Below are 72,089 nucleotides of genomic sequence, written 5' to 3'. Positions count from 1 at the left end.
TTGCTACAATCTTTGAGCCTTTACGTCGACTTACACGTTAAGACACCGACTGGAATTGGGAATCTGAACAAGAATCAGCATTCGAAGAGCTCAAATCAGCACCTTCTAGTGACATTGTAATGACTAACTTTAATTCTAATTACACGACAGAGATACTAGTAGATGCGAGTCCGGTCGGCCTAGATGCTTTTATGTCTCAGGAAGGGAAGCCAGTGGCATGCGCGAGCAGAAGTTTAACTGACACAGAAACACGTTGTTTAGAGGTGCTCCGTTAGTCAGGATAATCACTGATCATAAACCTCTACAGCAAATCTGGTTTAGACTCAAGCCGCCTCTCCGAATTGAAAGATGGGGTCTACGACTACTGCCGTACAAACTATTTAGATAATTTATTAGCCAGAGAAAGACAATCCAGCCGACTTTATGTCTAGCCACCCAGCTGAAATTCATGTCAAATCTCGCCAGCAATCTGTCTCAGAACAGTTCGTCAAATTCATAGCGTCAGAATAAATGCCACGCGCAATGATCAAAGAATTCGTGACGGGCTGTCCTAAGAACTATGCCTTCATATTAACCAAACCACAAGATGACGGAACGACGACCTGTTGTAAAGTGCGTGGAATTACGTTAAATCATAAACACGCACTTCAAATCAACTATGAATTATTAAGAGAAATTGTAGTAAACCGATCTGAAGGCGCCACGTTAGAAGATGACAGAATAATTAGAAGGTTAGAAGAAAGAAACAATTGTTGACCGTTCGAATCGTCTTCGATAAACTTTGTATAAAGAAGGACTCGTACCAAAGCTACCCGTATGGATATTGAATTGTAAAGGCATTGTGGGATCTTCGATCCATATTGTTCTTATGACGGAGTAATACAATAATATGAAAGTTAAAATGTCTTGTTATTGAAAGGGAGGTAACTCGACTTCGAAACCTCCGGGTGAATGACCGCAAACGAAAACAAATATAACCTTTCAAATACATCTAAATACACGACAAGCAAAAGTCAATAATACATAGAACACGAGCAGATGACATCTGTCCCCCCCTTATAAAGTCGTTCATCGAGTCAACTAGATAATTATTTTAAATTTGAATATTACATAACGACATTACATCAGTCGGTCGAGTGTACATTGACACATACCAGCAATACCATTAAAAAAAGGCTCTCGATAAAAAGACCATCACTATTATAGATTGGAAAGCTCAATCAAATATTTTTTTAATCCACACCACTATGAAACAGTCCCTGTTGTCCATCTAATAATACCATTCAAATCAAAAGTAACACAAAGAAAGATATAAACAGTTACAACTTGTTTTAAAATGAATCAAACAATGTGAGACAATTCAAACGTACTATCAATAAAACTAGTTCATGTATAACCTACAGTCGAGATCATTAGTCATCACATTGCACAACCAGGTGTCCGCTATGTTGAAAATGGCTCCTCACAGATCTTCCGCTCGCGTGCACATTTTACTTTAGAAAACCCAATAGAGAAGGTCATTAAAGTGATCTTGAGAGACGTCCTTGACTACTTGTACATTATTAGTTTATCTTGAACTTGACACACCTTCCCGGTCGACAAAGTTCAAGTCTTGAGCTCGAGACTTGGATTTACACATTTTTGTCTTGTATTTAGTTCTTTTTATTATACCCCACGCAACGAAGTTGTGTCGGGTATAATGTTTTTGATCCGTCGTGCCGTCCGTCAGTCCGTCATTCTGTCTGTCCGTCAGTCCATCTTCAGTTTTCCGGACTTTTTTAAAAGCTTGTAGATACTGACATGATTTTTGGGATGTAAGTTCACCATGATAAATTACAGGACAAGTATAACTTTCGTTCCGAAATTACGGGCCTTCGCTTAGCAAATTCACAGCAATAACAGTTTCCGGATTTTTTTTTCTTAACGCTTGCAGATATTGACATGATTTTTTGGATGTAAGTTCACCATGATAAATTACAGGACAAGTATAACTTTCGTTCCGAAATTACGGGCCTTCGCTTAGCAAATTCACAGCAATAACAGTTTTCCGGATTTTTTTTTCTTAACACTTGCAGATATTGACATGATTTTTAGTATATAAATTCACCATGATAACTTACAGGACAAGTTTAACTTTTGTTCCGCTCCGTTGATTTTTATCGAAATTACTGGCCTTAAACCTAGCAAAATTCACAGAAATAATCGTTTTTCTCTAAACGCTTGCAGATTATGACATGATTTTTGGTATTAGGTTCACCGAGATAAGTTACAGGTCAAGTGTACATTTTGTTCCGCTACGATGATATTTACTTTGGATTAATTATAACTCAAAGAAATCACAGGCTGGATTTAAAACTACCATTCCGAGTAACAGAAATCATTTAGATGATAAATAAATCAAAGTACCCATGTACTGAATCAAATTATATAGATCGTTTGAGTTTTTACGCCTCAAATAATCGTCTTATTGCAAAATAATGGGATAAAAGGAAAGTACGGGAATCGAATTCAACCGTATCGTAACCTAAGCTTATTGTTATAAGTGGTTAATATTGAACTTTTTGTTTTATTTTAAATTCACCACTTGATTTTTTAAAGGATATTTTAAAAACACACACCAAAATTCATAATGCATCGTAGCAGTGCGCCATTTCGCGTAATATTCAGGCTCGATATCAGTTTACATGGAACACCAAGATGAATGAACACAAAACTATCCGACAAAGTGCATAATTGAACTACAAATTACTAGTTGGCCATTCCCAGTTTTTAAATATCCAGGTCTAAATTCTCAATTTATCGACCTCTAGGTCGAAACTCCCTGTTAAATCATTCAAACTTATGCCACGATCATTGAAATATATCATATCTTTGGAAACATGTTCCTCTCAACTAGCTACATTTCTCAGTTGATAAGCTTTATAGCTCAAATGCTACAAGTTATTCCATAGACACCTATGTGTCGTGTGAAAGCGCTTAGCTTCTGGGCACCTAGTCCAGAGACACGTACATTAACATAAACGATAAAGTCTTACACTATAATCACAGGGGCTTGCTCCCACTATTAAATATGTAGCCCGACTAGTATACAATACGAAAAGGGGGATCCCAGATTTGGGGGTAACTCGTTTCAACTCAGTTCCCCCTAATAAAATCGAACATTTACTGCTCTGCTTTGTAATAAATAAATACAGGTATCACCACCAAATATTTCTTATTATCAACTGTCTCTTGCATATTTGATAGTGGGAGCAAGCCCCTGCAATATAATTCACCAATCATGCCTGGTGCAGAAAACATTAGCCATGCACTTTTAAGGCCCTGGAACACCTACAGCTCTATTTTGATAACATGCACATGGCCAAAATACCCAAACAGAATTATTATTGAAAAAGGAATAGCACCAGACCAAAAAAGACAAAATTCCCGAGAAATGCATGTATTTGCCATCTCCGGGCTTCCGCTGTCACGAGGCGGTCACCGTAATAAAATACACGATACAGTGAATGATACGTTAGGATGGTTTCGGTGGTAATGCTAACCTTTTGTAACAAAAATGGCCAAAAGATGAGCTACAAATAATATCCTGAAATCCCTTTCTTTATACAAGTTCCTTGATCGGAACCACCTCCCCTTTTATCTGTCAGGGCCTGCATGAGATTTCTGAAGGCAGTTCTTCCGATCAGTATTCCTCTTTATATTCCAATTCTATGGTTGAAGACTATTTTAATCTTGCAGGATTTTCTTTTCTAGCTAAACATCAAATGGTTTATTATGCGTTTAAAAATAAATAGGCAACTTGAATATATCGACACTGAATGACTTGTTTATTCGGTTAAATGCATAGAAATAAACAGGTACTGGTAAGATGTCAAATATTTAGTTCGCAGTAAAAGTTGTTTATTGGGTTTATTTATTTGCGTCAATAACATAGAAATTAACATATTAGAAATACCTAAAAAGTGGACCTAACTTTCTGCATGTGAACCTTAATGAGGTATGCAATTGGGACTATATTCCTGCGGTAGTGCAATATAATTACAGATGCTATCAGGCTTCACAAATCTAAAGGCTCTGGCGACTGCTATATCAATTCTGATCTTCGACCTAAATTGATAAAATTCATTTCCAAATTTTTTTTCAATTTCATTTTGTTGCAATCTTTTTCTAATGTCTAAAAAAACGCTTTAGTTCCTTTTTTATCGGGTCCTTCTCCATGTATTTCTCTTACGAAGAAATTTACTCGAGTATCCAACGTGGGAGCGCGTGGGGTATGTGAGCGCGCTCACTAAGGTTCTTTAATTTTCACGTCTTTATTGTTCATATCTTCTGTATTCTTTTGACAACTGGTTTTACCAATTTTGACTGAGAGCAATTTTATGCAGCCGATTTGTGTTGAAACAGACCGCAAGTAATGAACCGTATCATTATTTATATAAGTACACGCCTTTTAAATTACACCAGAACACCTAAAATCTCCAGTATCAGCAACTGTGCATTGTAATACATTAAAACAAACTATTACTCTGAATGCATTCATACATTTTTAAAAGCTTTGTTGTATAAAGCATAAAAAAGTTTTTGTACCAGTGGTTTATTTTGGCAACCAAACTGAACTACTTCTAAATTGAAAGACAATTCAAGGTCTTTATGTAAAGAAACAACTTTTTTAATAGCCTTGTCTGCGTTTGACAATTACATCTTTTTAAGGTGAAGAGGGCTTGGATACGTCCATTTATGTAAAAAAAAATTAAAAAATAAAGTTTTGATACACTTCAGCATAGGAACTTGCAGTTTATTATGGGCACAATAACTGGTCTAACACAAACTGGCACAAAATTTGAAATTCAATAAAAAAATTTCAACATCGGACCAAAAGTTGATTTTTGGGATGTGGCCCCTGTGGCCCCTTTATAACTCAAAAACTGAAAGGGACATCTGAAATCTGATTGACAAACATCAATAACGGGCAATAATTTCAACATGGCTTATATGGATATATGCGAAAAACTTCTGTCGGACCCTAATGTTCTATTTTTAGTAACGGCGGCCATGTTTCTCGACGGATCAAAAATCCCCACACCAGTACTATATATGCGGAACACCTTAAGTAACATGCATAACAAGTTTGGTTCTAATTGGTCAGGTAGTGACAGATTTTTGAAAGAAGTAACATTGAAAATAGCGAAAATGTCGAAAACGGGCAATAAATCCAACATGACACGAAAATTTGTCCAGAAAGATCTCATCATGCTGAAGGTTTTCGAACAAATAACATTAAAAATAGCAAAAAGACGTCGAAATATGGAAATAACCCCAATATGGCTAAACAAATTAACATGAAAATTTAACCACAGATAGATCTCATCGTGCTAAATACCTAAGTAATAATTTGCCTATAACTAACGGTTTTGGAGATATATGTGAAAAACTGACCCCTATGTTCTACTATAGTAACAACAGCAATGGATCAAAAATCCCCATATCAGTTCAATGTAGAGCACCCTAAGGAATATTCATACAAAGTTTGGTTCTAATTGGTCAAGTAATGTCATAGGAGAAGAGTTTTGGAAAATTGTTAACGACCTCAGGCGATGAAGGATGATGACGATGACAGACGCCAGGTGAGCTATAAAGTCGGATGTTATTAGCGTAGCCCTTTGGCACCTCAAAACTCAAAATTCGTAAGAGACATGTGAAATATGACCGAAATATGCAGGCAGGAATTTTCATAAGGAATCCAGTAAAAAAGAATGTAAAATCGGACCAAAACGAATATACTAGAGGCTCTAAAAGAGCCTGAATCGCTCACCTTGCTTGATTTTGTAAAAGCAGCTATGTTTTATTCTTGGATTTAAATTTCTAAAGCTCATACCTAAGGAACAATACCAATTTTCATTGAATTCTGTCTGGTAATTTCTGAGGAGAAATTGTTTTAAAGTAATTACATCAAAAAAGCGAAAAGAAAACGTTGAAAAAGGGCAATAACTCCAAAATAGGGTATGTAAGTGTCGTCAGTCTAGATATATTTTTTTACCGGAATTCCCGATGTAAAACGTATTGAAAACTGAAGACTGATCTGTATTTTATTGTTTACTTCCGGGTACTTGAAACTCAGTACAACAATGTTTTTTTTCTTACTACAATTATCATGTAGAAATAGTTATTTGTCATTTTTTGTCTGGATTTTTTACACAGAAAGATTTTTGCCCACAACACTGAACTCTAAACGACAAATCTCTAATCTCGTGAAGTCACGGGGTCACATGACGAGACTTACATACCCTATTTGACCCAGAAGTGGTAAGTGAGACCTTTAGTACATTTTATGAGTTTTTATGTTTTTCTTTTATTACATTTTATTAAAGCTTGTGGTATTGTGAGTCTAATACGACCAAAACTATCAAAATCAGAAATGGGACTACAAAGAAATGGTTATTTTATATCAGTGATATTTTCCCTAAATTACTTAAAAAGATAATTTCATCTAATTTGTCATACCAATTTGATATCTATGATAATTCAAGAATTTGTAATAGTTAATATCATTGATCATTATGAAGAATGGACAGATTTCAACAATCAATATCATGCCTATTTCATCACTGTGTGATTCTTAGTCTGAGCTGTATGACCTTTTGAGTACTTTGAATATCCTAAGCAGTGATGTTAGGTATTTCAGGGATGACGTAAAGTTATGAGTCAGTTTTACTGACCAAAAATCTTGTTGCTATATTGTTTTTACAATATCTTGCACAATGCACACCTAAAAATATAGCCAGATTACCAATATCACAATTTTGATATTATGCGAAAATGGAAATAATGACCAGGAAGGGCAAATTTCATCAAATTATGCATTTCTCTGAAATATGCCATAATTTAGTTTATGGTCTTACGTACCACTTCTAACATTTCTATTATTTCACACGTTAAAAAGTAATTTTCAAAGTTTTACTGTGAATTCCCAGGACAAATAACATCTTCAAGTTGCATATCATTGTGAAGCTTGGAAAATAAGGCTTTCAAAATCATTATGCTAATGATACGATCCTAGAAATTCTTTACAAAATTTACTTGCAAAAATAATACTGAAAATCCTAATTGTTTGCTCTCCTGCTAACTAACAGCATGGAGGCAATTAACTCACACATGTGAACAATATTCATACTTTTTGTAGTAAATTACAAGTATGATTTTAAAAGACACATTCTCAGCTTTATATTGACTACTTTTGATTAGAATACACACAAATAATTCACTTAGAATGCATATATCTAGGTTCAGTGTGTTTTTGGTACTACATAGTGGGTTGGCCATAGGGTTTGTAAGTCTCGTTCTAGTTACATTATCTTTACCAGAATTTCCGATGTATAACGTATTGAAAACTGGACTGATCTGTATTTTATTGTTACTTCCAGGTACTCGAAACTCTGTATATCAATGCAAAATCTTCTAGTTTATGTTTTTTCTTACTACAATTATGGTGTAAAATAGTTATTTGTCATTTTTTATCTGGATGTTTAACACAGAAAGATTTTTGCCCTTAACACTAAACTCTAAACGACAAATCTCCATGCTCTTGAATGGTGGACTAGAACCCATTCTCGTGAAATCACGGGGTCACATGGCGAGACTTACATACCATATTTGACCCGGAAGTGGTTAGTGAGACCTTAACAGATTTATACCAAAATCTATCTTCAGATATATCTCATCATGCTGAACACTTTAATCCTGTAAGAGTTTGGCTAAACCTAATGGTTTTAGAAATATATTTACGAATAACTTCTCTCTGACCCCTATGTCCAATTACAAGTAACAGTGGCCATGTTTTTCAATGGATCAAAAATCCTCACATCAGTTCTATGCAAAATACCATACGGAACATTAATATTAAGTTTGGGTTCTATTGGTTCTGTAGTGGTAGAGGAGAAAATTTTTGAAAGTAATAACATTAAAAGAGCAAAAATACATAGAAAAATACAACTCAAACGTTAACATGGCTTAACAGATTTAGGTTACAGACCACCAATTCAACCAATGAGCATTTGGAACGTACGCAAAAATAGTCCTACGCAGAAATTACCCCTGTTCCCGATAGTGCTGTGAAAAAAGTACTCATCTTATTTAAAAAATTTAAACAGTTTCTGAAAGGAAAAACATTTCTGTACATTTTATAGGTGCATTTTGCTTCTTGTGATGTGAAGCCTAATCTCCATAATGATTTTTAAATATACCCCTATCTTGTGAAAACACTGGGATTTCCCATGCTATTTATAGACCCTTCACTTCCGGTGACCAGTACTGCACTGCAAGTCTGCTAACCCCACATGCCATTCTGAGGATTGTGAGCTGACATATGTAGAATCATGCGGATATATAGTCCTCTGCAGGTTAAAATTAAGGTAAAGTCCAGAGAAGCCATTGAATATTGTGAAATTAGCATAAAAGCCTATGGGAAGTGGAATTAGTGGTTTCTAGCCTTAAGCTGAAGCCATGGCAAAATGAAAAGTTTCTTGAAATAGCTTTAAACTACTCGAAGATCTTGTTAACTTTGCCATGAGAGGAATACACTACAAAAATCCTTCAAAATATGTATTTTTTTATAGGTTTATAAGTTATAGGTCCAAATTATGGAAAATTGGTCTTTTTGGCTGATTTTTATGTCCTATCTTGTAAAAAGTGTAGAAAATTTAGTAAAAATATCAAATGTTAAACTTTGAGGGCTATATTTACCTAAATATGGTGGTAATCAGCATTTGAAATCAAGTTTTGTGTAGATTTGAGCAAAAATTAGGTTAGAAATGAGGAAAAACTCACTTTCATTACTGCGGTTAAGGCCATATAAGCATTCCTCTATGGCAACATGGAAAATCCAGTATTGAGTACTTTTTTTGCTTTAGGTGCCCTTTACTGGTCATGCTTTAATGTGAAAACACTGTTTTTACAAATTTAAAGCCAAAGATATCACCTTTTGTGAAAATTTAAAGATTTAGGATTTTTGATATGTGATCAAGAAAAAGGGGGAGGCATGTCAGAAATAAATTTTTAAAAATAGACCAATTTCTCAGAAAATGATTACTTTTAAAACTATCTCTTTATTAATATTGTTAAAAAACAAGTTGTGATTGATTTTTTTTATTTGAATAGTCAGAAAAAGTTCTTTGCAAATATTTAATGCATTTAAGTATGGTAGAATATTGTCACTTTTTTTGCTCGCACAACTTGGTTACCCTATATTTAAAAATCAAATATTTAAAAAAGTGCTTGTCACATTTCACTGAAACTTTGCAAATGCATTCAGTATGTGTGTAGGAAGATACCTGTATAGTTATTTATATAAAAGTTTCTGTAATTACAGTTTAAATAGGTATGACTTTCAAAGTCTTAGGTACAATGTAGCAAATTATATTCTACATGGTCATGCAATGGTGGGCTACAAAGCATAATATTAAAGCACAGATCCCATTACCACCCAAGAGTGGTAGTACGTAGACAGCAAGGCTCTGTCTGAAATGGGGGCCTGTGTTTTCAAGGCATATTGAAATTGATAGCTAGCTTTTTATATTAACCTGTCACTTGAATAATGTTCATTTCTATCTAGTTTTTGTCGATTGTGATTTATTATCCTCCATTTTTTCATGCATTTCAGGAAGAGAATGTTTGACCATTCAAGCTGACCTTGCCTGGTGCTTGACCTGACAGTAGTCACAGCCTAGGCAGTCAAACTCATTATTCTGTTTCCCTGCCAACCATTTAGAATGCTATCTCTCATATGGCACAGGGTAGGCAGAGAAGCAGTGCACAACTACCAATTTTATATTCTGGTGTATCTCAACCAGGGATCAAAGACATGCAAATTTTGATGGGGGTGGGTGGGCGGATGCCCGCCATGCCCAAGCCTAAATCCGTCCCTGACAATTCCACAACAGTTCAAAATAAGTCGATATCCCCTTGACGTATTTTATTTTCAGGACATAAACCATACATTTATATCTTTTTCGGTTCTAATTATACATGTACAATATAATTATAATTAGCTGTTATGATAAGCTACACTGCATTATACTCTGTAGCATATCAACCATAAATGATAAAAAACATACGAGAGAAAAATGTCAATATGGGTCTACATTGAGTGGTGCAAGAATTCCCACAACAACAGCATGCCTTTGACATGCCCCAAAAAGACAAATGCAAGTATATAGCAAACTGGGCATTATGCTACACCCTTCTCATGCATGTATATAAAAAATGAATCTCAGTGTTAACAATAGCTAGCAGTTATCCACATTAAAATCCCTTGAATTATTTTAAGAAGACATTTCAATAAGAATTAGCTTACTTATTTAAGTTATCATACAATGCAGTAGAAATTGTATTTTACTGAATCTTAACTTAATACACTTAACTGCATCACATTGATACACATGTTTACTATTGATACTGTAAACATATTAATAGTAAACATGTGTATCCATGTGATGCAGTTAAGTGTATTAAGTTCAGAACAAATGGTCCATATTGTGCTGTTTATATGTTTGAGATTTTAAAAGAACCCTGTGAAATGCAGCTACATGTATGAAATGCACATCTCAAGAGAAATGTATTACTGAAATTGGAGGTTTAGTTGCTCAGAACCTAGCTGTGAAAAGTCATTCAGAAAGTAGTTTCCTCTTGAAAAAAAAAACAGTGATGGTCGAAACTTTTTTTCACCCTGGAGCAACTAGCACTTCTAATGTTGCAATGTACATATGTAGTTGTTGGCAAATACTGTGTGCCGACTCAGTAACCTGTAACCAGTCAAATGTAATGCACAATCAATCTAATGAAAGTAATTACAATTCACAGAAAACAAAAACATAGCTGGATGCCCTTATCAGACAAAGATGTCAAACTGTATGCGATATACATGAACATGTATTTGAGGAAAGAGAAACCTCTGGTAGTAAGCAAATTCTGTGAAATTATTTATTACAAATTATCAATGGCTGTGATTAGTGTGGAAGACTATATTTTACCCAAATGATTGGATTTTGTGCAGAAAGTGAAGAGTCTCTTAGCTCATTGCCCTTTTAAAGATGATGGAGACTTCCAGTAAAGTCCAAAACAAATGGAGTGGAACTGTCATGAAAACCAAGAAAAATGAAGAACCAAGTGAGATTTGTGAACTAGCATACTACACTGTATATTAATATTTATTATGTAACTAAAAATATGCTCACTGAATTTGTATGAGTGACTTGAAAGAAAATTTAAATCAAAATGTAAACAGTTTTGAAAATTGAAATTTGTGTATTTATCCAAACTTGCAAAATCAGCTTTAAAAATGGAAGTTTATAATGTAAATAATACATCAACAACAGGCAGTGTTACGGACAGTGTAGGTCTGTTTTATTATCCCCTCTTTGAAAAGCATAGTATACATGTACATATATATTGATCATTCTGTGTGTCGGTTCATTTGCTACTCCCCAGAAAACTAATAAATGGAATTAATGAAGTTTCCACAAATTCTTCGTCATATTTGAATGTTTCATTTTGCATTTCCACCAATAAGTGAGCTTTTCTCAAGGTATTACTAGTCTGTAGTATGGCCTGTAATACATGTAATAGGAGTATGATTTTTATCAACTCAAAAAGCTAAATAATTTTCATAATGAGGGTTTCTCTACTATAAATGGGAAAAAACAATATTTTAATTGTGAAAACTTTTTTATTGATTCAGACCATATATAATGCATGTACAACATGAACATGTATGAGATTATTGAAGAAAAAAAAACAAAATACATACAAAAAAATTCAGTCAGATTCATGTAAGTTATTATATTTTACTATTGGTTGTGTTTTAGGCAGAAAGATTTGCTAATTTCTTGAAAAGTAGTTTTAAATTAAGATATATGTGAAAACTTATGGTTACAATACATTTTTATTCACATTGTCTACCCTTTGAAAGAGAGAAGACCTAATTTCACTGAAGTTTAGAGGAGTTATCAACAAGACAGAAATAAAATCTTAAGCTATTTTCAATCCAAATGTTCTTGTTATGCATTAAGTAGAAATTGAAATTCATCCATGTGTATGTGTGTACATGTAACAACTCATTCCCCCTTTTTGATTTAAGTGAGCTAACTTATTTGTATTGTGGTCAGGGGCGTAGATAGGCCTGTTTTATTTGTACGCAAAATTGGGTCTGGGGGGGGGGGGTCGCTCAAGGCCCCCAGTGAGTCATTGCATAAAACCTTTATTTCATCTTTAAAATGTGTTTTTATTTTTGTTACTTTTTCCAAAAATACGCAACTCTGTATTTGCGTATAGGCAGCTACGCCCCTGGTGGTATTGAATAAAAATAAAATGAAAAAACTGTAAATGAGCACTAATATAAATAAAACTGCATTTTATATAAGATATGCTTTTCAAGGGAGCTAACTCTTTGTTCAGTGATTTTTTTATCCTTTTTTTAAACGTGCAATTTTAAAATTTACGAAAAAGTACTTAATCCTCAGAACCCAAATAAAACATTGATATAATGTAAAAAGTAAGTCTAAATCTTCTAATTAGAAACTATTGAAAATGAAAACGAGGCGTCAATTCTATTTTTTATTTTTGTTTGAAGATTGGCACTATTTGGTAGTTATTTCCCTAAAAGTGTAACTTAAAATTAGTTATATTTTTGTTCAGACATAAAGATATTTGATACATTTATAAAGTTATAACCTTTGATTACCTTGTTTTTCATCAGGAGCATTTCAATATGAATGGTGTCGAAATTATGTGATTTTTAGAAATTTTGATGAATTTCATGGGCCAAAGAGGGGGACCTAGAGATGGTCCTCATTTTAGTCTCTTATTATTGAGAAGAATAAAAAATGAAATGTTATCCAAGCTTTGCTTAATTTAGGTACTATTTGGTACAAATTTGGTGAAATTCAGTATACCTTGATGTATCGACTTCTGCCTGGGTCTATTATAGAATGTCGATCGGCGACCAGGTGATTCAATCTGTAATATGCACGCTATATACAGCGTTGTATAGACTACAGTAGCATTTGCTAAATCTTTGACCCAGCAAAAATACTTTTTTGGGATAAAATCAGCACTTTCCGGTGCATGTAAGACTGATATTGGTGCATGCCAGTCAATTGACGAGAAATTTCCAAGGCAGAAAAAATAATTTTATGTTTTCGAGAACTATTCTAAAATTTAGTAGGGTCGGTAGGTAGGAATTTTTATTTTCATTTGATATTTTTGAAATGACATAAGTCATACAGATACAATGAAAACTAAATATGCAAAGACATATAATAGACTTAGTCCACAGCCTAATCGCTTTAGGGATTTGGCCCATGAATAATTTTTTTTCTGTTTTGACGGAGGTGGTAAAAACAAAAAATATCTATAGTGCTGAATTACAAACAGGGATTATCCACGACCAAGAGTCTACTTATGGCACGTGTTTTCAATTTTCTTCTTTTTTCTGGAAGACAATTGGCAGAATATTTACGTAATTTTTTCTTCAAAATGTCAAATCAAAATTTATGAGTAGGGCATCCATGTAACTGACACACCACACTGTCGGTTTCTGTTAATCAAAAAAAAAAAACAAAAACAAAAAAAAAACAAAAAAACTGAGAGCCCAGAATTTTACCAAGCTAACCTATAGCTACATAAAGTGAATGTCCAATCATTATTAACATGACATAGCAAGTTAATTCTACACATCCATGCAAGTACACCTTCAAGGAAGAATATATATACGACATGTCCTATGGTTGTGGCATGTCATATTGTGTAATGCTATTTTTCTTTTAAAATTTAAATTAGGCCGGTAAAATCTATCCAGCAATGAAATTTTAAAAAAGAAACATGCAAAAAAGTTTGAATAGAAGCAATGTGAAGTCTAGTGGATACCCGACATAAATTCAACATAGTAGATTTGTTCCTTTTCAGTTCATCTTGATTGGCTATAAATAAACTAAAAAGATAACAGGTTCAGTCAATGATATTTTATTTGTTGTCATTAAACAAACTAACATTCCATATACATTTTTAATTGCTATTCGATAAATTCATCACAAAATGCAGGGAAAAAAGAAACAATGCTTTTTTTTTAGATTACTACAATATGTATGAACCAAGTTCAAGTGTAATTACAACTTATGCTAATATAGTAAAATTGATAAAATATGCTGAAAAAAAAATTCCACTTAGATCGGCTACCTTGCAAGGTTAACGAGTTCCATTTACCTGAGGCTGACTGGTTAAGGCAGAAGTAGTTTGCCTTCGCCAATCTCCGTCTGTCAAAACAGTTCCCCCATGACAAGGTGTCTATGAAATTTGATAATTTTAGAAGAATGAAAGTTTTAAGTTAAAGGAGCAAAAAAATAATTATATCTTCTCATCGTTATTTTTTTCCTTTTTTTGTGTTTCTTTCTTTTTTCTTTTTTTTTTGTTAAAGTTTTCACATGAATAAAATTCATGAATGAAAATACACTCTTTCATTGGCGATGAATGCCACCCAGGAAAAACCAACGCTAAAAAACAATTCAGGGTTCGACGTTAACTTTTATATTCACTTGTCCAGTCGGGCAAGTGACATATGTGATTCACTTGCCCGAAATATTGAAACACTTGCCCGGAACTTTGTGTCACTATATAGTGTTTAAACCAGAAACCCTTGTTTAATAAGACGTGGATGGCAAGAAACTGTTCAACTATAATGCAGATGACAGTGGTTTAACATAAATTGACCATTCTAAGATTCGATTACAGTGATACATAGAGTTAGACACCATGATCAATCAACATTGTTGAGTATACTATTTTCAGAGAATTCTGTAAAGCAAATAGAAAATGTACCAGTCAGACAAAGGATACACAAAGTGATGGCAAAGGTCAGCTCATGTTGTCCTGTCAGAATTGCACCAAATACAACATGACATATTCATGAACCTATGTAATACTGATTACCATTGAATTAAATAAAATTGAATAAAAATAACTGTAAACACATTTTACTAAATTAAAATGAACCTGGATATAACATATTTCAAGACAACTCAGTTTGTGAAAGTCCTTTAAATGACCTTTAAAAGACACAAAATACCTTGTCCAACAAATAAAGTTTGCAAGCCAAATAAATCGAAAAGCCGTCATATTTTTTGCGGGAATAAGGGGTAAAACAAGAAGCGAAGAAATTACAAGTATTCATGTGAGGAGTTTTTATTTCACATCTTTAGTTTAACAAATGGACAACAATAACTATCTTCAATAGAATTTTATTTCTCTTTTTCTCTCATATTTTCGAAGTTTTCGATACAGATTTCTTACAGTTTTCCAAAGTAAGAAATTCCATAAATAAATCGCGACGTTCAATTGGATAACGAAAATAGATGTACAATTGGACGCATCCGATTGGTCAACATTAATATCATACGATCTATTTTTGGCAAAGGGAAAATCAGAAAACTATCCAATGATAATCTAGGTCAGCAAGGTCGGGAAGAACTAATGTAATTTGGGCACATATTTTTTTCACTTGCCCAGTTGGGCAACTTTGATGTCGTTTTTACTTGCCCAGACCGGCGATTTACTTGCCCCGGGCAATCGGGCAACCGTTAATGTCGAACCCTGCAATTATTTTTAAAAAAAGCGATGGAAACCTGTGACTCGAGGTAATGCCGACACCGCCTCCAGAGTAGGCGTTCAAGTCCTACGCCTTGGAAAAAAAAATAACAGAAATATATAACAATAACTTCAACAACAATAACAATAATTATAACTTCACACACATTTACAAATCTTGTTCAATTTCACCTTTTGCTCAATTTAAAAAAAAAAAAACCTGTCCAAAATTTAATTTGCAGTCACATCCATAACTATTTCAACGTAGTATTATCCCACACTGTAATTATATTCTTACATGGAACCAATTTCAGCCCAAGAAAATAATTCCCACGATCAATATAACATTTTCATAACTAGACACTTTTTATCAATTTGAATGTTCCCACAAATTTTACTTGCTTGAACTCCCTGTTTATTAATCATAAAACATTAATGATATGATGGAGATTTAAACATCTTTCAAGGCTGAAAGGAGTCCTTCAAATCTTCAGCTCATTTGAAGACTATTGAAGCTCATTATTGAGCTTGAGCTAAACAATTGCCAGAAATTATTTAGACAAGATCATATTGAGCTGAATAATTGCCAGAAACATATTTAGACTAGACCTTATTCAGCTGAATAATTGCCAGAAAAATATTTAGGTCTTGCTGTGTTATTGATCTTATTGAGCTGAATAAGTGCCAGAAACATAGACTAGGTCTTGATGAGCTTAATGGTTGCTAGAAACATATTTACAGGTTACAAAGATGTATTCAATGATATAAAAGAATTATATCTTTGTGTAGTGTTCAGAAACAGTAGGAAAGTTCCTGGCATGAACCAGAAACATAAGGTATTTTGATACTAAAGGATCAATAACCAAAAAATAATGTAAAAAATATCTTTTGTCCTTCTTTTCTCTTCTGTTTCTATTGCTTTACTTTTCTGAACTTTTGAATTCATTTGTCTTTTATCTATTTTTTTGTTGCTTTTTTGTACATTGATCATCATCATTTAACAATGTCAATTCCAGTGTCTTAATTCTGATCACAAATTAACTCGTTCTTTCACCGCCAAGTTCGTGCTCCAGTCGCCACTTGTTGACCTGCAGCTTCTGTCTATTGCTTTTGACCTGCAGTTTATTTCATTTCACCGCTTTTTGACCCACAGTGTGTTTTTCCTGTAATTGACTGAAAAAAAATAAAAAGAAATAAAACAGACAAGGAAGAATATGAATATTTACTGTTATAATCAACAAATAATAAAATAGTGAAAGCATCAAAAAAGGGCAATAACTCCCACCATAGCTTAATAGATTTACATGAAAAATTAACCACAAAATTTTGATAAACCTTATAGTTTTGGAGATATATATTGGCCAATCAAAAACTAATACAGCCTCTGGCAGCCATCTTGTTAAATCAAATTAACAAAAATCATCTAAGTTGTCCCTTTATTATTTCTGCCAAGTATGGTCTCCATTGGCTAAAAGAACGCAAAGATATATCGTTTTTTCAGTGACTTTCAGTGGCCACAGCCACCCGATGAGCCACTCAAGCCACACAAAAAGTGGACCTTTGTACAAAGCATTCAGGTCATTAACCCTATCAAGTTTGGCACATGTGATTTCTGAGGAGTTGATCTTTGAAAATTGGCCGATCAGAAGCTTAAATAGTCTCTGGAGACCATCTTGTTTAATCAAGAGGAACCAAAAGTGGATCCTGCATATATCCTATTTGCCAAGTTAGGTTAAAGTTGGTCAAGGGGTTTTCATGTAATTTAGCAAAATGTGAAAAGTTGACAACAGATGCAATAATGAAATAATCCTTTGATCTACATGAGCTTAAAAGCATGTATGACGTCTTTCATTGTACATTAGTATACATACCTTCTGAAGATTTGACTATGTATACTGGAGCTACCTTTTGTGATCTTTCCCCAAGGACAGGCATCCACTGATTACCCCCGCCAAAGATAGATATGCCAAAGGCCTCACAAGAAATCCCCCCAGATTTCTTGCAAGAAGTCTCCCTCTCATTCAGGGTTAAGTGCATGTGAATTAGTAAGGGGTTAAATGTGAGTTATATTAGTTTTATGAGTATTTTTTAGTACTTGCTAGGTTGTTAGGGTTGAATGATATTATGGAAGACAAATTTGAATGGATTTTGAATATTTACTTCCCTCCCAAAAAATCCCCAAAAAGAAAAAATTAGATCAATAACCAGTTTCCGAATGTCCTGGGCTTCAGCTGGAAGTTTTGCTGTTCTGAGTAAAGCTGTTCTGAAATTACAAAAAGTTTATCATAGAGAAAAGCATATTAGAAAAGGTACATCTGCTATAAGTATTCAATTGCTTTGAAATTTATGTATATAATAACTAGAGATGTCAAGGAATACTTGAGTATTCAAGTATTGCTCGATAGGTCCGAGAATCAAGCAGCAATTTAGCTACCAGGGTACTCTTATAAAAAATTGCTCGTTCGTGTTTTTCCCCATCCTTGCTACAGCTATAAGTATTCAAGAGCTTTGAAATTTAATTCCTATCTAAAGTCAAGTTTGTTCCATTGATGAAAATTTCTCAAATATGTGAACTGCCATTTTACCTCAATCAATCCACGTGATTTCAGAGGAAATGTATTCAAAAGGTTGTAAAATGTAGAGATGGAAAGATTCAAACAATGGAGCAATAAAGGTGGTGCATTTGTTTTTGGCAGATGCACTAGATTCTTGGACAGGGTTAATGGTGATATATGATTACCTTCAAACTTATTAAATTTATTACTTACCTTACCAATATGGAAGGACTACATCACCTCTGTAATTCCTGCTGGGTACCTATAGCAGTGAGGCTACTGCCTGTTTGTGTATACAAGCCCTTCACAAAACTGAAAGAGCACAAAACAGAGCTAATTTTTCATTGCCCTTGAATAATTTGCATTTGACAAAGAGTATTTTTAACTAGAAATATGTGAGCAAGCTCACAAAAAGAATAATGTTAGACATTTGTTGGATTATCTCCTTTGGCTTCATCCAACAATAATTATATTCCTTCATGCCTATCTGCATGAGACCCAGCCTTCATATAAAAATATCCCTTGAGAAGTTCAGGTGGAGTTAGGCCTATGAGGTTTTACCCTTGATTTGGATTGTCTCCCTTTGGAGAAATCTGAGAGTTATGACTTTCCTGCACCATGAAGTTCAATAGTCATCATGAACTTCTGAATCAATACAGTGTATCCATCTGCACCATGAAAATTGATTTGTTCAACTTGTCTTAGAAAAGCTGAGGATGCTTTCCCTATCAGTGCATGTGGTCCATGCTCTCAGTTTTTAGTGGAGTCTGTGTTGCTCATTTACTTTTGTTCCTTTATATAAATTTTGGTTATTTTATGTTTGTTGTGGGTGTTTTTTTTTGCCATGCCTGAGTTTTGCCCCTGCCCTTTCAATTTCCGCTCGAATCTAGGTCCTTGGATTACCTTTATTACCTTTCATGCTCATCTACATGTGATACCCAACCTTCCTCCCTTGATTGGTTTAGTTGTGCTTACAAGAAATGTGGACAAACGGACGGATGGACAGACAGAGCGATTTGTATACACCCCCTTTAAAACTTTGTTTGTGGGTGTATAAAAATATACAAACCCAGCCTGAATAGTATTGTGTATTATTTTCAGTGTCTTTCAATTCAAAATAGCAGAAAAATATACCTAGGTGATACATCTTTGAGCCAATCCATATTCTACAAATAAATGCCCCATAAAAATCAAATGCTGTGGAACATTGTTCAATTTTGTTTTTATCAAGGCAGAATTCATTTTTAAAACAACAACTGTACCTTCCATAAACTGGGAAATACTTCCAAATACATGTTCCAAAATGATACATGTATGTACTGTTCAGTGTTGACATTTACATAAACAGCCTTTAGTTCTTTACCTGTAAAAATTACACAATCAAATAATTCAAGCTGACAAAATTACACCTCATAAAATAATACATTGCTGGAAAATTCATGATCTCTATCAAATCTTAATGTTTAAAACTGTCATCTTGTAAATGGGCAGATCTTTGGGTGTTTTCAGGCTGTTATTTGCCCATTCTTTGTACAAAATAAACAAAATTCTAAGAGCAATGGCACTGTACATCGTAAAAACTGTGGCCTAAAAAAAGGGTTCAAAACACACAGTAACACAGACAAGGGTAAAATAGTATACCTCACTCTCCTTTTGAGCAGGGGTAAAAGGGGTAGTAACACCTCTGGAACCACCACTATGGTATTGTTAATATAAAAATATCTACATGTCCTAGATATTAAAAAAAACTATCATTATAAACAGTATCAATAAAAGAACAGAGTAAAAGTAGAAACCTTCTACTAGGTTGAACTCTTCTTCATACAATACATTCTGTTTACTGTTTCTTGACCTTCAGTAAACATCCATTGGTTCTGGTGACCTGTAAAACATACACAGTATCTAAATAAAGTACACAATTTTGGTTATATATAATAAGCCTAGGATGACAAATATAACAGATTGTTACATTACAATTGCATTTGGTAGCAATGTACTGGATTTAATTCTGCAACCAGAATTTAATTCTTTGTATCAATTTCTGTCTAAACTTCTTCTATGGCTTTCTAAACAAAGATCACAGATTTTTTTAAACCATTAGTTCTTGTCCAACCTCCTAATGTTAAATCTGACTTAAAAGGATTCATGAAAATAAAATGCTTTCTACTGGATACTTATTGTGAACAGACTGGTAGACACCAATTTCCTTGTTAGGCTTGTATAAATGAAAGATTACTTATGTCTTGACCAATGTAAAGTATCTGTAATCGTGTTGCCCCTGCTTTGTGATATATTGACCAGTATCCTCTGGAGGCCTTGTTGAGAGGTTATATCACATTAAGCAGGGTACCTTGGTATGTAGTTAAGCTTTAATACATACAGAAGGGCAGTATCACTGAAGTCTGTGGACCATAATTTCAGTGAAGATAGCCAATCATTTGAGGTATTGTGTCGGCAGAAATCCTTCCTTGCTTTACTCAAGCAACACGATTTTCCTCCTCAAGCACATGGAAGATATAGCCTGCAGCAAATTAAAGTGAAGTGTTAGTGCATTGTTTTTGATTGCATCATTGAATGACAACTCAAAAGTGATAAAGAACATTTATTTGAATACATATCTGTTATTTTATATTTATTTTTTCAGTATGAACTTTAATCTTAATGATTGTTTTCTCATTATCAATTATTAAAACAAAAACTTGTGTTGTGGAAAAAAATAAATATAAGCACAATATCACATACAATATGTACTCACATTTTACAATACACTTCCAAGACTAATGTTAACTGACCCAACGTGGTGACATACTGTGTATCTTCTTCATTTGTCTTTTTATCTTTATTTTGTATTTTTTTTGTACAATGATCACTTAACAATGTTTATTCAATTGTCTTAGTTTGATCACAAAATAAGTTGGTTTTTTACCTCCATGTTCATGCTCCAGTAGCCACTTGTTGACCGGAGGCTTCTCTCCACTGCTTTTGACCTGCAGTTCATTCCATTTCACCACTTTAAACCTACAGTTTTCTTCCTTTTCTTTCTTTTCTAGTGTTCTTTTTGTCCCTTTCTCATCATCAGATTAACTTGTCAATTCTAATGTTACAATTCTGATCATAAATTAACTTGGGTTTCTGACTTCCAAGTCCTGCTGAAATTACCAATTTTTGACCTGCTGCTTTTCTCCACTGCTTTTGACCTGCAAATTTTCATTTTTATACTATATATATACCTTCCGATGATTTAACTTTACGTATACTGGAGCTATCTTATTTTATCTTTTCCCAAAGACAGACATCCACTGATTACCCCCGCAAAAGATGGTTTTGGAGATATATGCAAAAAAACTACTGTACGACCCCTATGTTCTATCATGCTGAATACTATTACCCGATGTCAAAATTTGGCTAAAGCTAACGGTTTTGGAGATATATGCAAAAATCTGCTCTCTGACCCCTATGTTCTATTTTCAGTAACGGTGGCCATGTTTTTTACCCGATCAAAAATCTAAAGTCATTTTGTTAAGGATACCCTAAAAAACAAAAATACCAACTTCAATTGAATTTTGTGCAGTAGTTTTTGAGAAGAAGATTTTTGAAAGTAATAACATTAAAAACAGCAAAAAACCTCTAAAAAAGGCAATAACATGGATCAACAGATTTTCACTAAACTTTTGACCACAGATAGATCTCATCATGCTGAATACTTATATCCGATGTCAGAATTTGGCTAAACCTAACGGTTTTGGAGATACGTGCAAAGATCTGCTACCTGACCCCTATGTTCTATTTTTAGTGATGGCGGCCATGTTTTTTAATAGATCAAAAATCCAAAAGGTCATTTTGGGCAGGATACTCTAAGTTTCATGCAAATCTATTCAGTAGTTTCAGGAGAAATTGTTAATGACAACGGACACAAAGTGATGGCAATAGCTCACCTGGCCTATGGCCAGGTGAGCTAAAAAACTCAGGAAACTTTACCTAGGTTTCACATTCCATCCAGACAAATGCAAACCTAGCTGTAAACAGTTACGTAGATAAACAATTAAGTTAAGTGTAATAATAATAACTCCTGATGTTTAATCTATACATAAGTGGAACAACTCATGCTGAATTACATACATACTGACTTTGAAATTATTTACATGAATTTCTAACTTTAAGCTGACAAAATGTGAAAGGTGGGTATTGGCCTTAATTGACATATTACAATTGAATTATGATTAAATGTGAAATCACTGAACACATATATTATTAAAACAATTACTGTACCTTCCATAAACTGGGAAATACTTAAAATACATGTTCCAAAATGATACATGTATGTACTGTTTAGTGTTGACCTTCTCATAAACAGCCTTTGTTCTTAACCTGTAAAAAAGTACATACAATTGTCCTTACACAATCACTTTTTTTTCAAAACATGAGGCTCCCAGGAGCTTGAATGGCTCACCTGTTTTTTCTTGTCTTTCAAGGGCAATAAATTTAACAAAGAGTTGTCCAACAATTTTGATTCAAAAAGACTTGGGTAGGACTATCATAAGATCATTTCAGCGATAGAAAGTTTCTATCTATTATAGTTTTCAAGATATTGGCTGAAAACTGTAAAAAAAAACCTGTCATCTTTCATCTTTCAAGGGCAGTAACTCTTACAAGGAGTCATCTGACAACTTTGATCCCTGAGGACTTTTGAAGGCCTTATAATAAGGGTCATTTCAACTATAGAAATAATTTTGCTAAACCTAACTGTTTTGGAGATACATGCAAAAAACTACTGTCTGACCCCTTTGTTCTATTTTTAGTAACAGTGGCCATGTTTTTCGAAATATCAAAAATCCCAACACTCAGTTCTATGCAGGATACCTGAAGGAACTGTCATACCAACTTTGGTTCCAATTGGTCTAATAGTGTCAGAGACGAAGATTTTTTAAATAAATAACATAAAAAATAGCAAAAAATGTTTATAAAGGGCAATAACTCCAACATGGGTTAATGGATTAGAATGAAAATTTGACCACAGATAGATCTCATCATGCTGAACAGTTTTACCCTGTCAGAATTTAGCTAAACCTAACAGTTTTGGAGATATATGCGAAAAACTACTGTCTGACTGTTCTATTTTTAGTAATGGCGACCATGTTTTACAACACATCAAAAATCACCACAACAGTTCTATGCAAGATATCCCAAGGAACATTCATATCAAGGTCGGTTCCAATTGGTCAAGTAGTGTAAGAGGAGAAGACTTTTTTTGAAAAATTGTTAACGACGATGACAGAAGACGACGACAACGGACGCCAAGTGATGGCAATAGCTCACATGGCCTTCAGCCAGTTGAGCTAAAAAAAACAAATAAATCAAGCCAACAAATTACACCTTATAAAATAATACATTCATTGCTAGAACATTCTATGGGTTTATTTATGTTTAGGACTTACCTCAAATAAATATGACGTACATGGGCAGGTCTTGGAGGGGTCCCATTTTCCCATTTATGCTCAAATTTTGCACAATTGCACAAAATGAACAAAATATTTGAAAGAAGGGGGTCCACCATTGCAGTATTATTGATATAAATATCTACACTTCCTTGATTTCAAAAAAACTTTTATCATTATAAACACTATCAAAAAAGGAAAATAGGTATAGTAGAAACCTTCTGCTAGGTTGAACTGTTCTCCATACAATAAATTCTGTTTACTGTTTCTTGACCTTCAGTAAACATCCATTGGTTCTGGTGACCTCTGAAATATACACAATACCTAAATAAAGTATACTTTTTTGGTTGTATAAATTACAATTAGGATTATAAGCAAAATAGATTGTTACATTACAGTTGCATTTGGCAGCCAAACTGCTGTCTATGGCTTTCTAAACCATGATCATGGTTTTTTTTAACCATTAGTTCTTGTCCAACCTCCTAATTTTAAGATAGCCAATCATTTGAGACATTATTTCTGCAGAAATCCTTCCTTGCTTTACTCAGGCAACACAATTTCCCCCCTCAAGCACAACATGGAAGATATAGCCTACAGCAAATTAAAGTGAAGTGGAAGTGCACTTTTGTTTGTTTGCTGCACTGAATGACAACTCAGAAGTGCTATAGAAAATTTATTTTTTAATATAAACTTTAATCTTAATTACCGTCTTCCTTTTACAATTATTAAAACAAAAACTTGCTTTATGAGGAGAAAAAATCAAAATAAGATTTGACAATATAACCAAATGTAAGTACAATATAACATACAATATGTACTCACATTTTACAGAACACTTCTAAGACTAATGTTAACTGATCCAATGTGGTGACATGCTATGAATCTTCCTCATTTGTCTTTTTATCTGTATTTTCTATTTTTCTTTTTGTACATTTATCATCATCAGTTAACAATGTTTATTCTATTGTCTTAGTTCTGATCACAAATTAACTTGGTTTTTGACCTCCAAGTTCATGCTCCAGTAGCCACTACTTTTTGGTTGATTTCATTTCAACCATTTTTGACCTACAGATTTCTTCCTTTTTTCCTCTTTTTTTGGGTTCTTTTGTCCCTTTCTCATCATCAGATTAACTTTTCAATTCTAATGTCACAATTCTGATCATAAAATAACTTGGTTTCTGGCCCCCAAGTCCTGCTCAAGTGACCACTTTTTGACATACCGTTTATTTCATTCCACCATTTTTTACCTACGGCTTCTTTCCACTGCTTTTGACCAGCAGCTTACTTCATTTTAACATTTTTTCACCAAGGCTTATCTCTACTGCTTTTAACCTGCAGTTTATTTAATTTCACCTCCTCTTGACCAATGGTGGCTTTTCTTTTAATTGATTGAAAACAATAAAATAGGCAAGAATAAATGGGAATACATCCTGTTGCATGCAGTAAATAATTAACCAGAATTAACTGTGTTTACTAAGTGAAACAAGCATTCTGACAGTATTGCTGATGCAACACAGTGTCCCCTTTCGGCCTTTGAACTCATTGCCTTTGTGTGATTTTTTTTATATACATGTATGTGAACTAAAATGGATGGCGTTATTTTTTAACAATCAAGAGAAAATAACTCTTGAACAGCAAAAGCAAATTCCATCAAAATCAAACTGAGCTTCATTTTACAGTAATAACATTTTTGCATTACAGAAAGCTGCATAAAGACATTCTCTTTGTATCACCTGGAAAGTTGAAAAAAACTTTGTTATCATGAATTAAAGGGCAAATAACTCTAGAATGACAGCAGCAATTTGCATCAAAATGATGAAACATAAAATTTTATGTAATTTTCTATGTCAAAGGGCCACAAGTTCCATATAAACCATTTTACGCAATGATATTTAAATTTAATTTGTAACTTGTCAAGATAAGACTAGCTAACAAATATGAAATCAATTGGATGAGGCATTACAAAGGAAAGTCTGGAAAACATAAACTTTAATGAAATTTTCTATATCCAAGGGACACAACTTCTGTAAAAATCATTCAACCGTAACATCATTCGAACTTAACTCGTCATGATAAGACTATATACCAAATATGAAATCAACTGGATAAGGCATTACAAAAAAAAAACCAAGTGTGAGTGATGGACTGACAGACTGACGGACAGACGGAGTGCAAATCTAAGTTCCCTTAGGCGTTTGCCAAAAGGGGACAAAAAAACATTTCTCTTTCATCAGTTAGTGAAAGAGTAATCAAGGGAACCAAGGTTACAGCGGTAATCAAAAGAATGTAATCCAGGGACAAAGACCAGACATGGAAAACAGACATACACAACAAAGAACACAAAGTAACTAAATTCATACATACAAAGTAACAAAAGCAAATGAGCAAATCGTAATCCACTTAAAACTGAGAGCATGGACCAGGTGCACCGGTAGGGTAAGCGTCCTCTGCTTTTCTAGAAACATCCGCAGTGATGAAAATAAAGTGATGAAATAAGTGTAGTTCAGAAATATAAAAGGGGGCATCCCCATAGGATCCACCTAATTTTCTGATTACTACAGTACAGGTCCGGGTGTTAAAGGAATAGGCCTGCAGCAGCGCTAAGCTTGTCGTAAAAGGCGACTAAATAGTGCTCAGAACCCTAGTCTGGGGCTAGGGCGCTCTGCCCACAGAGCAACTGGGATGTGTTCCCCAGGTGGTGGAATGGGGTATCCCTGGCGTGTTACATGCAGGGGTTGTCAGGCTATAATACGGAAAACCTGACCGCAAACCATAGTGGTGCACCGTGTTGGGAAAATGCCATGTTCTTTGCACGTTACAGAACCCTAATGTGGTATTCTCCCGGAGTAGGTACCATAGGGCTCCGCCACATTAGGCTAAATTGCCCGACCCTACCCACCTCTCCCTATTTCCAGTGGCAATCAAAATTTGTCGACCCCATTGTCCTTGTGTCCCATCCCTTTTTCATTTCATCATCATTTCATGTTCATTTTATCATCCATTTCATGTTCATTGTCTGAATATAGCTGAAATATTGCTGCTTGGACGTTAAACCCCAACAAACAAACAAACAAACTGATTACTACAACAAAAAATGGGAGGTAAAAGCAATAATGTAAAGCCAATTAAGATTTATTTTTAGAATAAAAACATAGATAGATCTGATCATGCTGAAACTTTCACCAAGGCCGGATTTTCAAAAAACCTTACAGTTTTAAACATATGTGTGAAAGATGTCTGCCATTTTAAGAAATGATGGCCATATTTTTCGTGGGATCATACATCTCCATATAGTTCTATGCAGAATTCCGTCAGGAACATCCATACCAAGTTTGGTTCTAATTGGTAAAGTTGTGTCAGGAGATTATTTCAATTTAATAACATCAAAATAGCGAAAAAAAACGTTAAAAAAGGCTCCAACATGGCTTAACAGATTTACATGAAAATTTTACAAGATAGATCTCATCATAGTAAAAGTGTTAAGCCTGATGAGATCTGTGTCAAAATTTTGATAAACCTAATGATTTTGGAGATATAATCCTTTGGGCTAAGTGAACTAAAAGCGTATTTGATCTGTTTCTTAATAAAATAATATACATACCTTCTGATGATTTGACTTTACACAAACTGGAGCTATCTTTTGTGATCTTTCCCCAAGGACAGACATCCACTGATTACCCCCGCCAAAGATAGATATGCCAAAGGCCTCACAAGAAATCCCCCCAGATTTCTTGCAAGAAGTCTCCCTCTCATTCAGGGTTAAGTGCATGTGAATTAGTAAGGGGTTAAATGTGAGTTACATTAGTTTTATGAGTATTTTTTAGTACTTGTTAGGTTGTTAGGGTTGAATGATATTATGGAAGACAAATTTGAATGGATTTTGAATATTTACTTCCCTCCCAAAAAATCCCCAAAAAGAAAAAATTAGATCAAGAACCAGTTTCCGAATGTCCTGGGCTTCAGCTGGAAGTTTTGCTGTTCTGAGTAAAGCTGTTCTGAAATTACAAAAAGTTTATCATTGAGATAAGCCAATAAGAACAGATATATGAAGTTTCTTATGTATACAATGTATGTAATTTCAGAAGTCAATCTTAGAAATTTTCAAAAGATCACATAGCAACATGTCCCTAGTGTTGATGTCACCCAAATTCCATAACTCTTGCAAAATTTGTTAAAATTCTATTGGTCCAAATATGTCTCAGTGGATTAAATAATGTTACACTGAATTTTCATCAACATCATTCAACTGAGGAGACCATGCTTACTATATAAACCAAATATTATTGAAATCAAAGATATTATAAAAATTAGCTGGGAAGTGGCAGACTTTCAAGACTATTATCTGAATATAATAGCATTAAAACCTATGATTTTTCAACACTGTATACTTCTATTCCCCATACTCAGTTAAAATCCTGACTTAAAAACATTATACATCGTTGTTTTTTCCAAAAACGATGGTACACCTAGATACAAATACATAGTTCTTGGTAGAGATTTCTCGTACTTTGTAAGAAATAATTCCGAATCATCTTCCAAATATACAGAGGAAGATGTTTACAAAATGCTGGAATTTTTAATCAACAACATATTTGTCCAGTGTGGTGGACGTGTTTTTCAACAAACGGTCAGCATTCCAATGGGAACAAAATGTGCTCCTTTACTGACTCTGATCCGAAATATGTTTAGCATGATTGAAGTCATCACTACAGAAGTTTTATAGTCATCTTCATGAACTCACGGATTGTTATGGTGTATCCATCTGCACCATGAAAACTGATTTATTCAACGGGTCAAAGTTTTCCTTTCCTCGTTTGTCTACCCCGGACTTCACTTTTTATGAGCAACTTGGTGGGAGTTTCTATAAAAACAAAGGACATTTACCCTACCAGTGCACCTGGTCCATGCTCCCAGTTTTTAGTGGTCTGAGTTGCTCATTTGGCTTTGTTACTTTGTAAGTATGATTTTAGTAACTGGTGAATTTGGTCACAAAATAGCAGCAATTTTAAAAATAGCCACCTAAAAAACATTTCAATGTTGCCAGTCTACTCAGAATATCGAGATTATTTTATTAATGGCGCTCATCTTCAATATTCTTCTATGGTGGAGGAAATAATAACAAAATAGCAAAAATAGTATTTTGACCCCAATGTTCTATTTTTAGTAATGATGGATATGTTTTTTGACTGAAGAAAATGTTTTGTGTAGGATACCCTAAAAAACAATTACGCCAAATTTTGTACAATTCATTATTTTTTTTAATTATTTGCAGAAAATTTTTTTTATCCTTATGTTCTATTTTTAGTAACGGGGGCATGCTTTTCCCTGTGTCGAAACAGAATACCCTTAGAAACATTCAAATAAAGTTTCATCTGATTCTGAATAGTAGTTTCAAATAACAAGAGGATCCCAGGAGCCTTAATTGCTCAACTGGTTGAATTTTGTCTTTCAAGGGCAGTAAATTTAAGAAGAATTTCTATCATAGTTTTCAAGATGATAGCTGAAAACTGTAAAAAAAAAAAAAACCTGCCATTTTTCTCTTTTCAAGGTTAATAACTCTAACAAAGAATCATCAGACAAATTTTATCCTTGAAGACTTTTTTAGTCCTAATAATATGAATCATTTCAGATATTAGAAGAATTTGGCTAAACCTAACGGTTTTGGAGATATATCAAAAAAACTATTGTCTGACCCCTGTTCTATTTTTTGTAACGGCAGCCATGTTTTTCAACAGATCAAAAATCCCCACGTCAGTTCTATACCCTAGGGAACATTCAACCAAGTTTAGTTCCAATTGGTCAAGTAGTGTCAGAGGAGAAGATTTTTGAAAGAAATAACAAAAAATAGCAAAAAAAGTTTATAAAGGGCAATAACTACACATGGCTTATCGGATTAGAGTGAAAATTTGACCACAGATAGATCTAATAATGCTGAACACTTCAACCCAAGCAAAATTTAGCTAAACCTAACAATTTTGGAGATATATGCGAAAAAACTACTGTCTGACTGTTCTATTTTTAGTAATGGCGGCCATGTTTTTCAACAAATCAAAAATCCCCACATCAGTTCTATGCAGGATACCCCAAGGAACATTCATACCAAGTTTGGTTCAAATTGGTCAAGTAGTGTCAGAGGATAAAAGTTTTGAAAAATTGTTAATAACGACGGAGACGGACGCCAAGTGATGGCAATAGCTCACTTGGTCTTCGGCCAGGTGAGCTAAAAATGTCGAAAAAAGGGCAATAACTCACACATCAGTAGACATATTTTCATGAGAATAACCACTCAGATAGCTCTCATCATGCTGAATACTTTTATCCTGTCAGAATTTGGCTTAACATAACGGTTTCGAAGATATATGCGAAAACCTGCTGTCTGACCCATATCTTCTATTTTATTTATAGCAGCCATGTTTTTCACCCGAGTCTAAATCAAAGCAAAAACTTTGTGCAGGATACCCTACGGAACAATTGTTTTAAGTGTCATCCAAATACATTCAGTTGTTTCAGATGATAAGACGTTTGAGAAATTGTTAACGATGACAACGACGGTGGACGCCAAGTGAAGGCAATAGATCACATGGCCTACTAATTTATCACTTACCTGACCAATAAGGAAGGACCGCATCACCTCTGTAATCACTGCTGGGTACCTATAGCAGTGAGGCTACTGCCTGTATATATACTGTATACAAGCCCTTCACAAAACTGTAAGATGCAAAAAAACAAAAAGCTTTAATATTTCAGTGTCTTTGAATAAAAAAAAACTCAGGAAACTTTAAGCAGACAAAATGTGAAAGGTGGGTAGTGGCCTTAAATGACATATTACAATTGAATTAAGATTAAATGTGAAATTACTGAGCACATACTGTATTTTCCGGACTATAAGTCGATATTTTTTTTCAGTAAAGTGTCAGCCATGACTTGTCGTCCACTTATAAGGATTTTTCAAGAAAAAATGTTCATTTACAATGCATTTCATTAGATTTGTTCAGTTCACTTTTGATTGCTTTAATTCAAAATTTTGAGTAAACTGCAATCAACGAAAGCTATCACTCAAACTGTCAAACCGGCAATCGAACTTTAAGATTATTGATCAGTGCTGCTTTCCATTTTGAATGAATACCATGATAAATAATAAAAACTTTGAAACCGTAAAAATATATAAAATATAAACAAACACTAGATGATATGTTTTTTAACTGGAAAGACATTATTGAGTGTTCAAGAGTTATCTGTCCTTTGATATGCAAATTTATACCCATTTACGGTATGTCGTAACACATAAGTAACATCGCTAGAATATATGCTGTTAAAAACAAACCGCTCAACTCGGATCACAGCTATCACCTCCAATATACATGTACATGTCTGACCCTTGATTTATCTGCTGAATTCGACTTTTTTTCGTTGATTTTGGTCAAAATGAGGCAATTCGACTTGTACTCCACATTGACTTATAGTCCAGAAAATACGGTATATTATTAAAACAAGTACTGTACCTTCCATAAACTGGGAAATACTTCCAAATACATTTTCCAAAATGATACATGTATGTACTGTTTAGTGTTGACCTTCACATTAACAGCCTTTAGTTCTAAACCTGTAAAAAAATACATACAATTGTCCTTACACAAACATCATTTTTCATAAAAACAAATAAATCTAGCCAACAATAACATTTTATCAAATAATACATTCATTGCTAGAAAATTCTTATGGGCAGGTCTTGGAGGGGGGCCCATTTGCCCATTTATACCCAAATTTTGCAGTATTATAAATATAAAAAAAAATTCCACTTCCTCGATTTTAATCAACTTTTATCATGATAAACACCATAAAAAAAGGAAAATAGGAAAAGTAGAAACCTTCTACTAGGTTGAACTGTTCTTCAAACAATAACTTCTGTTTACTGTTTCTTGACCTTCAGTAAACATCCATTGGTTCTGGTGACCTGTAAAATATACACAAAACCTAAATAAAGTACACACTTTTATATCAATTAAGCTTAGGATTATAAGTAAAACTGATTCTTACATTACAATTACAATTGTTAGCAATGTACTGGATTGAATTCTTTGTATCAATTTCTGTCAAAACTGCTGTCTATGGCTTTCTAAAAAGGGATCATAGTTTTTGTTTTAACGATTAGTTCTTGTCCAACTTCCTTATTTTAAATCTGACTAGGAAGGATTCATGAAAATAAAATACTCTCTACTTGATACTTGTTGTGAACAGACTGGGAGACACCAATTTCCTCGTTAAGTTTGTATAAATTTAAGATTACTTACGTCTTGACCAATGTAAAGAATCTGTAATCGTGTTGCTCCTGCTTTGTGATGTATTGACCAGTATCCTCTGGGGGCCATGTTGAGAGGTTATTTCATATTGAGCAGGGTACCTTGGTATGTAGTCAAGACTTACTACATACAAAAGGGCAGTATCACTGAAATCTGTGGACCATAATTTCAGTGAAGATAGCCAATCATTTGAGGCATTGTTTCCGCAGAAATCCTTCCTTGCTTTACTCTGGTAACACGATTTCCCCCCTCAAGCACAACATGAAAGATATAGCCTGCAGCAAAGGTAAGTGAAGTGTAAGTGCATACTTTTGTATTAATTACTTTCATTGAATGATCACTCAGAAGTGATATAGAATGCTTATTGATTTTTAATTTGAATACATGTCTGTCAAGCTAAATTATACTTTAATCTTTAAAAAAAATTAAAAAGCAGAGGACGGTTACCCTACCGGTGCACCTGGTCCATGCTCCCAGTTTTTAGTGGAGTCCAAGTTGCTCATTTGCTTTTGTTGCTTTGTATGTATGGTTTTGGTTACTTTATGTTCTTTGTTGTGTATGTCTGTTTTCCATGTCTGGTCTTTTGTCCCTGGATTACATTCTTCCGATTACCACTATAATATTGGTTCCCTTGATTACTCTTATATCTAATAATTATTTTATCATTGGCGGCATAACCGTAAGATTAAGAACAATATCACATACAATAAATACTCACATTAAACCGTATTTTGGTGTGTATTGTGCACACTTTTTTTTACCAGGAAACTAACTTCAGAACACAGGGTGTGTATAATACACCCATACATCGTTTCAACACATTTTTACAGACCTTAGATCAGTCCAAAATTAACGACCTCGAGGGAGTCAACATTGAATCAGAGACCACTTATGAGCTGCTAAAGCATATTTATGGATTTTTCATGAGTTTTTCGTTGACTTGTTATCTTTGTAAGCATTGATTGTCAATAAAATCTTCTTGAACAAAATCTGGTTTTGATTTATTTCCTCCCAAAAGAACATGGCAGATTATGTTTACAACCGCCATACTTTCATTTTTGTGTATCGATTAACAATATAATATGTATATAATTATGTCTTTACGATGTATACGACTATTCCCGACTTGTGGACCAACATTTTGTCAACATTTATCTCCCTTTGGAGCGGGTGTCTATTTGGAACATGCAAGGTTTTCCATCCGATATCAACGATACTTTAGAAAATCTCGAAAGTCAAAAGGGAATTTCTCATTCTACTGACCCTGCCATAAATTTTCTTTACCCGGGATACAAATGAAAATCATCCTTATGTAACCTACCAACAAAATGAAACACCCTATAAATTTTAGAAACACTGTTGTGTTTGTCTGCTGGGGATTCCATTTTCATTTGAGTTACCTCTTTTTTCTGCACCCGAATCCGAACATCAATTAGAGAGACTGTGAAATTATACCTGCTCTTACAGGAGGTAATTCTGCAAAAACAGGATAAAATATGCCTGCATCCCCAGCTCCATAATAGGGAATACAACTTGTTAACGATTTGAAATAAGCTATTAAAATAAACACAAGTTTAAACAATTTAATTACTAAATAACAAAATCTTCGGCACATTGCTCATAGAGCCCTAAAATATTTCCATTGGACAAAGTAGTCGGTTAAAAAAATATATTGTTATTTACGCATAACTCTACTTCATAGTTACTGGATATTCTACTTTTTGAAAATATTGACTTCCTTTTTTCATTGAACTAATATCAAAATCCTTATCCAGTGTAAATACTATAATTTTTTAACACAAACCCTTTATGTATCCCCGACACACGTCAGAGAAAATTCTGCATCTCATTATCACGCTTGGCCGAGCTATCAACACACATGCCCTATTTGATGACCGTCTGCATTGTTCACTCAGACCCCTTAATTGATTGTAGTAAAAACAGTCCTTTTTCTAGAATTAGCAATTTTCAGAAATTGATTACTTTCAATAGAAACCTTTCAAAGGTAATCAAAATGTATGTCCAAGACAATTTCAGCTATTGTCTACGTTACATATTTCTTACTCGAACAGTAAATGAATACAAATAAACACCGACAAAACAGATAAATACAAAAGTAACAAAAACAATATTCTTTAATGAAATAAATACACAAAACAGACGAAATGGTCCCTTCTATTTAAAAATAAAATAAAGCCAGTAATGTTCGTGGTTCTATACATACATCGGTAAAAAAGTTCTTTACATCAACTTTTAAAGGAAAACAACCCTGCGCATTATACACACCAAAATACCGTAAAACACATCTAAGACTAATGTTACCTGATCCAATGTTGTGACATGCTGTATATCTTCATCTGTGACTTCATCTGTTTCTTCTGGCTGTATCATAAAACTTTGGTGTTATGCTCAGGAAAACAAAAACATTTTTACAAAGTACAAGTTCTAAGTGTATAATTCTATCTACAAATCATGCAGGGAACCAATCAAGTAGTCCTGCTGGAGCTTTCAGTCCCTTTATAAGACCAAATAAAGGCGGCTAATGAAAGAAACACTACAAAGTACCAGAAACTTGTAGATAGTTGCATGCAGCAGGATGGAGTCCATGGTGACTTGAAATAGAAGTGGTATAAAGAGGCTTTGCAGGGCAGTCATTGTGGACCTTGATATTGGTAGGGACTGATTATAGAAATGTGCAGAGAGACATCCCAATAGACTTGGAGGAAGAAAGAAAATGTGTGGGAAAGTGCAGTGTACTAATGAACAGTTATAGTAAAGAGAAAATATGTGAGAAAGTGCAGTGTAATTGTGAAAAGTTATGGTAAAATGAAAATAGAAAAAAACACTCAGTAACTTAAGAATATAATAGCAATTACACCAGGAGAATCAGAATCATGTAGGCCATCCAGTTCCAGGTTCAGACTAGTCACCTGAGCAGGCGCACCTTTGGATGTTGTGGAATAACAGCCAAGGAAGAAGGGCGCCATCTGGTGATGGAATTGGATTAGCATCCATAAGATGTTATAAAGGTAGAGGAAGACAATAAATGATTCACGTTTACCAGTGTAACACAATATTTTTACAGAACTCCATAGATCGCAGGGTTTTTTTCCTGGATTTTGAATGCTTTAGTCACTTTAGCTTTAGAAAATGAGGCCCATTTTAATGGTATATTTTTAAAGTAGTACTTGCATCTGACATAAGATATTTCAGTATCATCTGTTATTTACAGCACTGTGTAAAGACATTAAATAAAACTTAAATATACATTACATATGAGTAAAGCACATTATTTTTTTTACTATCATGTAAGCATGTTTTCCAGACAATCCAAATAGCAAATATACCGGAGATTAAAAAAAAAAACTCCCCACCCTTTAAGAATCATCAAAAATAAAAATCCTTTTAGAACACTCTTACACTTAATCGGGGACTATATATGTGACGAGACTATTCACTACACTGCTCCATCGGATCAAATTGATACAGATCAAATTAATATAGCCTAGCTGGCCGAGTGGTCTAGGGCGCTGGACTTTGTGCAGGCAATGTTGCCATAGATGTCACAGCGGTATATATATAGCAAGATTTCAACTGTGCTTTTGGGATCCAGAGTGAGTTATATGACAATTTCACAGTTATATTCAGTATTGGTCTCTGAGGAGTTTATTGATATTGCCAAAATGTAAATACAAAATGGAGTAACACCTGAGTACTCGTCATTATTGTCATTCTGAAGTCTTTCGTCAATGACAGTAATGACGAGTGCTAGAAAAATCACTGAATCTTTTAAACCACGTTTTCAGCAGTTTAAGTAGTACATGTATTAAATTTAGCAGAAATATAAAAAAATTAAGACCAGTCACAAATTACCTGCATATCTATACATGGATATTTATATGTATTAAAAAGAATTATTTTTAAGTGTTGTTTAGTCAAACTTATCTTCAATACTTAAAGCTATATATCTAATAGACGACAAATCACAAATTTGGGACTTTTCCCCTATAATTTCAACCCAAAATAAATAGAAGAAATTGAGGCACAACATGCAAGCAAATGTCAGACATCATTGACGAACAACAGGATTTGCAGCCAGATGACTAGTATTGTAAGGAAAATCTTATCGCTACTTCCGAAGAATGTTCATGTTGCTGGTAAAAAAAACTTATAGAACATTTCGTGCAAATGTAAGCTTGACAAGTCATCACGTTTTGGTGATTAGATAAATATGATCGTAGAAATATAAATGGAATATTCTTTGTTTATATATTATTTGCAGTACTTGTATAAGTACCAAACCAACTTAAAGACGTCACGAGCCAATCGGAATCTATTGGAAAAAAATAAATAAACTCTGGCTATGGTCTTCCTGCAAATAGGAGAGTTCTAGAAGATGGCTATCCACTTATATTTCAAGGATTTAGAACTTTGCATAGCCTTGAGCATTTTATGAAAGCGCATTTTGTATTTAAGGTTATTTATTTTTGTTTACATGGGTATGATTTATCATAAGAGTCTAATTTAATGCAAAGGTGGTCTTTCCCTTTAAGTTTTGAGAACTTTAGGTTTGTGTGAAATGATCCGTAAAAATCAGCTTTTAAAAGGTTTCTGAGCATTCCAACCAAATCGGAGCATCTTAAATTTTTGGCAGAAAAAATCAGTTACCATGGCAACTGGCAACATATCTTTCCATTGTTTTGCATAAATTGTTCAGCATGCAAAACACTACCTTTGTACCAAATTTCTGGTTCCTAACCAAATATTTTTTCAAAATAATGCAATGTCCTATATTTCATACATGTGAACCTACCTTTGTTAGGAAAATCTACCGCACCATAAACTAAGTGCCCAAATTGTCAAATTCATGTTTTTCCTAATTATTGCACTTGATCCTAATAATTGTTTTGTAATTCGAGATTATCCCCGTACTAGTGAATTTCTATGATTTGGTTTGTCTAGGTTCACTTACAAATTCACAAATTCAATACATAAGTACATATACTTTTAAAGTTTGTAATAAATCAACAGACCATGACTACAGGGGCATATACATGAAAATGATATGGAATTTTGATTTTTTTGGTGATGCTAATGCAACTTAACAAAATACCATTGACCTGGCATGAGGAGTTAACTGACCTAATCAAAAAACTTAACAGTAAAATTTTAGCATGAAATTTCAAAGTCAATGAAACATCAAAAAGATATGCAACTGTAATGTAGTGATAATGCAACTGCATACCAAATACAATTGATCTAGCAAAAGTTATACAGTGATTCATGTTTAACTGACTTAAAATGTATGAGAAATCTTACCCTAAAATTTTTACAAAGACTCTGACTGGGGCATAAAAATTGATTACAAGAGACAGATTGTGATGTAATGACACTGACACTAAAAAACCATACTTTAGTCCATAAGTGATAAAAAAATTCCTAATTTAGAAAATCAATAGACAAATAATGGTACCTGTATGTATATATTCTACCTAAAGAATTTTGTGAAATTCTGAATTAATTAATTTGAGATAAATACTGTAATCGTATTGGTTAAAATAATTTTGTTATATCTCAATGGATAAAAAAATATTGACACGCCCCTATCCAGTTAAATTCAGAGCTACTTTTCTCATGTTTAAAGATAAAAAAATGTTTTAAAATTAATTTATAAGAATTGGCTATGAAAAAAATTTTGTCTATTGAAAAATAACAAATTTTCCATGTACATATTGTTTATTGCACGAAAATTTACGTTATTTTTCAATAGACAAATTTTTTATCATAGGCAATTCTCAAATAGCTCTGAGTTATCCAGCAACATTGTCCATTTCGTATAACCTAACTAAAAATTTCTGACATTTCTAGATACTTCATGGAGCGAAATGAAAATAAATAGTATTACCCTGATATGGTTGAAAATAAATTTTCTGACCCTCCTCAGAATCAGATCATCATCCCAAAGTTTGCACAGATCCAGTCTGTCAGGTATGACAAGAAGCATCATTATTGTTTGTTGTGTGATATAAAAATTGTAATTAAGTTTCACTTACTGGCACAAATCCACCTAAGTGCAGTTCCCCCCGTCTTCTCAATGTGGTTCAGCTATAAATTAAAAGAAGAAAATGGATACATGTGTCATAAAAAGCCAGGAAATCTGATGCTACAATATACCAGATAAAAACATTATTTGTACACATACAATGTATGTACTTGGCTTAACATGTACTTAATTACAAATCTAATGTCTTATGTTATACCAAACACCCTGGCTATTCTTCATGAAAGGATAGAATTATCTTCCTTGTATCTTATTACTTTCAATATCTTCATACATGACCTCTTTTAAGCAAAATTAAGATTTAGGAGGGCCTAAACATGCTTTAAAAACCTGCTAATCCCATGTCTTTCTTAGGAAAACATTGTCACAGTTATTACAATCTTGATTCTATCATCCCCATCTGCATACATGTATTTATATTGCCTAGCAGCTTGATATTGATGTAATGATAAAAAAAATATTTCAGAGGTTTATTACCAAAATGAATAGATGGACAAATCTATATGGTAATTTCTTATACCCCTAACTTAGAAGGGTATTAAAAATAATATATGTAGTTCATAAACTGTTACTGAACATATTCATATATAATAACTGAACAAAACAAGCTTAGCAGCATTGTTACTAACCTTGACCTGCTGGTATCCACACCAGTGTTTCCACAGTGTCAGAACCACTGTGTAAGAATTGCATCAACCTATCATAAAAAATAGAACTTCATTACCTTTTGAGAACAGCAGACATGTGATCCTTTAGAAAACAAAAATAAAACAAGTGTGCATGTATACATGTATATTAAACAGCTGATAGAGAATATGAATTGATTTGTATTTATGTATCAATAAATATCAACAAACCTTTTTATGAAAGGGTCTACTCTTTCAGCAATTAAGATGATTTGCTGTCTTTGGAACCGTGGGATGCAATTCTGTAGCTGTCTTTCCCCAGGAATCAGACTGAATCTTCTCCCGCCAAAGACCTCACAAGAAATCCCCCCAGATTATCTTGTAAGTAGGCTCACCACCCCATTCAAGGTTAGTGGTTTTAGTAGTATTATTTGAATGAGAATGGACGAGTGTTTTGAAATGAAGAATTCAGTCAGAGGGTCCTGTAACCTATGGGAACTTGGCTTCTGAAGCTTGCTGTTCTGAGTACAGCTGCCATTTTCTGAAATAAATAAATCATCTTGTAATTTTGGAAAACCATTCAATTACATGATTGTTGGGTTTCAAAGCCCGAGCAGCAATATTTCAGCCATATTCAGGTGATCATTCAACAACATGTATTAATTATAAATGAAATGATGCAAATTCAAATGTTGCCCTAAATATATATACATTTTTGAAAAATAAAAATTGAGCACATTTTAAAATAGACTTAGCATTTTATCATTTGTATTGAAGCCTCATTTACTCACAAGTTCAGTTTAACTTCGGTACAATCAGGGGTTGAAGTACAAATTTTACGCAATCTATCATACACTACATTGTATAATAGTACCTTCGTCATTAAGATCATTGCATCAGGCGAGTTATTCTTTTAATTTTCAAAAATTCTCTGGTACATTTTATATTTTAAGGTCAAAAATTCTAATAGGGAGACAAACAACCTCAACTCAATGAATATCTTACTTAGTATAATCATATGGATATTTTTTTCAATTATAAGTTTTTTTCTAAAACTACAAGATTTTAAATTATACACATTAGAAGTAGCTTAAAAGTGCTAATTGCTACATTTAGCCTTTTCACAGCCAATAACTCAAATTTGGAGTTGCCACACAAGTTGGACTCAATAATGAATACAAATGTATTTCAAGGGCTTAAGCTGAAAAAGCATTTGTCACATTTTATTTTCCAGAATCTTATACATTTATTGATAAAAGTTGCTTCATCAGCATACTAATGACACAGTTTAAGTACATACCCTGATGCATTTGGTGACAATCCACTGAGTAGTTAGAAATGAAAATAATTTCAAGTAAGGTTAACTACAACAGATGATGACAATACATGTACATTTAGCTCAGGTGGACTGTAAGCTGAAAAATGCAACAGTGAATACTTTACCTGACGTATAAGCTTCTTTGACCATAAGATAATGGCTGACCTACAGGAGGGTAGGCTGACCCTTTCAATTGTACATGATGTGGACTGCAGGGGCTTCCACCTCACACACCTCAGAATGTACCTTTAAAACAAAAAAAAACTTTTTCAATTTATGTGTAAAAATCAGTATGATGAATGCACTGCTGTGTGAAGTGAGCTCCACAGACTGAAAACATACGTTTGTGAACATGTACATCTGACAGGATAATTTGTGGAACCAACAAAAATAGAATAAAATACACACATGTAGCCATCCACGCATACATGTACCGGTACATGTAGTAGTATTTGTTCATGTTTACTCCTAATGTACATGTATGTTTTTGTAATGTACTATGCCATGACAATTTAATGAAAATGTGTGTCAGCAAATAAAATATTCAATATTAAATACAATAATGTCATGCTTATTTTCTATGACATACCACAAATCTATGGCAAGTTCACAATTATATGTGCATGTGTGTATGTGGTGGGAGCTATGCTCGAAAAGTCTTGATAATAAACAATTTGTATCATATTATAAATTGAAAAGAAAACTGGAGTGCCCCCTTTTGGGCATTTTCAGATTATATATCATACAAGGATTTTCAGTCTACTGTAAAAATCCTTGGTACATACATGTACATGTATAAATGTGTACATTTACATAAAGTAGGGTCTACTAAAATTTCTTCAAGTACATATGTAGTTAGGGAATTTATATTAATACACACTCCCTGATGAAGTCAAGATTAGAAATTTCATATCACCAAATACCCAGTAAAAATTTGTTTTATTACGCTATTGAGCCATGAAATAAATATGATCTTACTTTATGCTAGTGACAAAAAAAAATAAATTAACCACTTGGAAGGAGTGATTTAAATTTCTGTGAGAGATAGCTCACCAATTAATATTTTCAAAGTTATCTACATACATGTATTTCATGGGAAAAACCGGCTCTCCTGTCGTCCTGAAGCAAATTTCTTTTTGTTTTTAATGATTAAAAAATAAATGTTACAGTTTCCAAACTTTCAACTTTACATTATACATTAACCTGTATTTTGAGTGCCATAGCCAGGCCAAAGCAATGTGGAAGCCTTTCATAGCACAGAAAAGGGGGAATGACTTCTCGAAATTGAAATTTTAACTTACTAAATAACCAATACTCACAGTGACATCGCCTTAAAACAAATCATTTATAAATATAAACAAACAAGTGACAGATAAAATCACTTACCTTTGAAGCCAAGTGACAGCGCTCCAAATTTCTTTTTTGTACAACATGTTTCCTACTCCTTAAATTAGTACTGCCTTGTACGATAGCAGATGGTCAACTGACATAATAGCGGGAAATCTGTAGATAGAAATTACAGGAGCCAATAGAATTGCAACAGTGCTAGTGCGGTCCAATAAGAATTAAGATTATTTGAAATAAGGCCCGACATATACCGAAAATGACCGAATTAAGACGATAGGTTCAGTTGTGTTCCTACGGAAACTGATACGAATTCGTGGCCTGGAGATAAATTAAACATTGCCCGAAATCAAGTCATAAAAAATCCAACTCAACATAACCCCCAACAGGCAAAAATGACCTGCAGATAGTAGCCTGACGGTCGTATTGCTTTTCCGAAAATTTTGGGAGAGTCAGTTTTTTTGGCTTTTCCGAAAATTTTGGGTTTTTTTTACTTTTCCGATTTTTGTTTTGTTTTTTTTTGTTTTGTTTTTGTTTTTGTTTTTTTTTTTTGTGAAAATTATTTGCAGGTGAGATACATGTATTGGCAATACGAATGTTTATAGAAATTCCATTTATCTTTTCATCAAGATGTTACGAAATGGTTGAATATTACATATACTATAACACATTACCAATGGCAGCATTTATTAGTACATACAAAGTAAACAACTATATCATTAACCACAAAAAATAGACGGGATATTTTGACATTCGAATCTAATTACTGATTAATTACGTTTCCTCACCGTCACCGTAACATTATTAGTTTATTTATCTGGTCGCCAATTTGAACAGTCTACAAGTAGAAATACGTACTCCAAAAATCATGTTTAAATTGTGAAAAAAAGACACGTTGATTTAATAAAATAACTTTGAATCATAACAAGTTATATACCATACATCATTGTTTTTGTTTATTTAAATGCAAATAAATAGCTATTTAACTCCTTCACATCACCAGACTTTGCGAACTGATCGCGCGACAGTGTCTAGATGCCGATCTATGAATAAATATCCAGAATAGTAGTTGATATATTATTTTCAATGGTCACATAGAAAAATAAACACTATATAGATACTAAGAAATATTTATTTACTCAAATAATTCAAAATTACGTGCTCTCTACCACTCTTTGTGTAGTAGGACCGTTTTGAAATGTTAAGTCAATGGACTTGCGTGCCTAAGTTTAAAGTACACTCTAAAAATGACCAAAATCCCGAGTCAAACAGGGGGTGATACCCTCATAAAATAACCGTGTTAAAATGATACATGTTACTTTTGGTCCGAAAAGCCAAGCGATTTCAGGAAGTAAACTTAGTGAGTATTGTACGCATGCGTACATGCCTTTCAAAATTTTTAACGGGAGGCTTTAAAACTACTGTATTTAAATGACAAACCCCGTGCAGGTCCGGGTGTTCAAAGAATAGGCCTGTAGCAGCTCTAAGCTTGTCGTAAAAGGTGACTAAATAGTGCTCAGAACCCTAGCTAGGGGCTAGGGCGCTCTGCCCACAGAGCAACTGGGATGTGTGCCCCAGGCCGTGGAATGGGGTACCCCTGGCGTGTTACATGCTGAGGTTGTCAGGCTATAACACGGAAAACCTGACCGCAAACCATAGTGGTGCACCGTGTTGGGAAAGATGCCACGTTCCTCGCACGTTAAAGAACCCTACTGTGGTGTCCTCCCGGAGTAGGAACCATAGGGCTCCGCCACAGGAGGCTCAATTGCCCGACCCTACCCACCTCTCCCTATTTCCAGTGGTAATCAAAATTTGTCGACCCCATTGTCCTTGTGTCCCATCCCTTTTTCATTTCATCATCATTTCATGTTCATTGTATCATCAATTTCATGTTCATCGTCTGAATATAGCTGAAATATTGCTGTTCGGACGTTAAACCCCAACAAACAAACAGACATTTAAATGAAATACTGATAAATTTGTCAGATGTTTGTTCAACTGGTAACAGTCATGGATGAAATGGGAAAGCTGAAAGTCGGTGTCAATGTCGACATTCAAAGAACGGACGGTAATCTGCACTTATCCATATGACCTAAAGCGGTTGCTAATAACTCCCCAGCATGACTGGGTTTTTCGTCATTTACCATTTAAGCTAAGCATGTTGATTTATGTGCACTGTACAGTAGACTTGTTATAGAAACGAATGTGACGAACGTGTCTATTTGTTTCGTTGGTTTAAATTAAACAGGTTGGTGTAACTTTCAATTTAAGATGCATCAGCCTGATAGGCCTTCGGGGATTTGATGTTACAGCTAATACTAGATACTGGGACTGGTCACTCCTAACAAAGTCTATATAATGTACAAAAGTAAATATGGCTCCCGGTCTAAATACTGGGTCAACTTAAAACATGAGATTTATATTTGACTTAAGCATACTGGGGAGATAGAAATTATACAGGATTTTAGTTACAGAAGTTAATTATATTAGGAAGGCAATGACCTTGGCTTAAGTGCAAGCGAAGTCTGAAGCAAAAGTATCTGGTTCCCTTTTTAACAAATTTGAAATTTGTGCCTTTTATCATTTTGCCACCTTTTGTTAGGAATTTTTCATCAGTAATAAGTGGGAGACGGCAAAGGGAATTCCAAATATTTGTAAAATAATTGGAAGAACCAGGAATGTCAATAGAAGCTATCAACCAGCAAAAATGGAAGGTTACTTGTTCATCTTTTGACTGCTACTCTATTTTTAAAAATGGGTGAACTCTTACAAAAATTTCATCAGTTTACTTCCTTCTTATTATATTATTCATGCTACTTAAAATACTACTGATATCCCACAGAACTGTTCCCGGTTCAGTGTAAATTGCAGGGTTTATCAAGATCCAACTTGAAGTAGCTTTTCTAGATGTCTTTTAAACTATTATCTAGCCTACATTTTTACTATTTCTGACGCTTTAATCATACAGTATATATCCCGATAAAGTGTTCTGCTTAGACAAAAGTTTCTCAGGTGTCAGTATAATAAAGTTTAGACAGATTTCTATGCATTTATGAGCTGGCTTATAGAATTAACAAACTGATTATGACAAAGTTATGATGGAAATACTGAGGTACGGTGTGTTCACAAAACACTAAAATATAATAAAAATTTCAAAATTTTCCTGTAAAAATCAATAATTACTTATTAGTTTTCAGTAATGAGAAAATTAATGAAATTAGTCGCCTTCTAACTTAATAATCCTCTTACTGACAAGCAGACATATGTGTCCATCACCAGCTCGTTGCCAAGGAGATATATATATCCTTTTTAAATGAAAAGGAACTTGTATCTTTAAATCTCTTTCTTTCCTTGCTATCAATGCATTAAGGTGTAGTGAAATGCACGTATGACTATTTAAATGTATAATAGAGTAATCAAGGGAACCAAGGTTATAGCGGTAACCAAAGAATGTAATCCAGGGACAAAGACCAGACATGGAAAACAGACATGCACAACAAAGAACATAAAGTAACTAAAATCATACATACAAAGTAACAAAAGCAAATGAGCAACTCGGACTCCAATATAAACTGGAATCATGGACCAGGTGCACCTGTAGGGTAAGCGTCCTCTGCTTGTTCTAGAAACACCCGCCGAGTTGCTCATAAAAAGTCAAGGACATAAACATGATTACATAATTTCATTAATTACGTCATGAACGCTGACTTCCAAAGATCTACAAAGTACTGACATTTTCAGAATTTAAACTTGGCAATGTCTGACTTTGATGACTGATGGTTTTTTGACTTGGACAACAGAAAAGGTGGTGAGGTTGATGTTGATGAGCCAGGCAATAAGACCTGAGTCACTCACCTTTGGAAATCAGACAAACTTATATGATGATTAATCCATTCAAAGTGCAGATGTCAGTCCACATCTGAAAAAATCCTTGTGCAGAGATAAAGCCTTCTTCATATGGGTATTATGAAAAAACCGACGTTGAATCAAATCATAGTTTCATACATGTGTACTGGCAGAAAGGATATAAATTTCAATTATCCAACATGCCAGCACGTGGCTTGGTATTGAGAGAAAATCAACACATTTCAGAATATGTGTAATAAAAATTTGCCCTTATATACTCAAGTATAAGTTGATCCCTCCAAAAATTGGACCCCCTTTCAGTCTCAAATTTCTGGAACTTAGTCTTGTCCCGCTTATAAGTCAGGCTGATATTTGGCAGTTGCATTGCTAATATTCCTGAGTTACAATGATTATACCTGTTTGTTTTGCTAACTTCAATAAATGTTGAAATAAATGAAATGGTCAATTGTTACAGAACAATTGAAAGGTCTTACCCACCAATTCTCTCTTGACAACTATCATGTTCATGAGAAATGACCTTTGTTTCACGACTAATGGGTTATTGTGTTCTAGCCTATCGAGACGGCTCGATCGACAATATTTATTTCTTGTATATGTTTTAAAAGGCGAGGTTTTTGACAATTATTAAATTTGCAAAACAGCTCTGATTCTTATAAGAACGATGAATTCTGCAGTAACTATGTTGTAATAAACTATTTTTTCCTGTCAATTCCATCAATACAATCAGTTGAGAACAAAATGAACTTGTGATTTTCATGAAAATAGATAAATTCAAAGGGAGATAATTATAAAGTATTGCAAAGCAAAAGGTCTCAATCGTCACTTCCAGGTCAAATGGCCACCCCTCTATGAAGTACTAAAACACACTTAACCTAGAATTATGCATTGTAAAGGTATTATTTGAGTGTGTATTGAACAAATGTGGTCAAAATTAAACTCAGATTGTAAACTGTTTAAATATTTTGATAACCAAGAAGTCGGTCTCTGTTCTTGCTATTTTAAGGCAACTTAAAGAGTAAATGTAAATTGATTCAGTACGTGAGTACTTTGATTTTCCTATTTAAATGACAATTGAAAATTATTAATACATGTTTATTTATCATGATATTCTCGCTATGCTGTTGTTTAAATATTAGGCCATACATGGGATTGTTTTGCATTTAATGATCGTAAATAGTGGTTTTTACTGATAAAAAGCTGGACACTCCCGATTTAGGTGCCCATGATATGTCTAAGGCCACTTTTTAAAAAAAAATGTATTGGAAGTATACTTTTAAAGACAGTTTTAAGAAACGAACATTACGCATGTATTAACATTATTTACTTATTGTCTTTATCCATATGCATTTTTTTAGATTAGTTTAAAAAAAATGCATTAATTACGGTAAGTAATGTTGTTTTCAAAGTGTGCACCAATTTTCAAAGAGAGAGGTGATTTTCAATAACGAAAACCGGCAAAGACACCACTAATGGAATTCGTTGTATTCGAATATAGTTCTAAATGTGGGTGGAGAGTTTTCCTATGTAGATACATATTTAGACAGTAAATACCGCGTTACCAGTAGTTATAACTCATACTGTAAAGACTTAAACAAAACAACTACAGCAAAAAAGTGCCTAATAGAGATTCAGAAATGAACATACAAATGAGGTAAAATATCTTGTCAAAGTTTGAATAAGAACCAAGATATACAAAAACATACTGCAAATCATTTAAGAGCAAAAGTGAAGGTCCCAAGTCTATACGACTTACGGTTTACAAGTTTAGTGACCAACCGAACAATTTCATTTTAGGTCGCGAAATCGCGTAACCAGGGAAACCTCAAATCTTTTCGAAACTTTGTCAAATAGTACTGCCCCGGGTTTCTAAAAAATATGGAGCTTTCGGTTTGTGTGTATCTAAAACGGTTGAAGAAATTTTAGCAAAATTAGTTTTTCCGCCACGGGGCAGATAACTCTGGACCGACAAATCATCACGTCTCACAGGGTGAATTCCAAAGATTGTCAAAATCGTGTCGTGATACGTTCAGCCAAAACTTTGGCAAAATGACTGGCGGAAAAAAAAGAATAATAATAATAATCAGAAGAAATACAAAAAGGTCTTCCCATTGAAATGGGAAAGACCTTAATAAAATTTGTCGAAAAGGGCTTATATTGGTTATTCCAAGGAAAATATGGTATCTTGGAGTCAATACAACAAAAAAAAAAAAAATGCAATTTTTGAAAATGTCGCGAATCGGTGTATTTTCACCGACTTCTGAAAACCGTCAAATTTGACCGGAAGTATGCATTGTGGCATATCATTGGATGTGGAACCATGCTCTAAATTGATTGGAAGTAGTTTGAGTTGTCTATCTTGAACCATATTGGCAAAAATGGCAAAAAACCATTTTTGACCCAGTTTTTGACCATTAAAACAAATGACCTTGACTTTTGAAATGGGAAAGACCTTAATAATTACAAGCCAGAGTTGTTTTAACAGTAGTATGTAATTAAATTCTTGACAAGCCATGTGAATTGTTTTACTACAGCCATTTTTTCATTCATTCTAGTTTTGGTACAACTAATAACCCAAATTAAAATCATTTATATAGGGAACAACAATGAATAAAACAAGAAGTTCATGATATTCTAACAAATCATTATTGAAGATATTTCAGTAAGTTAAGAGGTTTTATCTGAAGGAAAAAGAAATTAAAAAAATATAATTGTCATAACCAACTCAAATATTGATTACTTTTGTCAAATTATGGTACATTATTGGGTCATGTTTCCATTGCACCTTTTTTTGCTATATTAGCGGACACATGTAAAATGGATGAGTGGGAAATACAAATAAAATCATAGAAGGCCTGTATTTAGCAAAATAAAGACGGTAAACAGTAAATATAATTTTAATGCATTACATTTTAGCTGTAAAACGTAGAAGATGAACATTTTCTTTCCTAAGATAGGTCTTGTCTATAAGTCAGAACCCTTCTCAGCAGTTAAAAATGTATCCCCAAAACCTTACTTAAAGTCATATATGGTAGAAGCTGTTCCATTTAGTTAGGAAGGACACTGCAGGTTATTAATGGTGAATTCAGAAGAAATTGTCATTTAACAAGGGACATAACAATACATGTAGATAAAAGCATTGTGAGATTTAGAGAAATAAACTGTCTTTTGTCAATGAAGAAAGTATTTCATAATTTTGATTTATAAATAAAGGGATAAACTTCATAAAATTTATCAAGACGACCTAATTAATATGCATAAATGAAAACCGGAAGTAACACCCACTTACCATATATGGAAGTGCTATGTCATTGGTTCTCAATGTCCATTTGGGTGCATTGAAAATGTATACATGGGTGGCTTCTTTTATCTTTACATGGTTCGGTGCCTGGTGACACAGGTGTCGACGCAGGTGTATGGCTTCGATAATTGAAATATAATTGCATTTCTTTTGTCTTACGATTTTGGAAATGAAACAATTTACCTGAATATTGGACACAATACACAATTTATAATGGGCAACCCTAGGAGTGTTGAAGGGAGTTTTTCTGGTACGAACAGTACTTTTTACCTCACATGACCTTTAGTTCATAAGATAGGTCTTGTCTATAAGTCAGAACCCTTCTCAGCAGTTAAAAATGTATCCCCAAAAATGGCCTTTGGCCATGTGAGCTATTGCCATCACTTGGCGTCCTTTGTCATCGTTATTAACAATAATACTAAAGTCTTCTCCTCTGAAACTTCTTGACCAATTAGAACCAAACTTGGTATGAATGTTGCTAGGGGTATCCTGCATAGAACTGATAAGGGGATTTTCAATCCGGTAAAAAAATGGCCACTGTTACTAAAAAGAGAACATAGGGATCAGACAGTAGTTTTTTTGCACATACATTTGTATCTCCAAAACCGTTAGATTAAGCTAAATTCTGTCATTGGTTTAACGTGGTCATCATGATGAGATCTATCTGTGGTCAAATTTTGGTTTTAATCTGTTTAGCCATGTTGGAGTCATTGCCCTTTTTCAACTATTTTCGCTATTTTTCATGTTATTTCTTTCAAAAGTCTCCTCCTCTGACATTATTTCATCAATTGGAAACAAACTTGTTATGGATGTTTGTTTGTGTATCTTGCATAGAACTAATATAGGGATTTTTGAACATGGCCACTGTTACTAAAAACAGAACATAGGAGCCAGACAGTAGTGTTTCGCATATATCTCCAAAACCATTAGGTTTAGCCAAATTCTTTTAATAGCTGAAATGACCCTTTTTATTAGGACTATAAAAGTTGTCAGACGACTCCTTGTAAGAGTTATTGCCCTTGAAAGAAGAATTTTTTTTTTTTACAATTTTCAGTCAAGATCTTGAAAACTATGATAGATTAAAAGAAACTTTCAATTGTTGAAATGATCCTAATGGTACGTCCTACCAAAGACTTATGAGTCATAATTGTTGGACAACTTCTTGTTAAATTTATTGCCATTGAAAGGCAAAATTCAACCAGGTGAGCGATTCAGGCTTCTGAGAGCCTCTTGTTTTATAGGTCAGGTACAATATTTAATTTTAGCAAAAAAGATTTAGAACAAGAGGAATCTTCAGCACGAAACCTTTATGGGTTCTCAAATATATTATCAAAAACCAATAAAAAAATAAACATGTTCGTATTATCCTATAGCTGTACTAGCTTGCAAGGTACTGGTACACTTGACAGGAGTAATGTTAAGTAAAAAGGGATCGAGATCAGAACAGTTTAAATCTTAGAATGTGAATTTAATTTATTTTATTTAAAAAGTCCAATCGAACATGACAGAACGTAATGAAATATTTATATAAAATCTTTGAAAAGAAGTGGTGTCGTCTGTGGATCTAGTCTTCACACATGTAATAGTTAAATATTTCTGTCATTGTTTATCATTTTCTTCTCGAAGTTGTTTAAATTGATACAGCTGTATCAATATATTCGCTGGCAAACCAAAACTTTCAATATTTTCACTCTCCATTGTAGAAATCATGTAAAAAGTGTAGAAGCCCCATGCATTTCAACCACTCTATCAATGAATTGAGAACTAATGACGTAGCACGGTCACGTGACCACATGACTAATTAAAATTTGTATGGCTTGGGTCATTGTCCATTTTTGAATCAATTTATCTTCATTTGAACCGTGCAAGTGACTTCAAGGGACGTTTTTATGATATATATTTGGTGTAATAAATCAAATAAACCAAAAATTGAAAAAAATATTTTTTTTGTGTCATGTCTTCTTTAAGTGCAGCAATGGATAAAAGATTAACAGCATTTCGTGAGATACAGTAATTCATCTTAGAACTGCAGATAATAATTTATTTCTAATTCACTAATTGCAAAAAATGGGGATATTCATGAGACATTCTACTTAGTATGATATGGTGGTAACTAATTAAAAAAATTTATATGTTGTTCATAATAACACAGAACTGGTAAAATATTTGTCAATAAGCAGCCTGTCTAAATACTGCAAAGACCAGTCTTAGTGCACAAAGACCATAAAAGTAACACTAACACCCATGAGATAACATTTTTAGCTCACCTGCCTGTAGGCCAAGTGAGCTTATGCCATCACTTGGCATCCGTCGTCGTGGACAACTTTTAAAAAATCTCCTCTGAAGCTACTGGACTGATGGGTTTTAAACTTGGCATGATTGTTCCTTAGGGTGTTCTGCACAAAATGACCGTTGGGATTTTTGATCCATGAAAAAGCATGGCCTCTGTTACTAAAATAGAACATACGGGTCAGATTGCAATTTTTTGCAAATAACTCAAAAACCGTTGCCTTTAGCAGATTTCTGGCTGGGGTAATATTGTTCAGCATTATGAGATGAACCTATGCCAAAATTTTCAAAACCATTTGTCAACTGATGTAGGAGTTACGGCCCCTGAAACAGTTTTTTTTTTGCATTTTTCGCATGTGCAACTTTGAAAATCTTCTCAAAATGACTGTTGGGATTGTTGATTCATGAAAAACATGGCCTCCGTTACTGAAAATAGAACATAGGGGTCAGATGGCAGTTTTTTGCAAATAACTCAAAAACTGTTGATTTAGCAAATTTTTGGCGTGGGTAATATTGTTTAGCATCATGAGACAGACCTATGTCAAAATTTGCAAAACGATTGGTCAACTGATGTAGTAGTTACGGCCCCAGAAACGTTTTTTTTTATTTTCGCATGTGCAACTTTGAAAATCTTCTTTTCAAAATCCATTGCACAGAATTCAATGAAAGTTGACATATATGTTCCTTAGGGTATGCCACACAAATTGAAAATTGGGATTGTTGATTCATGAAAAAACATGGCCACCATTACTAAAAATAGAACATAGGGGTCAGATGGCAGTTTTTTGCAAATAACTCAAAAACCGTTGCCTTAGCAAATTTCTGGCATGGGTTAAATTGTGAAGCGTCATGAGAAGGACCTATGCCGAAATTTTCTAAACCATTCATTGACTAATGTAGGAGTTGCGAACCCTGAAACAGTTTTTTTTGTTATTTTTTTTTCACATGTACAACTTTGAAAATCTTCTTCTCAAAAACCATTTCAGATCATTGAATGAAAATAAGCATAATAGTTCTTTAGTGTATTGTGCTCAAAATGACTGTTGTGATTTTTAATCCGTAAATAGATATGGCTGCCTATACTAAAAATGGAACTTAGGGGTCATAAGACAGGTTTTTGAAAAAAATTCAAAAATTGTTGCCTTTACCAAAATTCTGGTTCAGGTCATGAAAATGCTATGAAAAGCATTTCTTGCATTTGACAATTTAGTTGATTTTAACTTAGCCTGTCCCATTCCTCAAGTTTTTCAAATAAGCAAATGGTTAACCAGGTGAGCGATTCAGACTCTCTTGAGCCTCTAGTTCTGAAGTATTACCATTGGAATGGTAATTAAAAAATACATAAAATACACTAAATTTAGTGTATAAACAGGCATTTAGTCGTTAGAATTGTAGTCTTTCGTGCTAATATTTCCGGCATGTGCCGACAATCCTTTGTGTAACAGACCTTGACTGAACTTGACTGGAATTTATGAGTGATTAGAGTGTTTAAAATATAATTTTAATTGAATAAGTGGAAGGGGCTTAAATGAAAGTAATTATATTATATATATTAACTAAACAAGGTTTATTTAATTGAGCTTAAATAATGTTTTGTTTTTTTGTTGTTGTTGTTGTTGTTTTTTTTGTGTTAATTGCAATTTTAGTATTAAGTCATACAGTTTTGAATAGTTAAACAATAATTATTACATTAATAACATTCATGGCAATGATTGTTAAGGCAACTTGAAAATCTTTTCTGTGTTGTATTTGCACGAGGTTATTTTTACAGTGATTGGGTTGTTTTATGTCTGTGGTAAGTTGGCACTACACGTTTTCCTACATTTTGACTGAACAGCATTTGAAGAACTCTTTTTATCTAGCAAAAGTCTCTGATACAGAATTTCTTTCTCCTCTGTCCATCTAAACACTGCAAAGACCGGTCTTAAAGCTTTAAGTCCATAAAAGGTGCACCAAGACCAATGAGGTGAAATATTTCTGAAGTAAAAGTACTACCATTGAAATAGTAATTTATAATTAAATAAAATACACTAAATTTAGTGCCCCGTGCAGGTCCGGGTGTTAAAAAAGGCCTGCAGCAGCGCTAAGCTTGTCGTAAAAGGCGACTAAATAGTGCTCAGAATAGTACCCACAGAGCAACTGGGATGTGTGCCCCAGGTCGTGGAATGGGGTACCCCTGGCGTGTTACATGCTGAGGTTGTCAGGCTATAATACGGAAAACCTGACCGCAAACCATAGTGGTGCACCGTGTTGGGAAAGATGCCACGTTCCTCGCACGTTAAAGAACCCTACTGTGGTATTCTCCCGGAGTAGGAACCATAGGGCTCTGCCACTGGAGGCTAAATTGCCCGACCTTATCCACCTCTCCCTATTTCCAGTGGCAATCAAAATCTGTCGACCCCATTGTCCTTGTGTCCCATCCCTTTTTCATTTCATCATTATTTCATGGTCATTTTATCATCAATTTCATGTCCATCGTCTGAATATAGCTGAAATATTGCTGCTCGTGGTTAAACCCCAACAAACAAACAAACAAACTAAATTTAGTGTAACAACAGTCATTGAATCGTTAGATCTGTAGTCTTCTGTGCTAAAATTTCTGGCATGTGCCGACAATCCTATGTGTAACAGACCATGACTGAATAGATACCGACTGAATAAACATTATTGTGTTTAACAAACAGTTCAGAATTATATTTCAATAGTGGAATTATGTGTGATTAGACTGTTGGAAATATATAATGTTAATTGAATAAGTGGAAGGGGCTTAAATGAAAGTAATTATATTAGATAGATTAATCAATGTTTCTTTAATTTAGCTGAAATAATTTTAAGGGTGGATTTTTATTGTTGCAATTTTTGTTCTTGTTTTTATGAAAAATCGTCATGCTGATTTTGAAAAAGCTTTTAAAGAAATGAATAAATAAACAGTATTAAGAATAAGTCATACAGTTTTAAATAGTTGAAAATCTTTCTGTGTTCTATTTGCACGAGGTCGTTAACATTGATTGGGATTTTTATGTCTCTGGTATGTTGGCACTACATGTTTTCCACATATTGAACGAACAGCATTAGAAGAATTATTTTTATCTAATACAAATCTCTGATACAGAATTTCTTTCTCCTCGGAAGATTTTGAAAACAAGCTCTGATATGTAACAGCATATGTCTTAAAAGAACCAAATAGTTCATAGTTTCCTGTTCCAACCAGGGACTCGTACAATGTCATGTAGTGCAGATCGTACAAGTGATGGAATCGATCATTGGACGAACTGGGAACAGATGAAATTAAACATCTTACAGTACGAACAATTTAAGAATCCAGAACTAAGATTCATGCGTACCATTTAATGGAAAATATAATAAGGAAAATATCGGAAAAAAATCTTGTCCGTTTTATATGTTCCTGATAACATTAATTATGGATATTAGAATGAAACAGAATTTATTATAAAATTTGAAATTGCATAAAGCTGCTGAAAAAATTTAAATTATATGAAATAAATCTTATTCACCAAAAATTAACATATTATAAAAAAACTGACTTAAAGATTTTTTCTCCCTAGTCTCAAATTTTAAGGACACATAAAACTTATACTTCACTTACATTTTGGAACGTATATATGTATTTTCTTCACGTAGTTGGCATTTTATATGCATTTACTTTTATTGCTGAAACTGAGTAAATTTTGAAAGGCATTACTAAGTTGGTAAAACATTTTCCATGCATTATAATTTTAACTTCAAATAATAAACTGTTTACATATATACAAAAATTTCATTTCAAGTATATTAACCAACACCAGAGGGTGTGTCAGTGACGGGTCTAAATTTTGTAAAACTATCGGTGTAAACAATTGCATGTTGCACATGTTTGTTTATTCGAAATGTCAGTTACCTCCTTTATAATTTCAATATTTAAAAAAATTTCTATATCTTCAACAGTAAAGGACTTTTTCCATAATTTGTAATTGCAATAGTTATAGGAAATAAAATTCCTTCTACTTACATAAGATTTTGATATTTCAGTTGAGCAATATCGAATATTTGTAACATTTCATGCAACATTTCACCTCAGAGTATGTCACAAATGTTAAGAATAAGTTGCCCTTATCATTAAAAGTTAATAACCGTCCATGCAAGACCCGACAGGGTAGTTATGGACGTTAAAACCCCCCTAGTAAGTTAAGGTTAATACTTTCACTGCAAGATAGTTAACGAATTTAAAATATCACTACAATTTTTTCACATTGAAACTGAATTCATAAGTCTTTTATAGAGGAACTTAAGGCTTCAGTAATACATTGTCAGCTTATTCACCTCTATATATTTGTGTTATATCAGATGTATCTGTTTTTAAAAGCACTTGGTCATCTGAGAAAGGTCTTTCAATACAATAAGGGTGTCATGCATATATTAATCATGCAGTCAAATTTACTCAGTTTGCAAATTATGATGCAACCTTCATTTTCAAAAGTTGACAGGTAAGCAATTAGAGTACAAATTACTGACTTAACACAAACATACAAAATCAATGTCCCTTCTTTGTTGAAAATAAAATGCTACGCGCTAAAGTGCCCTCCTCCCTCCCCCCTCAATTTTCAAATCCTAGCTAGAACACTGGTCACAATGTATGTACAACTTCCTAGTCAAAGGTCAAGGTAAAAAAAAGCACTAAAAATCTTAGAATAAAATCGCACATAACGAGACTATGTAATAACTTCAAATAATTCTTCATATCAGCTTGTTTACCACCTGTTATTGACAGTGGGGCCCACAGTGATGATTCCCATCTCATTGATATCTAGTTTTTTTATGCCCCCGCAATGATAAGTTGAGGGGGCATATTGTTTTACCCCTGTCCATCCATTCGTAATTCTGTCCGTCCCATAAGTTTTCCGCACTTCTTTTTAAAAATCCTTGAAGATATTGAACTGATTTTTTGTATGTGAGTCTTTCATGATTAGTTACAGATCAAGTTAAAGTTTCGTTTCGCTACGCTGAGTTTTACCAACAATATGGGCCTTGGACTTAAACAAAATCATGGAAATAACAGTTTTCCGCATTTTTATTGTAAACCCTTGAAGATATGGAACTGCTTTGTGGTATGTGAGTCTGTCATGATTAGTTACAAATCGAGTATAAGTTTCATTCTTCTACGCTGAGTTTTACCAAAATAATGGGCCCTGCACTTTAAAAATTGTATTGAAATAATAGTTTTTCGCCATTTTTTGTAAATGCTTGAAGATATTTGACTGGTTTTTAGTATGTGGGTCTGTCATGATTAGTTACAGATTGAGTTTAAGGTTCGTTCAGCTATGCTGAGTTTTACTCAAAACCACATGCGGGGGCATGTGTCTCACAGACACAATAACACATCTGACAAAGTGCTTTTTACAATTATGAGTTATGATATAGCTGTATGAAGGTTAAATGCAGGGGCATCACTTTATATAGTTCTTTTGGAATTTGGACGCTCTTAAATCGACAAATAATGACCATATTAATTGTGCAATAGAAATTTGAAAGATTCTGGTCTTGTCGGATATTCAAATAAGATTTGTCTTTATTGTCTTTGTTATTTGGTAAGTCCCCATGCAAATATCCCCATCCCCCCATACAATCTCCATTGGGTATTTCTTATCAAACATTTTCATTGTCGAATTAAATTTTATATTTTTAATTTCTTAAACAGTTTAGCTGTTATTTTTAATTAAATATACATGTAATATATTTCTTTAGATCAATAATGGATTTGAACCTGATTACCTCATTCCCCCCATACAACATTCCCATCCCCATACCCCATCCCCCATATACCATAGAATGGGAAGCTTTCCCCATACAAGTACACTATCTATTTTGGCACACATACAATGTACATATGTACTCCGTTAATTGTTAACACATTCTTCATGATACATTTAACATGTACATGCATATTTAGATTACATCTTGCATTAATGTTTTGCTTCAAACTTTAGGGAGGATTCATTCAGCTGTAATCAGTGATGTAAATGCTGAATCAAAGAGTGTTACCGTTGAATGGTTCGAAAAAGGAGAAACAAAAGGCAAAGAGGTAATAAATTTTACAGTCTGAGTTTAACATTACGACAGATCCACTAGTGCTCAGGACATTAAATCATAATCAGAACTTTAGTCTTAAACATCAGAATCTGATTGTGATGACTAAGTTGTGTAAGAATCTTAACCATATTTGTTGCATCAGTATAGCATTTGAATTTTGTATAGTGTCAAGGTCAAAGGGGGCTAACTAATTTCCTGGGTTTTACTTAATCATAGCGTGACCAAATATTGTGATAAAGTATACTGACGAACTCATTCAAATTATACAAAAGTAGTCTTAATAGATATCTTTGCATTTCAAGACAAGTATGGTGTTATAATAATATTATTTGCCATAGTATACTCACACAATGGAAAATTCAAATTAGCAATTATATACATTTATACATATATGCATGTATCTAAAATTTGGTGATGACTGTTTCTCACCACACCAGTGTTCTTCCCAGGCCATTATAGCGCTGTACTTTGCACCGCTATGATTTCTTATTACTGTGCTATCAGTAATTCATTTTAGTTAGAATGCACTTTGAGCACTGTGCTATACTTTTGGAGGAAGGCCACAAGAGCTGTGCTATGCCAGGATGCACTGTGCTACTTAAAAAATAATGGGGAGAACACTGCTGACATATTTTTTAATGCCACTTTATATTTGGTATGCAACTTCAATTGCAAGTTCCATTTTGCATCTGGCTTACCTCTTACCCATGTGCCTGCCTAAAAATTACATATACATGTATAGCCTTTTCAATCACATAAATCGATGTAAACTTTAGGTCAACATTTTGAAGTACGTCTTCATTTCTTTTGAAATAAGCCATTAAAAATATTTATCTTTTTTATAGATTGAAGTAGAAGCAATTTTTATGTTGAACCCTGACCTGCAATCAGCATCCACCGCTCCTTCAGGAAGAGAGACGAAATCATCAAAGGTAAGTTTTTATACGGCTGCAAAAAATTGCAGTGGTATAATGGTATCATCCTGTTGTTGTCTGTTATTTCATGGCAGGACAATAACTGAAGTACAAGTGTATAGATCTTTATGAAATTGTACATCATGGTGCTATACCACCAAAGCAGTGTTCGAACAAGAAAATTGCACAATAGCCCCCTTGACAGTAAAACGGGGTCATTTTCAAATAGAAGGAAGCCAATATGCCAGTTTGATAGGTGGTCATTTTTGGATAACAGGAGAGTTTCAACCAGTAGATAAGTTATCCTCAGGTTCTTTTCTGCTCTCAGGACAGTGCAGCATTATGGCACTTTGGTGCAGGGTGTATGTACAGTGATGAAGATTGTGCTCTATTTACATGTGGTGGTGACTGCAATCTGTATGTGTTGTGCTAGTTAAAATCGATATAAACAAGTGCAACATCTACTTCATCTTAACAAGCCCTGATTTGAAGGATTCAAGGGCTTGTACGGTGGCAGGAAATTCAGACAGGTGAATCAATAGTCTGACGCCAGATGAGAAGAATGAACATTTGTATATTTCAGTCCTGTAGAATAATACAATAAATCAGATTGTGTTTCCTCTGGTGTTCAGGCTTGTTGGGTGTATGTTTTGTGCTTCAGGGATGTTCACCAAGTTGCATACATCAGCATGAGGTTGGTGTTGGTTCTATGTTGCTGCAGAGTTTGTCATTAAGTCATTTTGTCCAGAAAAAGTTTTACTTTTGCTTCTCCTGTTGTGGTCAAGGCTACTGGTGCTTTAAATAACGAACATGCATCTTGACATGAAACTGAAAAAAATCTGGAAATTCAGAGATCAACCTACGTAATAGTGTGCGCCCGCAGGGCCCACATGCCACACTTTTTGTTTGTCATATTGAAATATCCATGCCAATGGCCCAAGGATATTGCCTGGAATGAACACTGCCAAACGAAGCCCTGGATCAATTTTGGAGGTTGTGACTTGATCTTTTCAGGAATTAAGGGCCTGAGACAAGCATTTGCATGATGTCTGGACAATAACCTGACTATAAAAGAATGGATCTCCTGTGAAACAGTACTACAAAGTGTCAATCCACAAAAGAAAGGCTTTTTGGGTTTAGTGATTCAAACCATTTAGGAATTAGAGGAAAAGAGGTCAAAAACAAGCATTTTCATTATGTCCAGACAATAACTTGATTAATTGCGAATAACTCTCTGTTTTTCTTTGGAACAATGCTTTACCATGGCAAGTTACAGATCAAGTTTAAATTTAGTTTTTGTCCGCAATTTTATGCTGAGTTATGGCCCGTGGACTAAGAAAATTAATGCAGACGAAGTTTTCCACACTTTTTTTATAACAAATTTTGCATGAAATTTGCATTCAGTTCTCTTCAACAGTGATTTCTTTTAGTAGAGGACTTTGTATTGCCATGCAATGCACTCAGAATGCTTGTTTAATAATGATAGATGTGTTGTAGTATTATTTTTTATAAGCTGGTCAATTTTGTTTTCTATAAAAATTTCACGTTTTGCGATTTTGGCACTTTTTCATGAAAAAATGTGGGACTTTCCGTTTTCATGCCCCATTGCTTTATGTTTGGTATATTAGCTAATGGGTGTATCATGCACTCATGGCAAAGCTCTTTATTGAGAGAATGTAGTTATGGGATACTTGAATGAACATAAGAAAGTTTTATTTTGCAGGGGAATAATCCAGATGGTGATGGTCCTTCAGCTAGACAACTTAATGTTGTCAAGAAAAGTAAGTTGTTTTCTAGATTCTTGCAGGAATGGATTACAAGATAATCTCACCTTAACCAAAGGTCAATGGGAGTTTATGCTATCACTTTTTGCCTGCCATCATCTTTTTAAATCCACGTATAAAGGATTGTTTTATTTGTCACAACCAACCTTATAAAAGTAATTGCACTTTTTCTGTCAAACTGATGATTTCCACATTTTTTATGTGACTCCAAAATTGTCGAATTATGATGTGGTATTGTTTTTAATACCAAATGGCGTATATCGCAGAAACAATTACCGGTACTGATTTTATGAATATGGGGACGGGGTACCCATCTCTTATTTGCTACACCTCTTACACCATCGGTAGGAATTTAATGAAACTTTTTCAGAATCTTTATTACGGGGTGAGGAATGGTAACATACTAAAAGTGGTTATTTAAACGTTCACAGACCAACCCTTGTTATTTAAAGACTTTTTGAGATTTATTCTATGACAGAGGAGGGTGTTTTGTTTTATGGTATTGTAATGTGCATGAGGTCTCCTTGTTACTGTAAACGTGACAATATAAACTTAAATACTGGAATGATTCAAGTTCACTCAACATGCTTCAAGCACATGTCCAAAAAACACTATATTTGTTGGGTTCCATGTTCAGAAGAGTCATATTGCATGTGAAAAACATTACCTTTGAAGAGTATTGACAAGTTTGATTTATTATTCAAACGTCAAATATTGATTATAGTGAAGTAGCATGACACCGTCTTCAGTGTTTATGAATGACATTATTTTCGTTTACTTTCACTCCCGGGTTTTGGGGATGGCATTTCATAAGTTTTCAACCTAGGTTTAAGTAATATTTTTATCAATTTGATATTGTTTAATGTAAATGTTGACACCTAGAATGATAGCAGTTTCGATATTTATTTCAACATTTCAAACCTATAGATGTTTGGGACCATGGACTATTTGTAGTGACATATTTCACAACTTCACATTGCAACAGCATCAATGGAAACACTAGCCAATTAATTTGAGTTTTATAGAAAAAGAACACGTTCATGGAAGAGAACCACATGGATCTTTACACAATTATGAAATAACATTAGGGACATATTATGAGCCAAGGTTCTTTTGTTTGCTTACATGTAATCATTATCATGACCCTGCGAATGAATAATTTCGAAGGTATAAATACGGAGCAAGTTCGCAAGAACATGGTAGATTGCATTTGGCTGCAGTGCTATCAACATCATTTGAAATATAAGGAAACAGCCATGGGAAGGACTTGCTACTGGAAATCATCATTAATGGAATCACCCACCACACCGATATTGTCGTTTGATGTTTATTGCATTTTACAATATCATACGATGTTTTCCGCCAATATAGGAGCGCCACTGGAGGAATTTAATGGGAATCTGACTTTGAAGTGAGTGAAATGCAAGCATTATTTATGGTGGATAAGAAATATGAAGGGACTTTAGGATGCATGGTTAATATTTTTAAGGATCGTTTGATGTGGAAAAGGAACTAGGAACTATTAACTTTAGTTGGTGAATACTAGTGTGAGTGCTGTTCAAGAGCTATTAGTAAATTACAGTTGGAATAGGATGAGGCAACATAACAAGGCACACAAGGCGTACATTTTATTAAAGACACAGAAACTGCTATCACCAGGGGTCAATAAGATTTAAAACTGAGAACTATCTGACCAAACGAACCATTCGCCATATCTTTTACAATATAATGTGAATTATACATGTTACCCAAAAACGTTTTACATATTCTATGGAATAAAAAATGCATGCATCTTCCGAAAGGTAGATATCACTTTACGCTTTACTTAGGCATCTCAGTATAATGTATAAACATCTAAAAGGCTGATCTTGAGTGAAAATTGAATTTATAAAAGACATTTGCTGCCTTCTTTATAAGAGTAAAATTATGTGCAAAAGGTGCCTCATTAAGAGTTTACATTAAAACTTATTTCCCAATAGAATTTATGGCCTTTGATGATAATAGATTTAGTTATTAATAACAAAACTGCTGAATTGCCTCAAAGGTATTTATGAATGCATTTGCATGCTAACTCTATTCAAAACCTTTACAGCAAAGATTTTAAGTTTTCGTCTGTACATTCCCATTTAATTTGCTATTTGATCACAATTAGTCCATGAATTTAAAATAAAATTCCAAAAAGTCTGCTACTTTTCTGTACCATGTATTATGTCTCCCATGTTCATCTGTCTGTCACCCTTTTGTAATTGTAACTCTCCAGAAACTGCAGCTCAAAATATCTTGAAACTTTTTAGGTAGTTATGTTAGGACATGATTTGTAGTTGTGCATATTACCAAGAATTTATGATCCTCTAAATGTTATGAGCTTAGGAATGGTGAGACATACGTTTTTTTTAACTTTAATTACACTTATTACAATTGTATACCTCCTACTTTGTATGTTACAATTTGACTCAAATCAATTGCAAGGTCAAAAGGTACTTTTTATCAAATGGGGGAGCAGGGCATTAATTTTGTGAGCAATTAAAAGCTTAACTTAGAAGGAAGCATCTTTATGATATGAGTATAAATGTCAAGCCGAAAATGAATTACAAATGTATTATATGAAAAAAATGGTTTAGGCTTTATATAACTTAAGTCTACATGATTTATTTTAATTAAACTTACAATGACTGCAAAAGACAAGAAGTACTCTTATGAAATTTGAGGTTAATAAGTTCAGAAGTCAGCAGCTTGTTTCATTTTGTATTACTGAAAACATAATTCAAAAAGACTGCAAACCTTTCAGCGATTTTTCTATATATGATTTAGAGCCAATATAAGACTGTTTCCCAATGCCTTGAGCATGATCATTTTCCTTAATGTCTCCAAAAATTACCAGAATCCTGCTATTCATTGATTTTTTTAATTTGACACATGCAGGCTCTGCTCACCTGATCAGGTGAAAACTTTTTAAAACTCCAAAATCAATTTTTCCCTCACTTTTCATCTTCTGTCAATAAAGATGTAAATTAAGGACTATTAATGCAACCAGCTGTATGATGAAATACAATTGACTTAAAAATTCACAGTTTGTTGTAAATTTTAATAATTGTTTTCCTAAATTGAAAGGCACAGGCATCTTTCAAAAAAATTGAATAATCACTGCCTTTAATGATACCCCTGCTAACTGCAAAGTGTGGGGTGAGGGGTAATTAGGTTTCACCCTGTCTGTCTGTCCCAATTTTTTTGTTAGTAGCTTGCAGCATTGTTATGAAACTTTGTAGGATGTAATATAACCATGTTGTGTCAAGATGTGCATACTGTCAGTAAAATATGTCTGGACAAAACTTGTAGAAATGCCAGATGTTGATCTTCAGCCTTTTTCAGCAAAACTTGGTGTCATGGGTTGTTCCCAACTCCTCCTCAGTGACCTGCAGGATTGTTATGAAACTTAATAGGATATTAGATTACCATATTGGGATGTGCACATTGTCTGGATTTGTGTAATGGACATCCTGCTATCAAACATGAACCTGATCCTCCGAAACCTCTTGGCGCTGCAGGTAAGGTTATGATGAACACAAAAGCTGTCACAATAAATATAATAAATAAAAAAAATATAAGTGTCCTGCAATGGTGATCAAATATATTAAAAGCACATCAAATGTTACTTGACGTAAATAGGATTTTTAAAGTTGATTAAATATCTCTTTTCTTCAGTTTTCAGAGTTCTGTTTGTAGTATACATTTGCATGTTTTTTTTCAGCTCGAAGAAAGTCTAACTGTGTAAAGGCTGTTGAAAGTATTCAAAAGAAAAGAGACGAGAGAAGAGAACAACAAGAGGCACTACGTTTGAAGAATGAACGAGACTATGATATGTCAGATCCTAATTGGGAGTTTTTAGCTATGATAAAGTAAGCATTGTTGTATTAGCCATTGGCCAGTCAAGGGGGAGAAGGTGGGAAATTATTATTTTTAACATTGGAAAATACTCAGAAATCAATGTAGTTTAAAAAAAACAACATCCGAACAAGAACGTTATTTAGCATTTTAGTATATCTAAAAGTAAGTTGATGCATTTTTCTGGAGTAAAATTTTGTGGTCCCAGGCCCCAGCGCCACAAAGGTAAAAATATTAAAGTCTGAGAATATTTTTAACTTCCATGGTAACTCCAATCAGTGTCTTTGAAATTGATGACGACAAAAACAATTTTGAAAAAATTTTCTCAGACTTAACTAATTTTTCAAGTTTTTGGCCCTGTGGCCAGGTTAGAGCACCTGCTTTCTTTTGTAAGTCTCTGGATTCACTGGGCGTGCTCTTACGGTACATGAGTTTAAAATTTCATTAACTGTTGTATCAAGGAGCAACAAGGCTGGCCATTTTTGTCTCATAATGACTAAACTGGCCGGTCTCTTATAAACTACAGTCTCTATGATTAATTCAATTTTTATGAGACTACAACTTTTCTTTTGCCTGTTGTTACAAAGTTACACTCTTGTAATGGTGTTGAAAAAAAGTATAATTCCGTCTGTGAAGTTCTAATCAAGTTGTTCGTCGTCTATAATGTTTATCATGACACATCATAAGTGGGTTTTGTGGAGGTTGAAGAAATTTCATGTCTTGGTGTAAAATAGTTAATATTTTATGCATAAAATTTAAATTTCCCAATCGCAGAATATGCCATATTTAGGAATAGCAATAAATTTTTGAGGGGTAAAAATTTTTGTGTTTTTATTTTCACGTCCTTATGTTTAGCGTGAATACAGAATAAGTACACATTAAAGTACTACTTAATAACCATGACATGTATTCAGAGCATTTGTAAGACATCTCATTTAAGAAGACTATACTTCACGCAAGAACTAGTGTTTGAGTTGTGTAATATCTTACCTACCTCCACCCTCCATAATATTTCATCTTTCTGTTTTGAATGTCCCAATTCATTGTTTATTATTAATTTAGTATTTTTGCTTAAACTCAAAAATATAATTTGGTTCATTTACATGTAGTGTGCATTTAGATATTTATTTATTTTGGTAAGGCGTTTTATTTTGAAATATGTGTATAAGCATGGGATACAGACATTGCCAGTACTTGCCTTTAGGACTGGTTTTTACTGGAGTACCACACAAGGAAGAAAATATCAACTTCCACTAGGCCTTTAGCAATAGATTATTTCCTGTGTATTCTATTGTAACAAGATCTATTGCATGCTGCATTTATAATAACTGTAAATTCTACTTGTATGTGACATTTATGCATTTGGCAAAAAAAAAAATGGGTAAAAAAGATTTCTGAAAGTTGTCACCATAATTCCATCACACATGACCTCTTGTCAGTAATTCTTTATTATTTGATTTCAGGGAATACAGAGCAGGATTAGACTTTCGACCTTTGACCTCTTCAGACCCTATTGTTTTTCTTTATTGTACCTTTGATTGTAATGGTGTTCGAAATGTCTTTTTTTAGCTCACCTGACCACAGGCCAAGTGAGCTATTGCCATCACTTGGCATCCGTCGTCATTAACAATTCTTCAAACATCTTCTCCCCTGAAACTACTGAATGGATTTGGATGAAACTTAACATGATTGTTTTTAAGTGTATCCTGCACAAAATAATTGTTTCGATTTTTGATATGTCAAAAAACATGGCCACCATTACTAAAAATAGAACATAGAGGTCAGACAGCAGTTTTTGCTTATATATCCAAAACTGTTAGGTTTAACCAAATTCTGACATGTTAAAAGTGTTTAAAATGATGAGTTCTATCTGTGGATAAATTTTGGTGATGATCTGTTGACCCATGTTGGAGTTATTGCCCTTTTTGGAGGTTTTTTTTTGCTGTTTTTGATGTTATTACTTTCAAAAATCTTCTCCTCAGCAACTGCAATACATAATTCAATGGAAGTTGGTATTTTTGTTTTTTAAGGGTATCCTAAACAAATTAATTGACTGTTTGGATTTTCCATCTGTTAAAAAACCATTGCAGCTGTTACTAAAAATTGAACATAGGGGTCAGATAGTAATTATTTGCATATATCTCCAAAATGGTTAGGTTTAGCCAATATCTTTCAAATTTGTTGAAATGATTCTTATCATAACGCCAATATCTTGAAAACTATAATATATAGAATGAAACTTTCAGGTGATGAAATGATCCTAATGATAAGTCTTACCAAAGTCTTCATGGAGTCAAAATTGTCGGACAACTGTTAGAGTCATTGCCCTTGAAAGGCAAACATTTAACCAGGTGAGCGATTCAGGGTCCTAGGAGCCTCTTGTTTATTTCTTGAACATGAGTGAAGGGTAACAAATATTGTGTTTTTTTAACTTCATTTTTCACGTATACCTTCTAGGTTTGTTTATAGGAATAGAAAAAAAGATCAACTGCAGCACAAACACTACATTTTCATCATGTCTTCAGTGAAAATAAGTCCTGAATAACTTCCAATGTTACTCTAATGATTGCTAGATATTACCTCAACTATCAGCATGTAACTCTTCTCAACCCAGTACTTTCAGTGCAACCATCTGATTCACCCAAGGATTTTTGATTTACATTTTATCATTTAAAGCTATGTATTGCAAAAATCATTTCCAAATGAGTTCATAAATGGAGATCATTGCATATTATTTGAAGAATAATACTATTGCCCAGAAACTTAAATTAAAATAAATCACAATTAATTACATTCCTTTTACATTTCATTTAACTTTGAGGTGAAACACTTTTTCAGTAAAAAGAGGTTGGATCAGTAAAAATTCCAAATAGTATAATTAATTGGAAAAAGTGAACAACCAAATTATTAACATTAGTGCCGAAGAATGCCTAGATTTAATGATATTGAAAAAGTTCCTCACACAAGTTAAATTTTCAAGCATTCAATATTTTGGTTATTCACCAATTGATTATCCTATTTATTAACTAGATTTTTCTCATAATTTATCGATGTTTTCAACATGAATTTTAGATTCTGAAATTGGCGTATTGATATCAAAGTTGTAACATTTTTGAGAAAGTCCAAGAGTGAAATTACCGAATTTATTATACCCCACGCAACAAAGTTGTAGAGGGTATAATGTTTTTGAATCGTCCATCAGTCTATCTTCAGTCCATTTTCAGTTTTGCAGACACTTTTGAAACACTTGCAGATATGGACATGATTTTTATACCCCTCGCAACGAAGTTTCGAGGGGTATAATGTTTTTGACCCGTCCACAGTATGGAAAATCATTTTTTCCCCAACTTGCCATTCTGGCTAGTGGAATATTGATCTTGCTAGCCAAATAGAAATTCAACTATACTCGAAGTCACATACAGCACATTTTCGATTTGAAGCTCTATTTTTTAAACTGTCGGGACTTGCCCAAATTCACTTGACATATTCAAGCTACACTTCTTAAAATGTAGGGAACATATTTTTAATGTATGATGTTAAGGGATGTTTACTAAATAACCATGTTGGCTGGTTAATTTCCTTGGAACTTGCCTAAAAAATGATGGTCGCCAAACTGACGAGCGTAAGCTAATGAGAACTCGTCAAAATACACATCTCGTATTTGGCGAGCTGGCGAGCGTTGGTTTCCCACACTGCATCCGTCAATCCATCTTCAGTTTTCGGACTATTTCCTTTTTTTATCTAAACGATAATGACATGATTTTTGGTCTATAAGTTCACCATGATAAGTTACAGGTTGAGTTTAATTTTCATTTTGCTCTGATGATTTACCGGGCCTTGAACTAAACTAAGTTCACTGAAATCACTGTTTTGCTGACTTTTTTTCTAAACACTTGCAGATTATGACATGATTTTATGGTATATAAATTCACCATGATAAGTTATAGGTCAAGTGTACGTTTTGTTGGAACCCATCACCCGTTTGAATGGACTGAATATGACACTGGCGAGAAACGTTAAGCTAGAATCAAACAGAAAATGATATGTTTTAATTGCTTCGTAAATCACAATGCATCAGAATGCAAATCAAAATATTCCTGCCATAAATGTAACAAGCCACGTCACACTAATTATGTAATGAAAGGGAGAAGAGGGAGATATCTGTGGAAGAATTAAAAACCCCTGAAAATCCATTTTTAGTGATTTTTCCAGTGTTCCAAGGAAATCAACGTTGTTGAATTTGTATATATTTCATTAATATTATGCTTATAAATAAATAATTATATAAAATGGCATGGTTTACCAGGTGAGTGATTCAGGCTCTTGTGAGCCTCTTATTTGTCTTTAATATTTGGCATTAGGGTAGGTCAGCTCAAGACAATTTGTCATGTACCATGGTTGATGATCTTTGACCTTGAACTTAGACCTGAAGGTCAGATCAATGATTTTTTGCATGAATGTTTTGTGTCTCAGCTGTAATGAGTTTTTCCTGATATATTGAATGTGGCTGATGTACAGGATTTTTACCACAGTGGGTTTCCACAAAAATGGATTCCATCTCAATGATATCTGGTAAGAATACTTATATCATTTGAATGTTGTTGTGTATTAAGTGAAACTTGTCTTGAAATCAGCACTAGTCTAATGCAGATATGTTCTGAACAACCACCATGCCATAAACAATATATTTTGATCCTGTCTAAACACCTATCTAAATTGTACAAATTCTATAGTCTGAAAGTGTTTAGTTGACACAGCTTTCACTGAACATGTACATAGCTAATGAGCCTGTTATACTTCCTTTCAGATTCACTGCCAAGCCTTTAGTAGAAAGTATATTTGATGGAGGAATGTCAACATGTTTTGCCTATGGTCAGACAGGAAGTGGGAAAACACATGTAAGATATTTAACAAATATTGGTTAAAAACTAGATAAGTTTCTTATTGGTGTAGCCAAAGAAGATTTGGTTAAGGTTGTGTCTTCTATCCAGTCTGCCTATCATTCCTCGCTCTGTTTGGCTCGTGAATCTGTCCCTAGAACCATTCTCTGGAAACGGTAAAAAATGCTGGTCATTGAACAAGAAATTTTGCTAATGAGCAATGACAATTTTCCAATGTTGGACACATTATATCATTTGGCAAAGCAGTGTCACAAGCAGTAGTACCATAGTTTTCCCACAACTCAGTTTAAAGACAAGGAGAAGTAAACAAGTTGTCAGTACACATGATAACCTTGATATCTTAATCGTCCATTAATAATGCAGTTCTTGACAGGGGATGCTAGGCTTCCTTCGCTTCCAATAGTTTTGCCTGGGTTTAAAGTGTATATCAATTTATTATTTAGAATAAGTTGTCAAAACAATAACTGTCTTGATATCAGGATATTAACTTTTCTACTAGCAAATGGAATAATAATTATCTACAATCAGCTGTTTATTCAATAACCTCAGAGGCTGTTTCGTAATTAGGTAATAGGTCAAATGGGGCAAGTCAGGGATACGTCATCAGTTTTGCAGTTTCTTGTTCAGTTAACAGGCTATTTATTGAGGTCATCTTAATTAGTGTTTTCTTTTAAATTGTCGCCATCCTACCCACCACTCACCATGTTGTCAGTGCTTTAGGGTACTTATATTGTTTATTATTACCATGTGTAGTTACTGACCAATGATCTTTATTTTGATGTTTATCTGTTTACGGATGGTTTAATGCTTTTCTTTTTGATACCATGCTTACGTATGGTTGAATGTTTTCCTTTTTGATACCATGCTTACGTATGGTTAAATGTTTTCCCCTTTTGATACCATGCTTACGTATGGTTAAATGTTTTCCTTTTTGATACCATGCTTACTTATGGTGAAATGTATTCCCATTTTGATACCATGCATACATATGGTTAAATGCTTCCCTTTTTGATGCCATGCTCACGTATGGATTTATGCCTTTCTATTTCGATATCATGCTTACGTATGATTTATTTTCTCGTTTTGTACCATGCTTATGTACGGCTTATTACCTTCCCATTTTGATACCATGCTTACGTATGGTTGAATGTTTTCCTTTTTGATACCATGCTTACGTATGGTTTAATGTTTTCCCCTTTTGATACCATGCTTACGTATGGTTAAATGTTTTCCTTCTTGATACCATGCTTACGTTTGGTGAAATGTATTCCCATTTTGATACCATGCTTACGTATGGTTAAATGTTTCCCCGTTTTGATATCATGCTTACGTATGGTTAAATGTTTTTTCCTGTTTTGATACCATGCTTACATGTGTTTTAATGCCTTACTATTTTATTACCATTCTTGCCTTGTTATTTTTAACATGCTTTAATATATTAGTTTGGCTATGTCAATTCAAATTTTGGTAATTATTAAAAATATTTTTTAATAATAATAATAAATACAATTTTTTCTCTCATTTCCAAGTTTCATAGTTGAGTTGTCCTCCTTTCCAGAGAGACATTATATATATTATATTTTCAGCTGCAGTTGTTTAAGTCCCCATTTGCCAAAATGTAAATTTTGTAAATAAATAGTTTAGATTTGTTATTCTCTAAGTATAGTGTCATGAATTTTATTGAATATAAAGGTTCATACATGTACATGAGAAAAAGTTTAGTTTAGTTTCAGGTATAATGTTGAAGGTACACTGGGTTCGGTCATTTATTCACTACAAAACAAAGAGCATTGTTGAAAAACATAAGTTTGCTTTCAATGACGAAATACAGTATTTGAAACTTTAGGTGCTTTGTGTGTTCATATTTATATATGTACATGTAAATATGAGATTTGGGTGAAATATGGTATGGCAATGTTGTTGTTCTTTACACAGAAATAAAGTAATAAATCTCTTTTAAATTCTGCTGCGAGGTTCCATATTCCTAAGGGTTGGTTGGCATTGATTTTTCAGGTTATGATTGAAACCATTTATGAAATAAGGAACAGAAAGGGGACACTTTGATTCTTCTTAAAAGTCAATTCGCAATCAAAACTTGAAAATGTACTAAGCTTCAATGGTGTGTCTACTTTCCAGCTGTCCCAGCTGTTCAGGGTTTCAACTTTTGCAGTCATATCAAGCTTGCCCTTAGAAGTATATTATTAATGGTTTTAGATAATGAGTTGATATTTGGTTTTTAAGTAAGATCAACGTTAAGTTTTAGCAGTTCAACTAATTTACAGAATGAACATGTACTTACATCATGAGAAAAAATTGTCTAGGCTATATGATTTTGCTTTGTATTATAGATTGTGTTACCTTAAAGTCACTCATGTGCCTTTCAGTTTAGTAGATTCCTGTAATTTTATTTAGAAACTAAGAAAAAAACACAGAAAAAAGCAAAAAAGACAAAAAATTGATTGAAATTGACAATATTTTCAGACCATGGTTGCCGACTTTTCTTCCAAGGGACAGCAGGAGTGTTCCAAGGGTATATACTGTTTAGCAGGTAAGTTCAAGGCATAAATAAAATCAGATAGGAACACAGATAAACTGTATGTTACAACTTGCATTAGTTGCAATTTTGGTTTTTTGTTCTGACTGATGATATGAAGCCATTAAAGGGGTCATGAAAGAGGTGTTTTCATATCAATCTTGTTATTTGATCTAATCAGCCATACTTGTCTCCGCATCTAGCCAATACTCCTAACCTCAATCCAATCCAAAAATATATTAAATTTGTTGTATGGCACCTTAACAATTATCACAGAAAGTGTGCATTAAAATGTGCAATGTAACATCAAATTCATGATTTCATGGGTGACAAAAAAGCATTTAAAAAAAAATTTACTATACATGAACAAATTGCATGAGTATATGGTAGTATACATATGGCTCTGTCAAGCTCGTGCTATATGACCATATTTCCCAATATTCATTCTATAAATCCTGTAATACAGGATCAGTATGACAATATACATTAATAATAATGTAGTATTAATGATGAAATGATTCTATTCAAAAACTGGCATGAAAGTTTGTACATTATATTTAATTATTGTGTACCTTGTACAGCCAGGGATATGTTCAAATTGTTCCATTCGAAGTACAAGAAAGCAGATTTATCAGTGCATTCAAGTTTCTTTGAGATATACAGTGGCAAGGTTTGTATTCAGTTAAGTCATATGTTTTTTGTTGAGCCATTCGGACTTGTAAACTGCAAATCTAGAGGTAAGCAGGGATAATTCTGGGACACGGAGTTAACTCATTTATTTTTAAAATGGTGGGCTGTCAAAGTTACCATGTGTTTCATAGATGCTTGATTTTCTGAAATGCCCCATCAAACTTCAGTTAAGTGCACTTGCTTCAGTAAAATTTGTGTTTGTCCTTAAACATTGATATCGTTTTGATTAGACTGGTTGCATATTGAATCACTCTTACAGTGTTTGTAAGACAACACATTTCAGAAACCAGTTTCCTTGTAAAAGACTTTAATTCATGTTTTTGTTTCTGAGTATGGTTCCAATTTTCTCCTCTGACACTACTTGACCAATTTGCACCAAACTTGATATGAATGTTTCTTGGGGTATCCTGCATAGAACTGTTGTGGGAATTTTTAATTCATGGAAAAACATGGCTGCTGTTACTAAAAATAGAACATAGGAGTCAGACAGTAGTTTTTCGCATATATCTCTAAAACGGTAAGGTTTAGCTAAATTCTGACACGGGGTAAAAGTGTTCATCAGATAAGATCTAATT

General features: G+C 33.7%; 1 protein-coding gene and 1 long non-coding RNA gene across 2 annotated transcripts; both read right to left on the bottom strand.

Moving 5' to 3' along the window:
- Positions 1–13,997: 13,997 nt before the first annotated feature.
- Positions 13,998–23,814, bottom strand: LOC148610694 (uncharacterized). Its single transcript, XM_088595960.1, has 9 exons — positions 23,621–23,814; positions 22,455–22,553; positions 21,112–21,382; positions 20,566–20,706; positions 19,982–20,067; positions 19,448–19,548; positions 18,399–18,497; positions 17,502–17,893; positions 13,998–16,803 (listed from the first exon to the last, which is right to left on the bottom strand). Exons 1-3 carry the CDS (start codon positions 23,737–23,739, stop codon positions 21,298–21,300), a joined length of 303 nt encoding a protein of 100 aa, XP_088452086.1. The 5' UTR covers positions 23,740–23,814; the 3' UTR covers positions 13,998–16,803; positions 17,502–17,893; positions 18,399–18,497; positions 19,448–19,548; positions 19,982–20,067; positions 20,566–20,706; positions 21,112–21,297.
- Positions 23,815–33,419: 9,605 nt separating this feature from the next.
- Positions 33,420–41,407, bottom strand: LOC148610693 (uncharacterized). The gene is made up of 7 exons (XR_015924741.1): positions 41,312–41,407; positions 40,051–40,171; positions 38,839–39,148; positions 38,611–38,678; positions 37,974–38,025; positions 34,243–34,302; positions 33,420–33,872 (listed from the first exon to the last, which is right to left on the bottom strand). It is a non-coding gene; the product is annotated as an uncharacterized LOC148610693 (long non-coding RNA).
- Positions 41,408–72,089: the final 30,682 nt, after the last annotated feature.

The sequence above is a fragment of the Perna viridis genome, chromosome 8 (assembly GCF_037379345.1).
Source record: "Perna viridis isolate PV_CMFRI_1.1 ecotype Kerala chromosome 8, ASM3737934v1, whole genome shotgun sequence".
Classification (NCBI taxonomy): Eukaryota; Metazoa; Mollusca; class Bivalvia; order Mytilida; family Mytilidae; genus Perna; species Perna viridis.
Note: the sequence above shows the minus strand (reverse complement) of the source record. Positions and strands in the feature narration are given on the sequence as shown.

Coding starts and splice junctions, on each gene's coding strand:
- LOC148610694 (XM_088595960.1), bottom strand. CDS start 23,739: ATGGTGGACCCCCTTCTTTCAAATATTTTGTTCATTTTGTGCAATTGT. Junction 22,554..23,620: donor GTACGTCATATTTATTTGAG/GTAAGTCCTAAA, acceptor ACTTTTTTACAG/GTTAAGAACAAAGGCTGTTT. Junction 21,383..22,454: donor TATTTCCCAGTTTATGGAAG/GTACAGTAATTG, acceptor GAAAATTTGCAG/GTCAAAAGCAGTGGAGAAAA.